Below are 72,089 nucleotides of genomic sequence, written 5' to 3' on the forward strand. Positions count from 1 at the left end.
AAACGTTTGATGATTTCACTGAATTTATATATTAAAATAAGTTAAAACTACATAAGTTGTGGACTATGGTTTTATTTGCAACATATTTTTTTTAAAATATGCATTTCCACATACAGCTGAGTGGTTACTACAATAAAAATCTAAAAAATAAAAAATAAATACAATTTCAAACTACATAGCCTAAAATGTAAATGTAACTGAAATTAGGCCAACATTAAAGCATGAAAAAATAAATATGCCTCAAACATTGCAGAAGACCATTAAAAGGTATTAAACAATTCACAATTCAAGTATAATGGTTCCTATGCCACCAAATGGCATTCTTCAAACTGGCATCCCCTTTATATAAGTTATATAACAGCCGTTGGCATTTAGCCTATTATGAAGTTAAAACCGCCAATAGGTGGCGCCAAATCACCGTCTTAATGTACTAGTCATTGAAGCATTCAGTCAACTGATTTGTTCAAAACGGCAGATTCGTTATGGAACTAAGCAACTAGGTCACTGAATCACAAATACGCATAACTCTTTCTGTGGCTTGTTTGGAACTATTGTCATTGGAGAAATAGAGCAAAAACAGAGAATATTTGGAATATTATGTCTAAAATGTCACATCACAATATTCACTCTTTGTTTACTGAACTGTTTTATAAAATCATCACATTTGCAATCGCGCCAATAATCTGGAAATATTTTTTTATATATGTTATAATTATGAAAATAACTCATACTAGGGCCATTTTTTCCACCACATTTTGAATTTTGGGTGCATATTAATTCTGCTGGCATTTTTTGCCACCAACCCCCTGATAACATTAAGAGAAACATAAACGACAAAACTAACAGTTTTCTATATTGTTTTTCGTCATTGGAAAGAACAACATTTTTGGCTTTAAATCATGATTTAAAAAGAAATGTGGCAAATGTTATACAAAACATATACCATCACTAATTATCATTTGAATATTGACAACATTAAGCTACATTTGAAAACATAATTGTGTATAAAGAGGCATGCTGGTTTGACCAATATTATTCTCTCTAGATTTAAAGATAGTCAAATTAACTATAACAAACAGGTTAAACAAGCCATAGCTTACTTTTAGACGTGGTGAATGAAGTTCGACTGTTCGAGGTTGTGATGGTCGTCTGATGCGATATCCCTTGCCAGTTATTATGCGTACAACAAATCTTCTTGCATGAATATGGTCATTTTCTAGTGTTTATATCCAAAAAGAAACGATGCAGGGAGATGTTTTTGTATTTAGCGCGCTCACCGCGATGTAGGCTATTTCTGGGCTTGTGCAGCGTCACGCAATCGCGCAGAATCTGATGACTGACGTCAATGGTTCCGTTGCTTTCATTTTGTTTATCAATGGATGTTGCGATGATTTATATAAAAATGTATATCAAGTCATTCTCGAGTCATACAGTTCAAGTCAAGTCAAGTCTCAAGTCATTGGATCTCAAGTCAAAGTCAAGTCGAGTCATTTTCTTAATTTAGTCAAGCAAGTCTCAAGTCCTTAAATTTGCGACTCGAGTCTGACTCGAGTCAAGTCATGTGACTCGAGTCCCCCATCTCTGCAAATAAGACTTTGGCAGTACAAAAATTCGCTTTGGACGCCGTGCTATATGGTGCTTGATAAAGGACAAAAGGGACAGTTGTGAGTTCACGGTCTGTATACATACTATGGTTGACTCAGAGCAGGAGCATCGATAAGAGGACTCGTTAACGTCGAGGGCATACAATATCGATGGATCGTAAAATTTAGAACCGGTTCTCGGGTGGAACCGGTTTTCAATTCCCATCCCTAGTTCTGACTGGACATAGTTTTTGTCATTCAAAACTGTTTTTAGTTAGATATTGTCTCGGTTTCGTCTGTGAAAATATTTGTTAACAAAATTATTCGTCAATGAATTTAACACTGGTCTCAACAAATGTCAGTAGAGCGGGAAGATTTTAAAACGAGCCGTTCATTCATAAATACGCAAGATCACTGTGAAAATGCAGACCGGAAGTCAAAAGACAACGAGCGCAGCTGAAAAGGGGCTGTACTGTATATGGTCTATATAATGAAGGTTGTGAAATAATTGCCTAATATTAACTCTACTTTGGTGCTGTAATGATATTGCACATCACACGATAAACGACCTCATCTGAGCTGCTTCAGCGGACTAACAACACTCGTCAATGTCAACAATAAAACATAAATAATAAAAACATAATAAAACACATAAAAATGTGAGCAAGAAAGTGCACTGCTATAAACAATGAAACATAAGCCCTGCTGTCTTCAAATAAATAAACTTCAGTCACACTGTAATTGCTGTACAGTATAATGACACTAACTGTAGTTTCTCCAGCTTGAATTGTGGGTTCATCAGTAGATCACTGAGGTTTTTCACTCCAGAGTCTCCTAGTTTATTCCCGCTCAGGTCCAGCTCTCTCAGGTGTGACGGGTTTGATTTCAGAGCTGAAGTCACATCAGAACAACCTTCATCTGTCATATAACACCAGCTTAACCTACATTAGCAGAGAGAGAGAGAGAGAATGAAGAAAATAAGAGACTCTTTATTCTGTAAAGTCACATCACCTTCGTAAGCATTATTTGACCACATCACAAAATACTACGGTGAAAATGTTTGCAGAAATATAATGTGTATTTAGACTCATTGTGAGATATTGAGTATAAAGTGTTTTAGTTTAAACTTTTGATTCTTATATGTATGTATATATGGTATCTGAGGTAGAAGCGTGCTTTCAGAGCGTGTGATTGGCTGAATGTGAGGTAGAAGTGTGCTTTCAGAGCGTGTGATTGGCTGAATGTGAGGTAGAAGCGTGCTTTCAGAGCGTGTGATTGGCTGAATGTGAGGTAGAAGCGTGCTTTCAGAGCGTGTGATTGGCTGAATGTGAGGTAGAAGTGTGCTTTCAGAGCGTGTGATTGGCTGAATGTGAGGTAGAAGAGTGCTTTCGGAGCGTGTGATTGGCTGAATGTGAGGTAGAAGTGTGCTTTCAGAGCGTGTGATTGGCTGAATGTGAGGTAGAAGAGTGCTTTCGGAGCGTGTGATTGGGTGAATGTGAGGTAGAAGCGTGCTTTCAGAGCGTGTGATTGGCTGAATGTGAGGTAGAAGTGTGCTTTCAGAGCGTGTGATTGGCTGAATGTGAGGTAGAAGAGTGCTTTCGGAGCGTGTGATTGGCTGCATGTGAGGTAGAAGCGTGCTTTCGGAGCGTGTGATTGGCTGAATGTGAGGTAGAAGAGTGCTTTCGGAGCGTGTGATTGGCTGAATGTGAGGTAGAAGCGTGCTTTCGGAGCGTGTGATTGGCTGAATGTGAGGTAGAAGCGTGCTTTCAGAGCGTGTGATTGGCTGAATGTGAGATAAAAGTGTGCTTCCAGAGCGTGTGATTGGCTGAATGTGAGGTAGAAGCGTGCTTTCGGAGCGTGTGATTGGCTGAATGTGAGGTAGAAGCGTGCTTTCGGAGCGTGTGATTGGCTGAATGTGAGGTAGAAGCGTGCTTTCAGAGCGTGTGATTGGCTGAATGTGAGGTTGAAGCTTGCTTTCGGAGCGTGTGATTGGCTGAATGTGAGGTAGAAGTGCGCTTTCGGAGTGTGTGATTGGCTGAATATGAGATAAAAGTGTGCTTTCGGAGCGTGTGATTGGCTGAATGTGAGGTAGAAGCGTGCTTTCGGAGCGTGTGATTGGCTGAATGTGAGGTAGAAGTGTGCTTTCGGAGCGTGTGATTGGCTGAATATGAGATAAAAGTGTGCTTTCGGAGCGTGTGATTGGCTGAATGTGAGGTAGAAGTGTGCTTTCGGAGGGTGTGATTGTCTGAATGTGAGGTAGAAGCGTGCTTTCAGAGCGTGTGATTGGCTGAATGTGAGGTAGAAGCGTGCTTTGGAGCGTGTGATTGGCTGATGTGAGGTAGAAGGATCCATCCATATGTCTGCTCTTCTCTTTCTCCCAGACGTTTAAATTTTTTAACGTTTTATGAGACATCAAGCGCATGCCAACTCGTATCCCGCTGGGTAGATCAGCACGTTACAACTCAAACTGTGCGCATCTACACAAACGCCAGTCAGTTCTGACTGGATCTCTTCACAAATCGTCTCTCCCCAACATTTTTGTCTAGTTTTTATTCGTGGATGAAAATGTCAATAGATTTTCGTCATAGTTTTTGTCATTCAAAACTGTTTTTAGTTAGATATTGTCTCGGTTTCGTCAGTGAAAATATTTGTTAACAAAATTATTCGTCAATGAATTTAACACTGGTCTCAACAAATGTCAGTAGAGCGGGAAGATTTTAAAACGAGCCGTTCATTCATAAATACGCAAGATCACTGTGAAAATGCAGACCGGAAGTCAAAAGACAACGAGCGCAGCTGAAAAGGGGCTGTACTGTATATGGTCTATATAATGAAGGTTGTGAAATAATTGCCTAATATTAACTCTACTTTGGTGCTGTAATGATATTGCATATCACACGATAAACGACCTCATCTGAGCTGCTTCAGCGGACTAACAACACTCGTCAATGTAAACAATAAAACATAAATAATAAAAACATAATAAAACACATAAAAATGTGAGCAAGAAAGTGCACTGCTATAAACAATGAAACATAAGCCCTGCTGTCTTCAAATAAATAAACTTCAGTCACACTGTAATTGCTGTACAGTATAATGACACTAACTGTAGTTTCTCCAGCTTGAATTGTGGGTTCATCAGTAGATCACTGAGGTTTTTCACTCCAGAGTCTCCTAGTTTATTCAAGCTCAGGTCCAGCTCTCTCAGGTGTGACGGGTTTGATTTCAGAGCTGAAGTCACATCAGAACAACCTTCATCTGTCAGATCACAGCAGCTTAACCTACATTAGCAGAGAGAGAGAGAGAGAATGAAGAAAATAAGAGACTCTTTATTCTGTAAAGTCACATCACCTTCGTAAGCATTATTTGACCACATCACAAAATACTACGGTGAAAATGTTTGCAGAAATATAATGTGTATTTAGACTCATTGTGAGATATTGAGTATAAAGTGTTTTAGTTTAAACTTTTGATTCCTATATGTATGTATATATGGTATCTGAGGTAGAAGCGTGCTTTCAGAGCGTGTGATTGGCTGAATGTGAGGTAGAAGTGTGCTTTCAGAGCGTGTGATTGGCTGAATGTGAGATAAAAGTGTGCTTCCAGAGCGTGTGATCGGCTGAATGTGAGGTAGAAGCGTGCTTTCAGAGCGTGTGATTGGCTGAATGTGAGGTAGAAGTGTGCTTTCAGAGCGTGTGATTGGCTGAATGTGAGGTAGAAGAGTGCTTTCGGAGCGTGTGATTGGCTGAATGTGAGGTAGAAGTGTGCTTTCAGAGCGTGTGATTGGCTGAATGTGAGGTAGAAGAGTGCTTTCGGAGCGTGTGATTGGCTGAATGTGAGGTAGAAGAGTGCTTTCGGAGCGTGTGATTGGGTGAATGTGAGGTAGAAGCGTGCTTTCAGAGCGTGTGATTGGCTGAATGTGAGGTAGAAGTGTGCTTTCAGAGCGTGTGATTGGCTGAATGTGAGGTAGAAGAGTGCTTTCGGAGCGTGTGATTGGCTGCATGTGAGGTAGAAGCGTGCTTTCGGAGCGTGTGATTGGCTGAATGTGAGGTAGAAGAGTGCTTTCGGAGCGTGTGATTGGCTGAATGTGAGGTAGAAGCGTGCTTTCGGAGCGTGTGATTGGCTGAATGTGAGGTAGAAGCGTGCTTTCAGAGCGTGTGATTGGCTGAATGTGAGGTAGAAGCGTGCTTTCAGAGCGTGTGATTGGCTGAATGTGAGATAAAAGTGTGCTTCCAGAGCGTGTGATTGGCTGAATGTGAGGTAGAAGCGTGCTTTCGGAGCGTGTGATTGGCTGAATGTGAGGTAGAAGCGTGCTTTCGGAGCGTGTGATTGGCTGAATGTGAGGTAGAAGCGTGCTTTCAGAGCGTGTGATTGGCTGAATGTGAGGTTGAAGCTTGCTTTCGGAGCGTGTGATTGGCTGAATGTGAGGTAGAAGTGCGCTTTCGGAGTGTGTGATTGGCTGAATATGAGATAAAAGTGTGCTTTCGGAGCGTGTGATTGGCTGAATGTGAGGTAGAAGCGTGCTTTCGGAGCGTGTGATTGGCTGAATGTGAGGTAGAAGTGTGCTTTCGGAGCGTGTGATTGGCTGAATATGAGATAAAAGTGTGCTTTCGGAGCGTGTGATTGGCTGAATGTGAGGTAGAAGTGTGCTTTCGGAGCGTGTGATTGTCTGAATGTGAGGTAGAAGCGTGCTTTCAGAGCGTGTGATTGGCTGAATGTGAGGTAGAAGCGTGCTTTGGAGCGTGTGATTGGCTGATGTGAGGTAGAAGGATCCATCCATATGTCTGCTCTTCTCTTTCTCCCAGACGTTTACATTTTTTAACGTTTTATGAGACATCAAGCGCATGCCAACTCGTATCCCGCTGGGTAGATCAGCACGTTACAACTCAAACTGTGCGCATCTACACAAACGCCAGTCAGTTCTGACTGGATCTCTTCACAAATCGTCTCTCCCCAACATTTTTGTCTAGTTTTTATTCGTGGATGAAAATGTCAATAGATTTTCGTCATAGTTTTTGTCATTCAAAACTGTTTTTAGTTAGATATTGTCTCGGTTTCGTCAGTGAAAATATTTGTTAACAAAATTATTCGTCAATGAATTTAACACTGGTCTCAACAAATGTCAGTAGAGCGGGAAGATTTTAAAACGAGCCGTTCATTCATAAATACGCAAGATCACTGTGAAAATGCAGACCGGAAGTCAAAAGACAACGAGCGCAGCTGAAAAGGGGCTGTACTGTATATGGTCTATATAATGAAGGTTGTGAAATAATTGCCTAATATTAACTCTACTTTGGTGCTGTAATGATATTGCATATCACACGATAAACGACCTCATCTGAGCTGCTTCAGCGGACTAACAACACTCGTCAATGTAAACAATAAAACATAAATAATAAAAACATAATAAAACACATAAAAATGTGAGCAAGAAAGTGCACTGCTATAAACAATGAAACATAAGCCCTGCTGTCTTCAAATAAATAAACTTCAGTCACACTGTAATTGCTGTACAGTATAATGACACTAACTGTAGTTTCTCCAGCTTGAATTGTGGGTTCATCAGTAGATCACTGAGGTTTTTCACTCCAGAGTCTCCTAGTTTATTCAAGCTCAGGTCCAGCTCTCTCAGGTGTGACGGGTTTGATTTCAGAGCAGAAGTCACATCAGAACAACCTTCATCTGTCAGATCACAGCAGCTTAACCTACATTAGCAGAGAGAGAGAGAGAGAGAGAGAGAGAGAGAGAGAGAGAGAGAGAGAGAGAGAGAGAGAGAGAGAGAGAGAGAGAGAGAGAGAGAGAGAGAGAGAGAGAGAGAGAGAGAGAGAGAGGAAAATAAGACTCTTTATTCTGTAAAGTCACATCATCTTCATAAGCAAATAAAACAGACAGAGGAAGAGAGATCTTCATCTTTATTTATGTTTTACGATAGAAGTTTTAGGCTCGATCACACCAAACGCGTATTTCAGGTTTGAAAACGCGAGGTGCAAAGCAGAACTAGTTCACACAGAACAGCAGTGCGCTGCGTTTTTTATGTTGCTAGGCAACCACCGAAACAGCTGTCCTGTCAGTCAAGTCAACGTCAAATCAGTTAACCAGCGCCCCTATTTTTGAGAATTTTCTGAAAACGACATACCCAAATACAAATGTCTGTAGATCTTAAACCATATGGTCCACATTCATAACTCTGATATTTATTTAAACTAGAAATTTCGCCGAGTTACAGATCATCTTCTGTCGCGTTTCAGAATGAACTTCACATTGAGAGAGACGGCAGAACGCGCATCATGTTAATTTTCTTTATTTTACGAAAAACACAACATTTTGTTTTTATTATGAGTGTACACAAATAAAAGACATTTAACAGTTTTGAATGATGTACTTGAAACTTGAAAGTTTCAAGCATCACTTGAAACTGTGTTACCCAAGAGTCATAATAACTCAAAGTAGCATATGAACAGAGTAAATCAAGGTAAAATTTACATGAAAGTGACTCACGATTTCTTTGAATGAACTTCATTTAAGGAAAAATTGATCAGACTTTTATGTTAAAGGCCTGAAAACACCATAAAGATAAAACTGAATGTCTGACCATGTTTTGATCCAAATTTGAAGATGATACTCCCAAAAATGTAGTTTCTGTAAGCTTTTATTCAAGAAAAGTCTAGGCGTCCTTTCCAAAAGGCCATTTGGAGACTCCACCCGGTAACCAAATGCCATAAGGAGTAAACACTACATACTACATACATGTATATCAATTCAGAACTGTTCTGCCCATAAAACCATACAAGAAAAAACGATTTCAGCACAACATTTTAACTTTAACAAAAATACTTTATTTTGAATAATTCTAATAGCAAAAAAAGTGAAACCAAAATACTCACATTACAAAAATAATTGTTTTACAACTAATTGATAAATTATATAAAAATAATAAAATAACATTTGTAATTTCAACAGTGGTTTTTACTCAAATAAATTACAATAAACTGATCAATTATAATGAATATACAATTACTAAAAAAAAGCAATTACAGTATTTACAGTCTAGGAAGACATGTGGATCAAGGCAGTCACTACCAAGGTTTGTTCTCTAACCAACTGGAAACCAAAGCCACTGAAAGACAGGAAAGATAAAGTGTGTAAGCAGAACAAATAAAATTGCAACACTGTGTATGCATGTGTGAGTACATCTCCTCATCTGCCGAATCGACGCTCGACACTGCACACCGATGCATCTCTCAGCGTCTTTCTGCTGCTCTTCATCGCTGCTCCTCATCACCTCCTCCAAAACACTCTCAACACCACAAAAACTCTTCTTTAGTCGACAATCCATGATGTAGATGATCAAATATGACGTTGGAGAAAATCCGTGCATTGAAACAAGCTCCGTGTTGCAAAGCAATGACGAATCTGTGCGCGCTGTGCGTAAAATGACGAAAGCGCACGAGGGCACGCACTTGTGTTTGACAAATCTGCTTACCTAATCTAAGCAAACTGTCAATCACTCTAATCGTGTTTTGGTTGGTTAACCCTCTGGGGTCGGCGGTCGCGAGACCAGCTCGCTTTTTTTCTTATCAGTGCAAAATAGACTCAAAATACTCTGTTGATTTTGATCTTACATATAAGTGTTATACATCATTCAAAACTGTTAAATGTCTTTTATTTGTGTACACTCATAATAAAAACAAAATGTTGTGTTTTTCGTAAAATAAAGAAAATTAACATGATGCGCATTCTGCCGTCTCTCTCAATGTGAAGTTCTTTCTGAAACGCGACAGAAGATGATCTGTAACTCAACGAATGTTTGTCACACAGACTTGAATCGTATGTCTTTACAACGCTTGGAGTCTCTATTTTTAAATGATGTAAATTATATAAAAAACAAATATTCTATGTTTAAGTTATCCATATGAAAGCAGCGACATGTACAGTTTTTCAAACGCGTCCTAATTAACTCTAATGTGACCACACCCACGCGAGCCTCACTGAGCCACGCCTCAGTCTTTCTTAATTGGGGACACTTAATATACATATAAAAAATACATGATGCCGAGTGCCTGCATACACTCTGCATCATGGGCTAATTTGAGTTACAAATCGCCACAAGCCTTCTTCAGCATCTCCCTAAATACTCAGACCAAGGCAGAAACCTCTTTTCAAATGTAAACATGAGTTCACAGTGGGAATTTGCATTAATCACCGTCCCAGACTTACTGGGGACAGACGTTGATTTACATGGGGGCACACACACAGCAGTTAACAAGTTATCTCTAAACTCTCCACACCTTATTACCTTTTTGTTTTTTTTCTGTGGGAATGAGACCTTTGTACCATTTGAGACATTTCAAATGATACCAAACATGTACAGTATTTTTCCATCAAAGTGCATCCATCCATGATAAAAGTGCTGCACACAGCTCTGGGGGGTTAATAAAAGCCTTCTGAAGTGAAGCGATGTGTTCGTGTAAGAAAAATATCCTTATTTAAAGGTGGGGTATGTGATTTACAAAACGGCCGGCAGATTTTGAAAATACACAACTCAAAAGGTCCTACCTTCTTTCCTCCAACGCTGGCCCTGACTCCACCCATTCGAAGAACATGGACGCGCAATCATGCATCTGCAAAACTCAGATGCGCGAGATTGCACTTACTCTCTCTCTCTCTGTACCGGGGCGACTGGCATGTGACTGGGTGACGAGCTTTGAGTATGCGGACGAAGGGGACACGCGCGAGGGGGATGGGGGAGGGGGGTATGGGACAACCGTTTGATTGACGCACTTACTGTCCAATGATTCTAGGTGGTCTTGGAAATGATTGGCTGGAGTTTTTCGAGTCCTGCCCGTTCCACAGATGATTAAATTGCTTAATTTTCATTTCAGTGCTTCTAACTCAGTGGCTGTAAGTGGGTTAGGAATAGGATGTCAAGTGATTTTGAAAAAATGGTCAAAAAAGAAAATCACATTCCCCACCTTTAAAATTTTCTCGACTAAAATAACTAGCTTCCGGCCTTTATTAAACCCCCAGAGTCATGTGGAGCACTTATTTTACAAGAAAAGATATTTGCCAATGACCCTCAGGATCTGTAGCTCTTATTCTGATATGTAAAGTTAGATCTTTCCTTTTCTTGGAACAAAATGAATGCTTAATGTCACTTCAATATTTCTAGATGAAAAAACACAACAACAATAAAATAGCACAATGACAGGATTGATATGGTATACCCACGTTGTAACAAATAAATAAAAGATCTTTGAATTTTTCACAAAAGTTATCTTGTGCTTTTGCCTCCGGCATCGTCCTGTCAGTCATCGCACCTCTAGTCATGTGACTCCTGTGGCTCAACTTACCTCAGTATCTCCAATTTACACTTTATATTCTTCAGTCCAGTGCAGATCAGCTTCACTCCTGAATCCTGCAGATTATTATTGTTCATGTTCAGCTCTTTCAGATTGGTATCGGATCCAAGAACTGCAGCCAGAGCTGAACAGCTTTTGTCTGTTAAGTTACAATCATTTAACCTACAATAAAGTCACAACACAGAATTAGATGGAACACATACAATACATTTTCTATATACAAATATTAAATACATTTTCCATTTATTTTTTACATAAACATCATATACAGCAAAGAGGCTGAGTTAAACTAACATTTATCTTCAAAAGGTACTATTTACTGTGCATTAGTGTTTGTTATTCAGTGACAAATTTCCTAGATAAAATGAAGCATGTTTGAAAAAATATTTGTGTAAAGCTTTAATAGCTATATGATTTTTTTTCTATTTATGTCACCTGATGGAGTTAAGGTTATTGCCACTGTTTCCTCTGTCTTGCTTAATTGGGGACACTTAATATTCAACAATATTATTGACTTGACTGCACCGACACCATTATATGAGACAGTTCACACTTTATGGCAAGTTAAAGGCCTTTCACTATAATACTAAAACTGCCTCCATTCACATGTACATGTCTTTTTGACATACCATATTTAATGATTGAAATAAAGCTACGATTACTTAAACCTAAGAACCTAAGAAATTGTATTTGTTTTTAATATTTCAAGATTAAGGTCAACCGATGGCTGATGCCAATATATTGAGAGCAGGGTGGCCAATGGGTGATATATCATTAATTTAAAGATAGTAAAGAAGCATCCATGACAATTGCTGAAATTAAATTTATAGTTATTTTACTTAATTACTAAATTAGAAAAAATATATTTTTAAAAAAAGATATGAAAAAAAGATATTCTGAATGATAAAAAAATGTAAAAAAAAAATTGTAGAAAAACCATCTGATGTGTACATCAAATATGATACAACAGGCTTTTGATAAATGTTTATTTGTAAATCTCTCGATCTACATATTGCATTACATTATAATTACATTAAACTACAGAATTACTCATATAAATAAGCATTTTAAATATCTAATTACTGGGAGAAACAGAGGGACAACTAATATATGACGTGGTAATATATATGTACTTTATTTAAGTAGCCTGTTTTATAAAAATCTCAATGTTTTATACTATAACCTTTCAGAATTTCATCTTACTTGTTGGCAATATTAATAACATCTGTATCAAATTACATTTCCCCCCCCCCAGTTTGGGTATATTAATAAAATGTATCCTTTTTTTCTTCCTAAAGTATGAGTATGTGATAATATATATATATATATATATATATATATATAAATCATAGTCATACAAGTCATACAAGTCTGGTGTATCATATGATACAAAACAATCATGCAAACATTTTTACTTGGTATTTTATATTTTGTCTTAAGTTGTGATAAACTGTCTCCACTCACACACACACACACACACACACACACACACACACACACACACACACACACAAAAGGCTTTACAGGTATAGCTTCATGTTTATGATGGGGAATCACTATAGAGTAATGTAGATAAATGCATTTTTCAGATGAGAGCTAAACATGACAAAATATATTAAAAGACTTACAGGGCTGTTTTGGAGGTTTTGATGACTGCCGATAATCTAATGAGACACTCGTCTGATTTCTTGAATTTCTGAAGCTCAAACTCCTCCAGCTCTTCCTCTGATGTCAACAACACAAAGGCTAAAGCAGACCACTGGGCAGGTGAAAGGTCACCAGATGAGAGACTTCCATTGCTAAGGTGGGTCTGAATCTCGTTCACCAGAGTTTGGTCGTTCAGTTCATTCAGACAGTAGAACAGATTGATGGATCTCTCTGCAGGAAGATTAGCTTCTAATTTCTGCTTGATGTACTGAACTATCCCCTTGTTGCTCTGGTCAGTGCCGTCTCGCTGTGTCAACAGACCTCGTAAGAGTCGTCGATTGGACTGGAGTGACAGACCGAGGAGGAAGCGAAGGAAAAGGTCCAGATGTCCATTGTCACTCTCCAGCGCCTTGTCCACTGCAGTCTTGAGAAAATCAATCATGGTTTCATTTCTGTATTCCTGTTCTGTAGACTCATGATCAAACACACTTGTCTTGTTGATGTCTAGAAACAGATGTGCATAAAGGGCTGCAATAAACTCTTGAATGCTCAAGTGAACAAAGCAGTACATGGTACCAAGAACGATCCCTGTTTCCTCCTTAAAGATCTGGGTACACATGCCTGAGTACACTGATGCCTTATAGACGTCAAGACCACAGGCTTCCAGGTCTGTGTCATAGAAGATCAGGTTGTTTCTTTCCAGCTGATGAAATGCCAGTTTCCCCAGTGAAAGGATGGCGTCTTTATCCCAGGAAACATCTGGTGTGTATTCTCCATCATATTTCCGGCGGCTCTGCTGGATCTGAAAGCGGAGAAAGTGTGTGTACATTTGTGTCAGAGTCTTGGGAGTGTCTTCAGTGTTTGATTCCTGCAGTGTTTTAGAGATCTCATCAGCCTGAGTGTTTTTCACATCATTATTTCTCTTCTCCTCCAGAATGTTCTGGAGAACAGTGGCTGAAATCCAGCAGAAGACTGGGATGTGGCACATGATAAAAAGACTCTTTGATTGTTTAACATGATCTATGATTGTGTTGGCTTGAATATCATCCTTGAATCTTTTTCTGAAGTACTCTTGCTTTTGTGCGTCGCTGAATCCTCGTATCTCTGTCAGCCGGTCGATACAGTCAGGAGGAATCTTACTGGCAGCTGCTGGTCTGCTGGTGATCCAGACGAGAGCAGAAGGAAGCAGATTTCCCTTCATGAGGTTCGTTAGGAGAACATCCAGAGAGGCTGGTGACGATACATCACGCCACGTCTCATTACAATCAAACTTCAGAGGAAGGCGACATTCGTCCAGTCCATCAAGGATGAACAGCACTTTGAACTGATTCCTTCTTGTAAGGTTCAGTCCTTTTGTCTCTGGGAAAAACTGAGTTATAAGGTCCATCAAACTTAGTTTTTCTTTCTCCTTTAAGTTCATCTCTCTGAATGGAAGAGGAAATATGAAGCTGATATCTTGATTTTCTTTTCCTTCAGCCCAGTCCAGAACAAACTTTTGCACAGAGACTGATTTCCCGATGCCAGCGACTCCTTTTGTCAGTACAGTTCGGATCTCCTCGTCTTGTTCAGGCGCTTCAAACAAATGTGTGCATTCAACCTGTATCTCTTGTGCTTCATGACGTCTGGAAGCAACTTCAATCTGTCTGACCTCATGTTCAGTATTGACCTGTTCACTGCCACCCTGAGTGATGTAGAGATCTGTGTAGATGTTATTCAGGAGTGTGGAGTCACCTTGCTTCGCCATTCCTTCAAACACACATTGATACTTCTTCTTTAGGCCACATTTCAGCTGAGGAATGAAGAACAGCTCACCTAAACACAGGAACAGAAAATAGATAGTTTTAGTCTTCATTTTCTCTCCTACATTTATAAGAGACAATCAGACAGATGATCACGAGTCTCTCGCCTTCTAGAGCATCAGCAGCTTCATCTTGCTTCATCTCTCTCAGGTAATGTAGTGTGAGATCAAGAGCTGCTGATTTGATACTGGATCTGTTCTCATTAAAGTCCTTCACAAAGTGTTGTGTGTTCTCATGTTGTAATATTTTCTTAAATTTCTCCAGTTCATTTTTCAGACACATGATAATTTTGCTCTGAAGATCCTACAAACAAAAGTAAGATAACATACACAATTTAAACCAAATTGTACATCTACATTTGGTCAACACAATTTATTCAATAAGTATAATATTTATTTTAAAAAAAATCCAGTTAAAAGACAAACATGTTAACCAGCTGTTATTTTTAACAAATAGAAAAATATATAAGTGCTTAAAAGGAACAATATTGATCTGGAGGAATTACATTAAATTAGTTTTTTTTTTTGACATATTTGTTGTTTACTGCAAATATTAAACATATTAAACATTTATAAAAATGTGTTTTCCTACCTGAAAGATCCTTAGAAGATTTTCTTCTGAAATTCTGAAGTTCTCCTGTTTGAATCTCTTCCTGTGAGTCTGAACGTCTGAGTCTGTCTCACATCGAAGCCTGTAATCAAATAAATAAAATAAATACTGACTTTCCAGGCAAAATATCACAGAAAGAGAAATAAGCATTAGCTGTGAATACTCTGATAAATATTTGATCTGATTAATGATAAATATTTGATCTAAAATGTTTCATCATTGGTATTTAACATATAGTAAAAACTATATTTTTGCCTGCCATGTCTCGCCTAAAACACAACGTGTGACAAAAAATAGTAACACAAAATACCTTTTATTAGATGATGGTGTTTTCTCACTGAAGTTTGGTGGATCATCTTTAGACCAATCACTCTTCAGAGACACAGAGCTGGACACATGTGAGCCTGATCTTACACTGATGACACAAAGAACAGAGAGAGAGAAAACACTTTAGTAAAGGAGGATCAACTGTGTCTGAAACACATCTGTGTCTTTATCTAATCCTCCACAGAAACACACACACACTCACACAATTTACAGTTTTATAGTTAACCATCATTTTATTTACTGGCTCACATTAGTTTAACAATTTCTTTAATATACATTTAGTGAGATTAAGCATGTTAAAAAAAAAAATCAATTTAGCCCTTGTGTTCTGTTCGATTTCTGTGTACTCCCCTTATGGACCGGGTCAAATTGACCCTAATTGGATTCAATACAATTCCTCAAAAATCACACTATGAAAAACAACAAAGATTTAGATACAAACTGTAAACTTTTAATATCAACATTTGTCAAACATTACAAAAACATTATATCTAAAAATATGATTTATGAAAATGTTTTTAAAACAGTTTTGTTTTGACACAATTGGAAAATAAACAGTATACTGATTTTTTTTTTGCATATATATATATATATTTTTTTATTTTATTTTTTGCTGTATAATGAAAATTTTTCGTTTTCCTAAGTTAACTTTCCCTAGTTTCCTAAGACCTATTTTCCTAGTTTCATTATTCACTCACAGGGAAATGAGAAACCAAACATAACAAAAACATACATCAAATAAATGTTTTTTATTTATTTTTTGGCTCTGTGAAGCTGCCTTTGAAAATCCTAAATAAAAGTTTTGGTTAAAAGCTAGGTCTTTTTAGATATTTTGAATACTGAAATGAGAGCTTATTTTACTATCTGTGTCTGACAAAGATTTTCATCTGTAATTTGCAAATAATTCTGAACACTGTAATTTTATCTTTTTCAAGTGTGTCTGGTTAGGGTTAGAGCACTTTTAGATGCACATGCACGTTAGAACTGGAGTTGAAGTGCCCTGACATACAGAAAATAAATGTTTTTATTTAGTGTCTGTACAGTTGCTTTTGAATGGCTGTCTATGAGGGTCAAATTGACCCGCGAACATCACAAACGTAACAGTAATTTTGTTTGTATATGTCAAAACACATCAGCATGTTGAAACTTTGCATGCATGTTCATCATGATAAATGAGAAAAAGTCACAAAATATCAAGAAAAAAAACAAAGGTTAACCAGTATTTCCAACAACTTGAAAACCGAAACGGGTCAAATTGACCCGCAACATAACACTTAAGAGAACATGTCAAGTGTTTGTTTATTGACAGAAATGGAGAGCAGAAATGTCTGTACAAATTAAATTAAATTAAATTAAGTGTATAGTTGTTTTCTAATGTCTATCAATAATTTTATGATCTAAAAACTAGTCATTTATTTGGATTAATTCAGCGTCTAGAAGGTTATTAACAAATTATTAACTGTGATATTTTCTATGGAGCAAACAGGGCTTTATAGACAATGTCAGTGTTAATTTAAGAATTTAAAATTAAAGTTGTGCAAAGCATTTACAAATATAGAGCAATGCTTAAAGTTGTGTTATTGACCGGGAAACACAAAGTCCAGTGGAGTTTAAACTGAGAGTGTGAAACAGACGCAGTCTCACCTGTGTTTCTCTGAGAGACTCATCTGAGAGAGAGAGTCCTTTCCTCTTTCCTCTGACATACTGCAGCTAAACTGACCCTGAAAACTGATCAGCACTGCTTTCTGAAAACACTCAATCCTTCAGCATCACCTGCAAATCACAACATTTACACACATCAACAACATCTTATTGAAGACAATAATGAAGAATAAAGAGTTATCATCAACAACAGCAACAGCAAAAACAATGTATCAAATAAAGTGAGTTACAAACAAATATATTGCCATGTAAAATAACCGGATGGTCTTAATCATTTCTGATTGTTTAATGAGTTTAACTGACTCTAAATATGAATTCATTGGGGAACAGAAATGTACACTGTGCTGGGAAAACTGAACCCAATTTGTTATATTCTCTATTACAGTATAATATCATTTTACAATCATATTTACCCAATCTTTATTAATTGTTGAATCGTTTGTCATTTAATCATTACTTCAAGTTCACAATGATCGTTGATTTCATTACTTTTAAATGATCCTAAAATAACTGATTGAGTAAAAGTAACCAGAATTATAATAGACATACTGTATAACGACTCATAATGATTTATTAATTTTTTCATTAAACAACATTATAATACAATATTTATAATAAAATTATTCATTTATTTATTAGAAGCTCGAAAAGCTTTCAAGGTATTAACATACTACCCATTCAAGTGTCATTTAAATAACACTGTTTATATGTGAACCTGGACCACAAAACCAGTCACATGGGTCAATTTTTTGAACTTGAGATTTATACATCATATGAAAGCTGAATAAATAAGCTTTCCATTGATGTATGGTTTGAGCAGAGATACGACTATTTGAAAATCTGGAATCTGAGGTTGCAAAAAAATCGAAACATTGAGAAAATCGCCTTTAAAGTTGTGCATTTATGTTGGCGATTGTGCTGTGCATTCACTCACAAAAATGTATGTTTTATATATTTACGGAAGAAAACTTACAAATTATCCTCATGGAACATGAAATTTACTCAATATCCTAATGATTTTTGGCATAAAAGAAAAATCTATATTTTTGACCAATACAATGTATTGTTGGCTATTGCCACAGATACACCCGTGCGTCATGTGACTGGTTTTGTGATCCAGGGTCATATATGTGCTTTATAACAGGGCCTCACATTTTAAACGTCCACAAAAGTTCTGCACAACACAGTAATTTCAACACATCTTAACTAAATATAAAAATATGCAGAATACACACTTTCTCCTTAAAAAAAGCTTATAATGCAAAATAACAAGCCCATTATGGATATTAAGAGTCATCTTCAAGCACAAACGTAACATTTGAAGTTTAAAAAGTTGTAATTTCTGTATAAACAACTTGTGAAAATTAAAATATTACCGGTAAATAAAATAATAAAATATTTGTTACATAGTTTTATTTATCATATATTTATGTTGTATTATTTTTGTAATGTGTTTTAGTAAAGTCATAATTTTGTTATAACATTGTTTTGAACTGCTTGCTATTTACAATGGTAATTAACCGTTTCATTGTGTGATTTTCATTTTGATTTATTTTTTATTTTTTGCCGGTGCAGTGAATTGTATTAAAACCAGAACAAAAATCCTAATTATAAAACTAAATCATAATCATTATAGATGTTATGCTGATTAAATAGGTAATATAATCTAAATATAATACGATACACAAACTTTGCTGGATTCGCTCCAGAAGATCACTTCTGAAGATGACGCAGTTATAATAGAATGAAACAGTAACAGCTAAAAACTCAAACTCTCACACTAAAGATAAGAAACGAGACGTTAGAATCATATAAGCATAAGATATAACAAACACACTTACTTCTCTTGAACACACACACAATAAAGGAAACTCTATAGCAAGCAGTTGACTGTTAATTATTAACTTTTTTAATGTATCATTTAAAAAATCTAGTGTTTGATCATGTCTAAATATTTATTCAAATGAAAAATCTAAAAATAAGCAGTTATGACCTGCAATAGCTACTCTTTTGAGCAACTAGACTAGTAGATACATGTTTATTTATTAAAGAGCCATACAGGCACCTAGTGTGTAAACCATGGCATTACAAATGGAAATGATTATTTTTCTGGTCACAAAATTACTCTAATTTGCCTCATTTGAAACCCTTTTCTCCATTTGAACCTTGAATACTACACTAATTGTAATATAAATTATACAAAAAATTTGAAATATTATGATTAAGTTGTCGTTAATGGACCATAATTATTCCACAATTAGTATTTAGTATCAAAAGATCTCCTACAAATATTTAATAAATATTATTTAACTAAATTATATAAATTTGTTTAAAATTATAAAATAGTTAATGTGTATGGTCACATTTGACCACCTATGAGTCTGTGTGTTTGCTGTCACAAAGCTTTGGGTGTCTACAATGTTTATTTCCACTAGATGGCGCTTGTGTACTTCAACACTCATTTATTTCAGCAACTTTGAATCAGTTTAATCTGTACATTTTTATATTTCAACTATTTTATAATGCTTGTTGTGATTTATATACTCAACTGTTGTATATTTGAGCAATAATTATTCTTTCTAAGAGTTTTTTGGGTATATTTTATTTTGTTCCCATCGTGTCTTTGTATGTCACTTCCTGTTTTTTTGCCACGGAACAATGAGTCAGAACTGCGGTCGGAGTTTTACAATTCTGCTGATTATATAAAACGATGTAATCATCGCAAAGTTGAAAGTATTTCTTTTTATGATTATAAGTCATGCAATCAAGAAGTTCAAGATGTAAACCCCTCTCTTAGCTCACAAGCAGGCAAAAGTGGTATGTATTTTCTGTTTATGTACGAGTTTAAAGTCATATGTGTTTTCTATGTAACTGACTGTATACATGTTTTTTGTTGTATATTCATCCTTTTAGTTCTACGGTGTTGATGTCTGAGTCCAGAGAGCATTAAACATCAGTTAAAAGAACCTCAGCCTTCGTGTTGTGACTAAGAGCGGTACAGTAGAACACTTACTGCGTCGGTGAAGGCCAACAGCATCTGATCGTAAAGCTGCACGAGGAAGACGGCCATCAAGAGGCGCCACGTGTTGAATGAGGGAAGTACAACATGAAAATATCGCAATTGACTGACTGAAGCAGCCAGTGGGCAAGTGAAGGCTGAACAAGCAAGCACTATTAAAGTTAGTGACTTGGAAGCAGCACAAGGTCTTGTGAACTGTCGCTGAAGTTTCAATTGTTCTGGTATTTCCGTCATCCTCATTCTAAGATAAAGTCGGACATTTTTCTATTATCATTTGACTTAAGAAACTAAAGGGACTAAATAGATGGGCAATTGTATTGAATAAGACTAAAATTTGAATTTTCTGTTATATTCAAGTGTTTTGCATACCTTATAATTTAATCATGTTGATATTCACATTTTAAAAGTTACAAGTTCATTCTTTTGCTACTTGACAGTTCTGCAATTTTTTTATCATTTACATGATTCAATCACATAAGTCTAGCTGAGATAATCGCTTTACACTAAACTTTAGATTTATTTTGAGCTCTTTGAATATTCACATTATAGTGCAACACAGGTCTAGCATGTCATACACAAGTGAAAAAACATTGCTGCCTACTAAAGAAGTCAGCTCTGCATACCCAACTGCACAAGACGTAGACAATGCAGAGCAGGTTATCCCACCACAGCAGACTGATATAACTGAGCAAGTTGAAGTGGCTGCACAAGTACAACAACCTCAGGTTGACGCAGATAATACACAGCTCCCAGATATTAGAAGAAGTCAGCGAGCACGCACGCTTACCGAGAAGGGTAAAACACTGCAAGACGCTAGACTAAATGATCTGGAAAGAAGCTTTGAGCAGAAGTATAGAAGGTGGAAATATCACATCAATGGTTTGAAAAGAGCCATTAAGAACAATGATGATGCAGAATTGATTTGTGAAGTTGTGAGCACCATTAATGCCATTCAGTCTGAGGTCGACCACATTTATGGCGATATAAGAAGCATCACAAGCCCGGAACCTGAAATCCGAAGGAAAAATGACACTTGTCTTGCCATTACTAGCACTGCAAACGAGAAATCTCAGAGCTTTCTCAACGGTGATCCTAAGGAGATTCCTGGGCCTGATTCAGATTCAGTGTTTGAAGCCACGGTGTCCAGCATCATCTCAGCAACCTCCAGTAAGTCAAAGTCTGTTTCCAAGATTTCCAGTCGATCTTACAGTGATTCTCTGCAGAAAAGACAAGAAGCAGCAGCTGAAGTAGCGGCTACACAAGAAGTGATTAAAATAATGAAGACACAACATCAACATGAAGATGAAATTAGGAAACTGGAGGCAGAGGTTGAAAGGTTAACGGCAGAAAGAGAAGCTCAAGAAAGAGAAACCGAAGCGGAGAATGCAAGGAAAAGGGCTCAATTTATTTCGGAAAGCACTGTTAGAAAAATAAAGCTGGAAGAAAAGAAAAAGGAAGTGGAACGGTTGGAGGAACTGAAAAGACATAACGCAGCACAAGCAAGGCTGCAGGTTTATGCTGAAAGCATCAAAGGTGATGAGGAAGAACGACGTTCTGCTCCTCTTCTTCTACAAAGACAAGAAGATTATATTTTTCAATCAAGCATTCCTTTTTCTCTCTCTAAGCCGTTCATGCTCGCACAAGACACTGCTCCTTTGAACCAACCCTCTTGTTCCTCTCAAGGGTTACCAATTCCCCAAGCTCATATCTCTCAGTCACCTTCATTGCCTGCTCACAACGAAGCTTCTAATGACCTTGTGAAGGCACTCGCTGAAGCGATTACAGCCAACAGGATCCCAATTCCAGAACCTGTTGTTTTCTCTGGAGATCCCCTAAAGTATAATGACTGGAAGCTGTCTTTCCAGACATTAATTGATCGCAAGAACTTGCCACCTCAAGAAAAGCTCTACTTTCTACGCAAGTATGTAGTTGGTCCGGCCAAGAGAGCTATTGAAGGACATTTTGTGGCTGGAACAGAAATAGCTTACACGGCAGCCTGGAACATCCTCGATGACCGGTTCGGCAATCCGTTCGTAGTTGGCAAATCTTATCGTGACAAAATACAGTCTTGGCACAAGATTGCTACCAAAGATAGCAAAGATCTCCAGGAATTTGTAGATTTCCTAAGCAGTGTTGAGTCAGCCATGCCTTATGTTCAAGGTTTACAAGCTCTGAATGACTGTGTTGAAAATCAGAGAATATCAGCCAAATTGCCAGACTGGTTAAGTTCACGTTGGAATAGAGCAGTCACCAAGTTTCAAGACGAACACAAAGGGTTCCCAGATTTCAAATACTTTGTTGAATTTCTCAACAAGGAAGCTCGAATTGCATGCAATCCTATCACGTCACTGCAAGCAATAAAGCCAGCAGAGCAAGAAAGGTACAAGCAAACAGATCAAGATCATAAGTTTCAGCGGAATCGCAACTCAACTGCCAAGACATTCACCACTAGTTCCAACGAGGAAAGGACTAGCTTTACGTGTGTCTTTTGTAAGAGATATGGGCACACTCTTCATAAGTGTCGTAAGATTATGGAAAGACCGATTGAGGAAAGATTGAAGTTTGTACAGTCTGAGAAGTTGTGCTTTGGCTGTCTTAAGACTGGTCATAACTCCAGAAGCTGCTCCTCTAGGAGCATGTGTGAAAAATGTGAGAAGCGTCACCCAACAAGCCTACATCAGGACCGTGTAAATAATTCCCCAGTACAGAGATCTAAAACCAGTCAAGATCAGTTCAAGGTTAATCACGGATCTGCAGATAGAACAGCCGAATCACATAAGGTACAAGAGTCTAAGCCTGTGACTTCGAACAGAGTAGTTCAAGAAAGGAACGGCACTCATACCTCATCGATCATTCCAGTTTATGTCTCAACAACAGCGGAACCAAGGAAGGAGATTTTAGTGTATGCCTTGCTTGATACCCAGAGCGACACTACTTTCATTCTAAAGGACACAGCTGAGACACTTGATATCAGGAAAGAGCCTGTCAAACTCAAGATTTCTACAATAACATCCAAAACGAAAGTTGTGTCCAGTCACAAATTGAATGGACTACAAGTAAGAGGGTTCCAGTCCGAAGTAAAAATAAAACTTCCAACAACTTACACTAGAGACTATATACCTGCAAATAGATCTCATATACCCACATGTGAAACCGCAAGGAACTGGCCTCATCTAGAACATCTGGCAGATGTAATGGCTCCTGCACTTGACTGTGAAGTAGGTTTGTTAATAGGATACAACTGTCCTCAAGCCTTACTTCCCAGAGATGTTCTCAGTGGCAATGAGAATCAGCCATTTGCACAAAGATCTGTGCTGGGTTGGAGTATCGTTGGATACAACCATGACGACAGTTATCAAGATGAAATCGGTGTGAGTCACAGGATTATTATGAAGCAAGTTCTACCAGCTGGTGATCCATCTCACAAACTCAAGTCTGAAGTCTGCTTTGTACATAGGAACAAGGTAAAGGAGATGATCACTCCAGCAGAGATAATGAAGGTTTTTGAGTCGGACTTTGTTGAAAGGGATAATGAGGAAGTCTCAACGTCACAAGAAGACTTAAGGTTTTTGGCTAAATTGAATGAAGGCATTAAGCAAACGCAAGATGGACACTATGAGATGCCATTGCCTTTTAAGGGTGAGAGGCCAGAGTTGCCAAACAACAAAGCATGTGCAGAGCATCGACTCAGATCTCTAGAGAAGCGTTTAAGGAGAGATGAGCAGTACCAAAAGGATTACCTGGCTTTCATGAAGGACATAATGGCAAGAGGCGATGCTGAAAAGGTCCCAGAGATGGAGTTAAGTAATCAACCAGCATGGTATATACCTCACCATGGAGTATATAACCCGCAGAAGCCAGGCAAGATTCGCATCGTCTTTGATTGCTCTGCAAGATTTCAGAATACTTCTCTGAATGAGCATCTACTGACTGGGCCTGACCTCACAAATACCCTTGTTGGAGTCTTGTGTCGTTTCCGGAAAGGGCAAGTAGCCTTCATGTGTGATGTGGAGCGTATGTTCCACCAGTTTCATGTTGCTCCAAAGGATCGGGACTACCTCAGGTTCCTATGGTGGGAAGATGGAAACATGAAAGTCCCACCATCAGTTTTTAGAATGAAGGTTCACTTGTTCGGAGCGGCCTCCTCGCCTGGATGTGCAAACTTCGGCCTCAAATACCTTGCCATACAAGGTGAAGGCAAGTTTAATCAAGCCACAGTGAAGTTCATACAACGTAATTTTTATGTTGACGATGGCTTAGCAAGTGTAGACACTGAAGCAGAGGCAATCCAGCTTGTAAAGGAAGCCAGGGGTCTCTGCAATACCGGAAAGCTTCGCTTGCACAAATTCATCACCAACAGCAAAACTGTGATCGCAACAATTCCCAGGGAGGAATGTATTGAAGGGGCGACTGACTTTGACTTGTCTCTAGGAGAGCCTAAAGTAGAGAGGGCGCTTGGAATCCAGTGGTGCGTAGCTGCAGACGAGTTCCATTTCAGAGTGCTAGTAAAGGAAAATCCTTTTACTAGAAGAGGAGTGTTGTCTACAGTTGTTTCTATTTTTGATCCTCTTGGATTCGTCGCTCCCTTCATTTTAATTGGGAAAAGAACCCTACAAAGGATGTGTCAAGATAAGATGGGCTGGGACGAACCACTTCCTGATGACCTCAAGCCGCATTGGGAAGCTTGGCTGCGAGACCTCCATAACCTGTCTTTGGTAAAGATACCACGTTGTTATGTGCCATCAACATTCAAGGATGTTCAGCAATATGAGCTACACCATTTCTCAGACGCCAGTGTGTCAGGCTATGGAGTATGTTCATACCTCAGAGCTGTATCCATGTCTGGAGAAGTCTACTGCACTCTCGTTATGGGTAAAGCTAGGGTTGCTCCATCAAAGGTGGTAACAATTCCCAGACTAGAGCTCTCAGCTGCAGTGGTTGCCACAAGAATTGGTGATTTGCTAAAAAGAGAACTAGAATTGGATGACATCCGTGAATACTACTGGACCGACTCCAAGGTTGTCCTTGGTTATATTAACAACGATGCACGACGTTTCCATGTATTTGTAGCCAATCGAGTTCAGCAAATTAGAACAAGCACTGAGACTAGTCAATGGCGATATGTGACTTCAGAGCAAAATCCAGCTGACCACGCCTCTCGTGGGCTCACCGTAAAGGAACTCATGGGATCGAACTGGTTTACTGGTCCAAGTTTCCTATGGCAAAGAGAACTCCCTAAGGAAGACATCAATGTGGGAGAGATTAATGATGGAGATCCGGAGCTCAAAAGGGCACAAGTTCTTACGACCAAGGCAAGAGAAGAGTGGTGTCTGTCAGATCGCCTGCAAAGGTTTTCAGATTGGAAGAGGGCAGTGAAAGCCATAGCGAGACTCAAACGTTGTGCAAGGAGTGCGAAAGGTTTGGTAGAAAGATCCAACAATTTCACAACACTTGAAGAAAGAAAGGATGCTGAACAATTTATTATTCGTATCGTTCAAGAAGAAGTGTTCAGTGACGAAATCAAGCATCAAAGACAAGGCAAGGAAGTTAATTCATGTCAGTTCAATAAGCTGTACAAGTTAAGTCCGTTTATCGACGACCATGATGTCCTACGGGTGGGAGGACGATTGACACAGGCAGAACTTCACCCTCATGTAAAGCATCCAGTCATTCTTCCTAAAGGGCATCATATATCTCGTTTACTCATAAAACACTTCCATGAAAAGGTGCAACATCAAGGTCGTGGCATGACCATCAATGAAATCCGCTCAAACGGTATTTGGATTCTGGGATGCAGTAGTGAAGTTTCATCTCTCATCTACAAATGCATTAAGTGTAGGAAGCTGAGGAAATGCAATCAGGAGCAAAGGATGGCTGACCTGCCACTAGAAAGAATGGAAGCTACTCCTCCGTTCACCTATAGTGGCATGGACTGCTTCGGTCCTTTCTATGTTAAAGAGGGAAGGAAAGAGTTGAAGAGATACGGACTACTTTTCACCTGCATGTGTTCGCGAGCTGTTCATCTTGAGGTGCTGGATGATCTTAGCACTGATGCCTTTCTTAATGCACTGCGTTGTCTTATTGCTATACGTGGCAATGTAAGTCAACTGCATAGTGATCAAGGTACCAACTTCATGGGGGCAAAGGGAGAGTTCCTGAAGTTGATGAAGGGAATGGATCAAGAACATGTGAAAGAGTTAGGCTGTACCTTTGTCATGAACCCACCTGCTTCCAGTCATATGGGTGGTGTCTGGGAGAGACAGATTCGGACTGTAAGGAGTGTACTAACGTCCATCCTAGACAAGTCTGCAGCAAGACTAGACAGTTCTTCTTTAAGAACATTCATGTATGAAGTAATGGCGATCGTGAATAGTCGACCATTGACCTCAGAACACATCAATGATCCTGTGGGACCAGAACCATTAACGCCGAATCATATACTAACAATGAAGTCCACCATCATTGCACCACCTCCTGGGGAGTTTGTAAGGGAGGATCTTTATCTTCAGAAGAGATGGAAAAGAGTTCAGTTTCTGGCGAATGAGTTTTGGACCAGATGGAGGAAGGAATATTTGTTGAGTTTGCAGCAGAGAAGTAAGTGGAATAAGAGCAGGAGAAACACCAAGATAAATGATATTGTTCTGCTTCAAGATGACTTGGCTCCACGAAATCAGTGGAAGCTAGCTAAAGTGGTCGAAGTTTTCCCTGGATCTGATGGAATGGTGAGAAGACTTAAACTTCTGGTTAGTGATGCAACACTAGATAGCAAGGGTGCACGCACAAACAAGTCAGTCTACTTAGATAGACCCATACACAAAACAGTGTTACTACTTGAAGCTGAGTAAAGGGTTAGTTTTGATTAGTGTCTAACTGTGTATGTTAAACGTGTACAAATACTTACCCTCTGAATGTTTATAAGTTCATGCTGAGTTACTGAACTTCTATTAAGAATCACACATTGTGTGATGGTGGGAGTGTGTTTGCTGTCACAAAGCTTTGGGTGTCTACAATGTTTATTTCCACTAGATGGCGCTTGTGTACTTCAACACTCATTTATTTCAGCAACTTTGAATCAGTTTAATCTGTACATTTTTATATTTCAACTATTTTATAATGCTTGTTGTGATTTATATACTCAACTGTTGTATATTTGAGCAATAATTATTCTTTCTAAGAGTTTTTTGGGTATATTTTATTTTGTTCCCATCGTGTCTTTGTATGTCACTTCCTGTTTTTTTGCCACGGAACAATGAGTCAGAACTGCGGTCGGAGTTTTACAATTCTGCTGATTATATAAAACGATGTAATCATCGCAAAGTTGAAAGTATTTCTTTTTATGATTATAAGTCATGCAATCAAGAAGTTCAAGATGTAAACCCCTCTCTTAGCTCACAAGCAGGCAAAAGTGGTATGTATTTTCTGTTTATGTACGAGTTTAAAGTCATATGTGTTTTCTATGTAACTGACTGTATACATGTTTTTTGTTGTATATTCATCCTTTTAGTTCTACGGTGTTGATGTCTGAGTCCAGAGAGCATTAAACATCAGTTAAAAGAACCTCAGCCTTCGTGTTGTGACTAAGAGCGGTACAGTCTGAGTGTGACCAATAACTAAGGAATACCTGAGGGTTAAATGCAAGAAAAACATTAATGTTGCCTCTCCATCACTGTCCAGAGTAAAATGATACTGTAAATGTCTTCGACGTAATAATCAATGCACACTTGATGCAATGTTTACCAAAAACATCTGCAAATACCTGTATCCTGCTTAAAGCCATTCAAATGTATTGACAGCGCTGGTTTGTTTGGAACTAATGAGAGCTCCGTGAGAGAGGACCGTGTGTCGAGATCAAGGCATGACGGACTCGCAACGGTCGCAACTCTGTTTCAATGGCTTTGGCTTCAACTACAGCGAGCTGTTATGCCACGTTAAGTGCGCTTACTGTGCTAAAACAGACACGCCATGATCGCTGGACGAGGAGTCCACATTTGTTACTTGTTAGTGCGCGAGAATGCGTCTGTGGAACGAACGATCAGTTTTGAAGGAGTGATTTTTTTTTTGATTTTTTTTTTAAGAGACTGACGATCGCATACCATCAAGATTTGCTTTTGAGAGACATTTTATTTGTGTTTTAGATCATCCAGTCCATGCGTGCTCGTGCAAGCCTACTGTCTATGGTGCCAGCTGAGCGCGGCGCCATTTTGTTCCAGAAAGTTCCCGAGTTTTTCCCTGGGCCTGTTTTTTGTTTATTACCCTCCTTACGACATCTCACTGTCCTGTCTCAGCTGGTTATTTTGTCATCGCATCAAAGTTGTCGTTGGAACTGGTACAACATTTCGATACACGCACACAAATCATAATTGATATGAACTGAAATATTTAATAACAGCAAATTGTTGCTGATTGACGTTAGGCTTCATCTATCTGTCTACTGTAAATGTCTGCTTCAAAAATACTTTCGATTTCACATCTCACAAAAAAACAGCCTAATAAGGAAGAGAAAATGGGAGAAAACTTTCAAAATTAGTTTTCAATAACCCTTGATCAATAAAACTTCATGTTTTAACTTCAAAAGATTGTAATTTCTGGCAGATTCCTCTTCTGTTCGGAGTAGCAGAAGAACAGCCTTCTGTAACTTCACATTTGAATCACGCTTAATATACAATATGAAGTTCCTAATAATTAAAAATGACTGTAATGGAGAATGTATTAAACTTACTTGCAGTCTTGTCCACTAAGAAGAGAATTTATCAGTATTGTAAACTCAGTAACGCTTGTTGTCAGTCCGCGCGCGTCGTTCTCAGAATCTCTCGCTGGTCTCGATGGATTGTGGATTAAACACATAAATGGCCGCGAATGTTATTAGATTTGGTAGGCATTGTGCTAAATTGACATCTGTAGACATGTTTTCTAAAACAAAGATGAAATCAAATCCAGTGAGCGACAGGTTTAGGTGTGGACAGGTGTTCCTTTCGTTTTCTTCTTCTTCTTCTTCTTATTCTTTGGGCTTATTGGCGGTTCGCATTCTTAAAAAAGAGCATTACCGCCATCTACTGTAGGTAATAGATCAGAGACAATATATCACAACTCCCAGAACAATCAGGACTCGTGCTTTCAATGTTGCTGCGTGTTCAGCTCCTCCATCTACAGCCAAAGTCCCTCATCTTCCAGAGAGGGAGACTGATACTAAAAATACTAATAGCCTATCTATATTCTAAAGATCAAATGTGTTCTACTTAGAAACTTTATTATTAACCTACCCCCCTCTACTGAGTTTAAAACCATCTTTAATGTTATTGTTGATTATCTTTCATCTCAAATTCTTCAATTATCTTACTTCTTTCTTCAGAATATTTATTACATGCTCCACTGTTTCTCTGCTTCCACACCATTCACATAATCCTGTAGGATGTTTTCCTATTATTTGCATTGTTGAATTAAGTCCTGTATGTCCCAGTCTTAATCTAGAAATAATACAGTCTTCCTTCCTTCTCCCACTTGAATTCCTTCCTCTAATGGTTGTATTAAATGTAAATGTCTATACCTTTTTCCTCATTATCCCAATACGATTGCCAATTTTTATTGATCTCCCTTTTAATTATTGATTTGATTTCTAATTTACTATACCTAATTTGCATATCTATAGTTTCCTTTGCCATAGACTGTTTTGCTAGTTTATCTGCTGCTTCATTTCCAGACACTCCAGTATGTGAACCCATAAAAACTGAACTATATTATTTTTTTGTTGCATCATGAACAATATCTGTAAGATTTCCAAAACAATATCCTGTCTAGTATCTGATTTTTGAGCTTCCAGGCACATCAAGGCTGAACTTGAATCTGAGCATATTAAAGTTTTACTTAGCCCCATTGCATTTATTTTATTAATTGCTACCATAATTGCTAGTAGCTCTCCTGTAAACACAGATACGTGATCTGATACTCTTTCTCGTCTTGCCACTTTCAATCTGGGAATGATGTACGCTACCCCAACCTGTCCCTTCTGTTGATCCATAGATGCATCTGTGAAAACCTTTATATATTGTTCATACTTAATACCAATATATTCTTTTGTCATCTTTGCTTCCAACATCCTCTGATTTTTATCTTGTCTTGATTCCAATAAGAATAGATCTACATTTGGTTGAGGTAAAATCCATAATGGTGTTGTTGGTAATATTACTGCTGGAATAACTCTATACTCATTTAATTTCATATTCTGAACTTAATCCTTAATAATCCAACCAAAACTGTTAACTTTCCCTTTCCCATATTCCCAACATGTTTCAAGTATACCTTTTGTTGGATGACTATCCTTCTGCCCTTTTAGGTTTACCCAGTATGCCAGTATAAATTGCTTCCTTCTTAAGTGAATTGGCATCTCCCCCATCTCCACCTGTAAAGCTGGAACAGGAGAGGAAGGGGTAACACTTTATTTTAAGGTGCTTGTAAAGCAGTAATTAACAGTTAATAAGACACTTAGAAGACCTTATAAGATGCATATAAGCATTAACTAATGATAATAAATCAATTAAATTAAATAATAAATTTCTCAAGTATCAATACATTGCACTTTTAGAACAGCCGAACAAACATAAATGGGAACACAAACTCCCAGTCGCTTAAAAATTGACCTTCCCAAGAGGGAGTCGTTTCCCTGATCTCTTCAGGGCCTGGACCTTTAATTAACCCTTATATGAAGTAGTTAATGCTTATATGCATCTTATAAGTGTCTTATTAACTGTTAATTACTGCTTATTACAAGCACCTTAAAATAAAGTGTTACCGAGGAAGGATAAGCTCCACAACATATTCTCAAAGCTCGTGATTGAATTCGTCCTAATTTTCCTAACTGTGACTTAGTTGCTGTTCCATATGCGATACAACCATAATCTAATACTGCTCTTATCATTGTTGAATACATTGTTTTTAATGCAACCCTATCAGCTCCCCATTCTCGTCCTGAAATACACCTCATTACATTTAAAATCTTCTTACATTTATCCTGCATCTTATTTATGTGTACATTCCATGTAACCTTTGCATCAAATCACATACCTAAAAATATTATCACTTTAACTTGTTCTATCTCTTTGTTGTATAAATTAATCTTTAGATCAATACTTGACCTTTTATTTGTAAAAAATATATATTTGGTTTTCTCCACTTAGAATTTAAAACCCCATTTGTAAGACCATTCCTCAACATCTTTTAAAACTGCTTGCATTTTATTACCAATATACTCTACATTCCTACCTCTAAGCCACAGAGCTCCATCATCCGCGGACAGCGATTTATTTACAGTCTTATCTATTGTTGCAAATACATCATTAATCATAATAATAAACAACAAAGGACGTATAACACTACCCTGAGGAGTTTCATTCTCAATTATTCCTTTCCTTGATATATATTCTCCAATCTTCACTTTAATATTCCTTTCAATTAAAAACTCTTTAATCCAATTATATCCTTTTCCTTCTATTCCAATTTGATCTAACTTTATCAACAAACCCTCCTTCCATAACATATCATAAGCTTTTTCTACATCAAAGAAAAGCGCTATTAGAGTTTATTTATTTATCAATGCTTTCCTTATATCTGATTCCAATTTAACAATTGAGTCCATTGTACTCTTTCCATGTCTAAAACCATTTTGATATGGGGAAAAATATTCTTCTTCTCCATATGATACATTAAGCGATCTGTAATCATTTTTTCAATAACTTTACCTAGATGTGATGTTAATGCTACCGGTCTGTAGTTTAAAGGGATACTTGGATCTTTACCTGTTTTTTTTTAATGGGAAATATTACTGCTTCTTTCCATCTCTTAGGTAAAATCCCTTCTTCCCATACGCTGTTATAAAACTCTAGAATAATTTTAAGAGATTCATCACTTCACTTTTTTAACATTACATAACTAATTCCATCCTGTCCAGGAGTTGAATCTCTAGTGTTTTTTAATGCCCTCTTTAATTCTGAATATGAAAAAGGCACATCTAGAAAACTAAGTCTTTTTTTCTAAAATAAATGGATGTTCTTTTAACAACCTCTCCCTCATTTCCTTACACTCCTTCATCAAATTATCTGAACTATTTATTTTTGAGAATTCTTTTCTAAACATTTCTGCTTTTTCCTCATCACGTATTGATATTTCTTGCCCAATACATAGCCGTTTCTCAATATGCGTTCTTGTCTGTACTTGTGTTCTTGTGGACTTGTGAAACGTCATCAGTCGCTGCCCAAATACTGTTCCAATTCAAAGTTCACATCTAGCCAAGTCCAGTTCAAATCCCCGGATGTGTTCTTGATCCGCCCCGTTTACCGAGGATGCATCGAGAGCTGACTTGTGTGGACTTGAGACAGCCAGGTATCCCAGAATGCATCTCGCACCAACCAGCAAGCGTCAATAGCAGAGGAGAAAACCCGCGTAATATCAAAATACTACTGTTATTGTGTCATGAAATGTAATTTTAAGAGTGTTTCAGGCGAGAATGTGGTTGTTTAAATCTCAAATCTGTAGTTTAATTATAAAGATAGCGCCTATTTGAAAAATGCATCTGGCGTTGTCGGAGTTGTGACATCCAGGCGTTCACCGGACACTCAGCGAGATCAACCCCGACTGGAACAGCTTATCCTCGGCTTGTGCTTCTGACGTTTGCCGCTGGCTCTGATCTCTCTAGTCTAGTGGATAAAGTTGACATATAATTTGTCTATCTTTGGTCTCATAAAACTATAGTTTGTTCCATGGCAAAAAAAAAAAAAAAAAATAGTTTTTGAAGTTTCATAACTTTATGGCTATTTAACTTTAACAACATTTTTTACATTATCTTCACTATGTGAACAATAAAATAAAATGACACAACCCTGTCTCTGTTTGATAAATGTCAATAAAAATCAATGTTTCATATTTTTTTAAATGAAAACAAAAAGATCATGTTCATTTGGTTAATATGCAGTGAAGAGAATCGCGTTGCCTGAACCACATGGCCATTAGGCTATAATATGTTGATTTTTTTTTTTTTTTTATGAAAAGAGGCAGAGTGGTGATTTATAACATATTTCGTTTTATTGTTGACGAAAAGATGCAGAGTTGTAGCATATTTCGTTTTATTGTTGTTGTTGCCTAAAATATACATAAAGAGATAACTGGAGTAGCCAGAGCGTGCTGAGTGACGAGATCAAGAACGCACTGTTCCATTTGCAGAAGAACCGGACTCGCGTCCTCTCGTCCTCGGGAGTTCGTTCTCCTGAGTCGAACTTGGCAAGTCCGAACTACCAAGGACGCAAGTCCGAAGTTTGCGTACTTGGTATTGAGAAACGGCTAGGGTTCACTAGCTATTGAACTGCTTCCTGGGGTGCTTCTCAATATCCCTCCTCGTCTCCTCGCTCCTCCGTCCTCCATCCTATGACCCGGAAACCGATCGAGCTCAGCCATCTTGAAGGACATCTCAATTCTCTAATTGCACCGCGAGGAGGCGAGGATCGAGGAGTGAGGAGGCTTCCAGAGGAGCTATGAGCGAGGATACACAGTTGCATGCTTTGCGGAAGTGTTTTATCGACTTAACGTGACGCACGAATCAATTCTCCTCCCCCTTCACGTCGGACACAATCATTTTAATTTATACTTTACCATTGCAGTTTATATAAACCACACATCTCACATATTTCAACAGGGTATCTTGCTTTATTATTATTTATTACTAATTTCTTAAATAGCCAAACTTCAACAACATAAGGGCAGATCCTTTGAGCGCTGCTGATGACGCAGTGAAGTGACGCTCGAGTGATCAAGTATTCCAAAGTATAAAAAAACTTTAATTCAATTCCTCCGTCCTCATTTTCTTTCCTTGCAGCCTTCCCTCGCATCCTGCAGGGGGTGGAGCTGAGACGCGAGGAAAGGAAGCGAGGAAAGGAAACGAGGAGGCACAAATAAGAAATGAGAAGTGGGGAGTCCGGCAAGATGGCGGATCGGGTGCATTGCATGGTTTGAGCTCTCTAGGCCTGTCCCAGATTTTAACACAGATCGCTATCCAAATTGCCATATTGTGCTCCTTTTGAATCTACAAATAAAACGGAACCTCCGGAAAAGTTTGTACACCATGACGTCGAAGAAAAAGAATCTGGCTTTATCACGCAGCAACGAGTATGCTGGAAGGATGGATGTGGATTCCACCGAGAAACCTAAAAGAAAAGACCCGTTCTCACAGCAGCTCCTCTCACAGATCACGCTGTTATTAAATTGTGTTTTAATCCTCCTGGTGTTAGCCGACAGAATGAAGGATACTGGAAATTCAATTCTAGTTTATTAAAAAGCCATTCATTTTATGAAGGTATCAAAGCCACGATTTCTAATGTGATGTCTGATAATTCGATAGTATCTTATATCTCCAAATGGGAATTCCTTAAATTTAAAATGAGAGAATATTCTATTCATTTTGGAAAAACAACTAATAGAAGTAACAGATTATCTGAAATGAATATTATTAAAGATATAAATATTTATTATAATAAAACTTCACCTACTGATAATGATAAACAGAAATGACAAAATCTTCTAAACAAGCTTGATGAAATCTATCTCCGTAAAGCGGAAGGCCTTTATCAGGTCCAGAGCTAAATGGATTGAGGATGGGGAAAGAAGTGCCTCATACTTCTGTCGTTTAGAAAAAAGAAGGCAAGAGAAACTTTCAATTAAAGCTTTATCACTTCAGGATCAGGTAATTACAGACCAACTTCAATAACTAAAGAAGTTGTTTCTTTTTACAGCAATTTATATTCCTCAACATTTTCTCTGGACGATGAAATTTAATTTTTCAACCATATTAAAGATGTTATTCCCCATATAGATGATGAAGATGTAGCGCGCTGTGATGCTGATATTGCCTCTGATGAGTTAGATAAAGTAGTAAGTAGCTTGGCTTTACACTGTTATCCCTGAAATTGTTTTAATTCAAACTACTTAGGTACAATAAACATAAACTCCAAAATGTTTGCACAATTACTCCACGTTTTTAGTTTGTTTTACGATTTGCATGATGCTTTTCATTCTATTGAATTGTTTAGATTGAATGTACTTAACTTAGCTTATTTTAGTCTGTTGTCAATGCAACGCTATACAAGGAAGATGTTGATTGGCTCTTTGAACTGACGTCAGACATGGATGGAGCGCGCATTTTCATCTGATCATCTGGCTTTCATCATGCACGTTTGCTGGTGAGTAGTAGTACATTTTGGTCTGAAACTGCGAATACGTTATAACACATAGATAAATGAGATGTATAAGATTTAGCCAGTAAAACTATATGTAAGTTTAAGCTGTGTTTACATGTGTTCGCCATCGTGTTGAATCGATCATTGATCCCGGTTGATCAGTCAACCGACACTTTTATAAGTTAGTTCTGATACGACATGCTTTTTGGGATCGTCACATTTAAAATCTAATGCTTAACCTTTTTTGATCAATAATTCTCATTAAACAAATGAACGAAAATGTCGTCTGTTGTGTAAAACGATATCTTTTTTTCGATGGTGTTTTTGCATCTTGGCAGTTTGCCATATTAGAAATGTTCAACATGGCTTAAATACAGCGCACGTTTATCATTAACCTTTTAGTTTATTTTACATTTCTTTGTGAGTGAGTATTAAACAAATAACGTTAGCTTAAATTGAAATTCGACTGCCTGCAAGAAAAACTAGCCCATGTAACGTTAGTTATGTAGTCTAGCCAAAAAAAAATTCAACCTCGTGCTCATCAGCGTGGTGTTAGCTAGTTCATTTCAGTTAATACGAGTCTAGTGTATCATGACATGCTAAATAAAAAAATGAATAGCTAGTATTTTATTTTGGATATAAATTTTGTAGATATCAGATCAAAAAAAAAAAAAATTCTTGTAATGTAGGCCTACAAAGCAATCTAATGTTTTTTGTTACTCTGCAGATTCAAGTTCAAAGCGAGGCTAAGCAAGATGATCTGGAAATGTAAGTATTGCATATTTGCTTGTGACAAAAGAGGATACTTGTTAAAACATTACAGACTTAAACATGGGAGCTATGCAAGAAGCCAGCCTTTTCCATGCCTATATCAAGAATGTTTATGTAGTTTTAAGTCTTTCAATAGCCTTAAAATACACTTATCCCGTTTTCATACAGCAACTGAAAAACAGCAATCAGAGGCAAAATTTGAAGCTAAGTTTCGCTGTCAACTTTGTGATTTTTTTGAACCCTGTCAGATTACTGAATATTTTGCCCACCTTCGGCGTAGACATCTCAAAGACAACCAAAAAGTTCAATGTCCATTTCAAGGCTGTAGCTTTGAAAGCAGTGTATATTCCACGTTCTGTGCACACAAAAGTAAGCATCACCAAGATCAAAATGAGAGAATGTTTAAACCGGAGTTAATAGTAAGAATAGAGAGTAATGAGAATGAAACTGATGACAGTGTAAATGACACCCAGGAATTTGCTGTGGAGGAGATGCTTCCAGATGAATTTGGCCAAGATGATTTCAATGCAGAAGCAAGCGAAACACAATCTCAAGATTTAGTAGAACAATTGGAACATAATTTAGGAGCTCTTTTTTTAAAAATGCAAACCATCCTTCACGTGCCAGAGAACTCAGTTCAGGAAGTAATTCAACAGCTTTGCCAAATAGTTCAGTTGTCCCTGCCACTTTTGCACAAGAATGTGAAGACTGTTCTTCAGAAACACTTTGGAGATGTAGATGAGTCAGTTTTGAAAGAGGTGGTTGAGACTGTGGCAGACAGTGACATATTGTCCAAATCATGTGGAAAAAATGGATGTCTTGCTACTAGTAAAAGGAGAGCATCATATGTAATGCGTAACTTTCCTCTGGTAATGCCTATAGAGTTTGTTGTTGAGAAAGGAAGAAAAACAGTAGCATACGTTCCCCTCTTGCAGATGCTACAAAAACTGTTAAACAAGAAAGACATTTTGGATAAGGCTATGTCAAAACAAGCACATAAAACGCATGAATATAGGACATGTAGTGATGGCTCAAACTTTAGAGAGAATGCACTTCTTAGTTGTGATGAATTCACAATCGCTCTGGGTCTGTACATTGATGATTTCGAAGTGGCTAACCCTTTAGGAACATCTAAAAGAAAACACAAGATGTGTGCACTTTATTGGGTTATTGCAAACTTGCATGGAAAATACAGATCCTCACTAAACTCAATTCAGCTTGCTCTCCTGTGCAACACTGAAACAGTTAAAGAGTGTGGCTATGAAAGAGTTCTGTACCCACTTCTTTGTGATTTAGCCACTCTCGAACAGCATGGGGTCTACATTGAGCATCTTGGTAGAAGTGTTAAAGGGACAGTACTCTTTGTGTCAGCAGATAACCTCGGTGCCCATTCTCTTGCAGGATTTTATGAAAGCTTCATTGTGGACAAGTTTTGCAGATTTTGCATGGCATCCAGGATTGACACACAGCACCAAGAGGTAAAATCTGGCGCATTTCAACTCAGAGAGAGAGATAAACACAACAGGCATGTGCAAGAAACATTGCAGGATCCAAATTCAGCTAGAAACACAGGCGTGAAAAGCCAATGCCCACTCACAGCAAGTTTGGAGCATTTTCATGTCATTGGTGGTTATCCCCCTGACATATTGCATGATGTCTTTGAGGGAATAGTCCCAGTTGAGTTGTCTCTTTGCCTCAAAGACCTGATAGCAAAGAAATACATCACCTTAGATGTGTTGAATGAAGCTATCAGATCATTTCCTTATACATTTGCTGACAAAACTGATCAGCCTCAGCTGATTTCAAAGACCTTCTCAACCAAGGGCACAATTGGGGGAAATGGCCATGAGAATTGGTGTCTAATTAGGCTTCTTCCTCTGCTTATTGGCCATAACATTCCTGAGGGTGACAACACATGGGAAATACTCATGCTCCTCAAGGACATTGTTGCATTAGTTGTGGCACCTCAGTTTAATGAAGAGTCTTTATACATCCTTGACTACAAAGTAGCAGAGCATAGGGACCTTCTGCAGTCAACCTTCCCTGACTTTACACTGCGACCAAAACACCACTATATTGAACACTACGCTGAACAGATTAGGGTTCATGGTCCACTTACTGAAGTCTGGACAATGCGTTTTGAAGGAAAACATAAGTTTTTCAAAAAGGTTATACGTGATGCCCATAACTTCAAGAATGTTGCCATGACACTTGCACTGAAACATCAGAGGGCTCTTAGCCATCAGCTAGACTGCAGTTCTTTTTTCAAGCTGGACGTGGAAATGGCTAAGGTTACACCAGTGTTAGTTACCTCCTTTCCAGAGAACGTTCAAAGAGCACTTGGTCAAAAACTCCCTCATGCTCAAGCACTTCTTGTTGCACCATCTGTCTGTATTAATGGGACTGATTGTAAGACAGACATGATACTTTCAGCTGGATCATGTTCGGGGCTACCTGATTTTAAGCAAATTACTCACATTGTTGCAGTGAATACAGAGGTACTTTTTGTGTGCAAAGTGATGACATCATGGTATTTTGAGCACCTTCGTTCTTTTGAGCTTTGCTGCCCAGATGTGCCATCTTTTTGCATACTTCAGCTTGAAGACCTGAATGATATTCTTCCACTTTCAGCCTATAGTGTACATGGTAAACTGATGGTGACACTGAAGCGTTTTATTCTTTGCTAAATGAACTCTCTTTTGTACTTTCCTTCCAGATGGCTTCTAAAGAAATCGTGACTTTGCGAGTTATTCTTACGGAAGCTGATATCAGAAAAGTAAAGCTGACATCAAAGCCAGGCTCAGTTGAAGAATTAATTAGTTGTTTAAAAAACACTCTGAGACTGGACTACAATTTTACTTTACAGTTTCAAGATCCCGAGTTTGATAACGAACTTTGCAATCTGACCGTTTTGTCAGAGCTCCCTCAGAAGCCAACTGTGAAAATCATACCGGTGATTGAATTGGTGCCAGTCTCTTCAGGTGAAATGGAGACATCAAGTGATATGTTGAGTGATGCTCCAAGTACTGCAGAGACAGTATTGACCTCGGATTTACCCCAGGAAAAGAGAATGCCATGGCCTGATATCTTTTTGACTCCAAAATTCTCTGTCGATGTTGAATTTAGGCTGCGTCAATCAAATTTAATCTACTTGAAAGATGGAACGCACCTAAAAGTGACAAAGGAATTAAAACATGACATTCTTCAGAAACTTGCAGAGACCATATATTCATTCAAAGCATACCCAACTACTGAGGATCTACGAGCTGTTGCAAAGGCACTGGTCAATACTCACCCCTGCCTTCAAGAACCAGGATCACCTTCTGGATACTGTGGATGGACAAACAGTTTGAAAGACAAAATGGGAAATTACCGATCCAAAATGAGGAGCCTTGGACACACAGACGTCATGGTTAATGCTGGGAAAAGAGGAAGATACTCTACGAGCAGTGATCCACCTAACAAGAACATTAAAAAGCCAAGGAAAGGGGAGGTCAACTACTTACCTGACCTCCCAGATGGGCAGGATGCTTCCAGTCTTGAAATGCTCAGACAGCAATTGGTGGATGAAATGAAGAAAAAAAACCCTGATGCTGTCTTTATTAATCAGAAGATGGACATGACTCTGTCCTTGAGGAGAAAGGATGTTGTGATCAACAAGCCTCCTGTAAGCCAAATACTCCAACGTTGGCCAGCACTTTTTAGAGAAAGTCAGGTAAAGGGAAATGCCTATGTTTGCAACATTTGTACTGAAATGAGTATTGATAAACATGATGGTTAGATATTAATTTGAAATTTGTTCATTTTTGACAGTTCTCGTAACAAATGCTTTTTTCCTTTACTATTTCAGGTGTATCAAGAATTCAACCGGGTGGTTGGGAAGAACCTCAAGCAAGAATTTTATGGGTCTCTTGATCGTCACTGTCCTCAACTGATTCAGATCTTCAGGTCAAAGAGAGGTCTCGCCGGGCAGATTTTGAGCGATCTTCTGCAACAAGCCAAGGTTTGTACATTTAAGTTGATGCCATTGTTTGCTTAAAGGGTTAGTTCACCCAAAAATAAAAATTAAGTCATTAATTACTCACCCCCATGCTGTACCAACCCCGTAAGACCTTTGTTCGTCTTCGGAACACAAATGAAGATATCTTTGATTAAATTTGAGAGGTGGATCACTGCTACATAGGCTGCCTAAGGGAATGAAACTTGACGGCCCAGAAAGTCAATGAAGAAAATGTTTAAATATTCCATGTGACAACAGTGGCTCAACTATAAGTTTATCAAGCGACGAGAATACTTTTTGTGCGGAAATAAAACAAAAATAACGACTTTATTCGACTATTCCTTTTCTTCCTTGTAGGCCTGAAACGAGACTTCAAGAGATTTCCACGACGCATGCGCGAGAATTGCGATCTCCTTCAACTACTTCAGTTAAGTTCTCGTGCGTGCGTCGTGGAAATCTCTTGAAGTCTCGTTTCAGGCCTACAAGGAAGAAAAAATATTCGAATAAAGTCGTTATTTTTGTTTTATTTCCGCACAAAAAGTATTCTCGTCGCTTGATAAACTTATAGTCGAGCCACTGTAGTCACATGGAATATTTAAACATTTTCTTCATTGACTTTCTGGGCCGTCAAGTTTCATTCCCTTAGGCAGCCTATGTAGCAGTGATCCACCTCTCAAATTTAATCAAAAATATCTTAATTTGTGTTCTGAAGATGAACAAAGGTCTTACAGGTGTGGAACAAAATGAGGGTGAGTAAATAATGACAGAATTTTAATTTTGGGGTAAACTAACTCTTTAAGACTGTTAAGCAACAGTCAAAAGTATGATTCATAGAAATTGCCTTCCTTTCATGTTGACAAATGATACAATGTTTTCTATGCAACCACCACACCTCAGACCTCTGATCTCGTTGACATGCGATGTGTTGCCATGAGAGGGCTTCCAGTACTTCTTGGTGATGACCCAACTGAGTTCTTCAAAGCATGCTTTGTAAGTATTATTAATGCCTTTTTACTGTCATAGGTTTAATATAATATTTTCTGCTGGAAATATGTAAACCTTACTGTGCATTTATGTTAGTAAGAACAATAAAAAAACACCAAAAACAATTATATTGTTAACAGTTATATTTTACAAAAATGTTGAATGAAATGAGTGTCAATGAGGAGGAAGTTTTAATTTTAAATAATTCAGGAGAAATTTAAATTAATGTCATGACACCTTTGAAACACTAAAATACAATTAAGGTTAATCTCATAAAGTTTTAGTTTAATCAGTAATTCATGTCATATGCAAAGACTTGTATACAAAAAGAAAAACATACTTAATGTTTAAATATAACTGAACTCCTGCATACACCTGTGTACATAATAAATAAAAAAAAAATGCTTGCATTCAACTAAACAAAAATGTCCAGTAAAATTAATATCTAGACAAAAACTGTACACTGCTAAAATGTATTTTAGTAATCTCCAATCTCTTGCCCAGGCTTCTGATGATGGAGACTCGTACCAACATGTGCCAGTTGGAATCCTCAGCTTAGAAAATGAAGATGTGGCTCTGCAACCCCTGTCCATCCATCTCCACCCATCCTCGGTGGGAATCATTTTGGAGGGGAATGTTGTAATGGACAATTTAGACAACATACCCCAGGCCATGTGTCTTCTTTTTGGTTTAACTTATGCACTGCACCTAGGCTACCCAAAGTGCATGGGCAACACCTTTCTTTTCATTCAGCAAGTTTTGCTAGGTTTAGGAAAGAAGGAGTTGAAGGGCAAGATTCTGGCTGTTACAAATCAGCTTACCATGTAAACAGGTAAATGCATTTTTCTTCTGGTTCTCTTTCGTTTTCAAAAAACGTTCCCTTTCATTGAACTATGCCTTAGGGTTGGACAAATGTTCATGTTCCTTAATAATACAGTATAACACTGTGCTTGTTATTTGGAAAAGTTTTAAAAAATTGTTTTAAAGATTAAAAATTTGGTAATTCGTACTTAAGGTATTAATTTGTTTTTGTCAGTCTTTGAATACTTATTTTGATAAGAATTCAAATAAATTGTAAGTTAAAAAAAATTATTGTTATCGTTTGTCCTTATTTGAAATGCAGGTGTATCTTTATTAAATCATTAACAGTAAATAGCTATATTTAAATTAAAGTTTTGGGTTCTGTCTACTCACAACATTCATCCAGATTGTAGGTTTCACATGTTGTCTGCATAACTGTAAGCCTTTACAGGTTGATTGAACTTAAAACATTTATGGAAACTGTAAGCCCTTATAGGTTGATTGAACTTAAAAAATTTATGGAAACTCATTGCCCTAAAAAAGTTAATTTTGTATCGTTGAAAAAACAACATATTTTAAGTTTAATGTACCTAAAGTTTCAATTGCACTGCATTAAAAACTGTTAGTTCTATGAACTAAAAGTTTTCAATTAAATGCATTTGAAATCTTAAGTACATTAAACTTAAAATATGTTGTTTTTTCAACGATACAAAATTAACTTTTTTAGGGCAATGAGTTTCCATAAATTTTTTAAGTTCAATCAACCTGTAAGGGCTTACAGTGTAGACAAATCTCCAGGATGTTATGGCCTTACGGCTAATTTTTATAAACACTTTTGGAATTTACTAAAATATCCTTTTTTGCTTATGTTAAAGGAAGCAACTGAAAGTTTGACTTTCCCTCTCTCTATGAAACAAGGTGTCATAACCTTAATCCCCAAACCTGATAAGGACCCAACAATTTTAGATAATTTTAGACCAATCACATTATTGAACACTGATTATAAAATTGTAACCCTCATATATGCGAACAGATTAAAATTATTTTTACATAAAATCATAAGTGATTCCCAATCCGGTTTTATGAAGGGGAGATCCATACACAACAATATTCGTTTAGTGCTTGATCTTTTAGATTACAGACATCTAATAAAAGATGATGGCTTTATTCTCTTCATTGACTTCTACAAGGCATTTGATTCAATCGAACACCCATTTATTTTTGATTGTTTAAAATTGTTTGGTTTTGGAGATAAATTTCGAAATATTATAAAATCCCTTTATGAAAATTCTAATAGTTCGGTTTCTTTATCAGGAGGTACATCACCAAGATTTCCAATCAATCTTGGCATAAAACAGGGTTGCCCTATTTCCCCATTTCTTTTTATTATAGCAACAGAAATGCTTTCTATCTTTATCAGGAACTCATGCATAGCCCCATTAGATATACTTGGCCAGCCAGTAATCATCAGCCAGTTTGCAGATGATACTACCATTTTCATGAAGCAGCTAACTGAGGTCCCAAAAATTTTACAAATAATTAACACCTTCTCTAAAGCCTCTGGTTTGAAAATGAATTTGAACAAGTGTGAATTAATGCCATTTCATCAATGCCACTTAACTGAGGCCTATAACATCCCTATAAAATCAAAAGTCAAGTACTTAGGAATGCTTATTTCAAAAGATTCTGTTGAAAATGAAAATATGAATGTGTGGAAAGTATTAGATAAATGTCAAATGAAACTTAATTCCTGGCTTTTGCGAGATATAAGCTTATTAGGTAGAGTATTTTTGACAAAGATGGAAAGCATTTCAAGATTAATCTATCCTGCATATACAATAGCTATTTCAAACAGAGCCATTAAAAAAACCAATCAGGTCAACTTTGGTTACATCTGGAGAAAGAAAACCCATTACATCAGAAGGGTAGAGATGACAAAAGACTATAAAGATGGAGGGTTACAAGCCATTGATTTTGATACTATAAATGGGACCCTGAAAATTAATTGGTTGAAATCCTTTTTAAACCACAATAATTTTTGGTTTCATATTCCCAGAGAATTGTTTAAGAAATTAGGAGGAAAAGAATTTTTACTAAATTGTGATTTCACCGTTCAACGTCTGCCGATAAAATTATCCAACTTTCATCAACAGGTTTTGTTATACTGGAAGATTTTTTATAATCATAACTTTACACCACACAATACACCATTATGGAACAATAGATATATTATGGTCAGGAATAAATCACTGTTTGACAAGATCTGGATTGAGAAAGCTATTTGGTCTGTGTCCCATTTAATTGACAGCAATAGTGGAATTATATCATATGAGCATTTTTGTGTTAAATATAGAGGTGGGCATAGATTTTTTTTTTTTTAATCTAGATTAATATTGAAATTAATCTAGATTAATCTAGATTAAAATGGCTCATTTGAATTCTCCCGAAGGCATATGTGTGCTACCCAAATAATGACTAAAAGTAAGTCTTTGAGAATAGTTTGCCTCGCGTAGGGATGTGCATTTCTGCCAAAAATGCCATTCGACAATCGAGGAGCAAAAGTCGAATATCGTAAAAAAACAAACAAAAAAACCGCAATGACAGAAAGGGAGGCCAATTTCATCTTTAGCGATTTGTCATCAAACAAACTGTTTATTAATTGAACAAGTAACATGTTTTCGTCCTTTTTTTTTAACATAGTAGGCTAATTGGAAAAAGAAAAAAAAACAATACGCACGACGTACAGTCCGTTTTTGCATCGCCAATGTTTGTTAGATCAAAAAATAATGTCATCATATGTAATAAGAATTTTATGTGAACCTGCCTTGTTACTGCAATAGCCTCATTTTTAAACAAATTAGTTTCAATCAATGTAAACGATTCGTGCGATTATGCCACTGCGCAATACACGCGCAATACACACACAATGTATTACCTGAATGAAATGAAATCGAATGTATCGTCCTGTGGAATCATTCATTCACAGACAGCTTACGAAGATGTTCAACTAATAAAGATCTTCATCGCTGGCAAAAATATGATGCATTTGCAGATTTGCATTCACTAGACTAGACTGTAGATCGGCCACTTCATCCAACGCTCTTGATGCTCTTAAATCTTCCTGTTTCGACTCCGAGTGTGAATTGAAAGCGCTTCAGACGATTCAGTGCGCGAGGAACTGAACAGATCAACTGATTCGCGAACCGATTTAGACAGATCATCTGACAACTTGTTTGATGAAGTCTTTGAACAGAATCGACTCAAAAGAGTGATTCATTTGTAAATGACCATCATGCCCATACAAAGGACACAGCACGCTTGGAATAAACTCATTAACAACTTATTGCATTAAAATAAAGTAACGAGAGGAACGTCGCCCAACGTAACAAAGTAAAAGTACACCTTGTGTCCCTGACAGGAAAATACCCTACTGCGCGATCTGTGACAGTAGGCGCGGCGTCATACTACACATTAGAATTGCGCGAAAATATAACGATATTCGAAAAAGCTATTTATGATCCCAACCCAACTTTGATTAACGGCGATATTTTTTTTTTTTATCGCCCGATAAGAGTCTCACGTTAACGCAGCACGTTAACGCCGATAACGGCCCAGCACTAGTTAAATATAACCTCATTTCCAATCGGGCCAGTTTTGAATCTATTACTAAAGCCATCCCTAAAGCTGTCGTATGTCAAATTAAAGAAATTCTCTCTTATTCTGTCTCTATAATCCCACATCTTCCAGTATTGTCAGTTGAAGGCCGTGATTTTAAAGGAAGCCAACTTTCAAACAAAACTGTTAGAAATAAATTCAACCACATTTCTTATCCTATATTAGTTTATAGAAACTCAATTTCACATTTTTTTTCTCAAAAGATAGCATTCACAGACTTAGAACCGAGTATTTAAAATTCCCGTTACCTCCCAAAGTTAAAGAAGTACATTTTAAAATTTTAAATGGTATATATCCATCGAGTGAATATTTGCGACTTAGATTTGGATTTGACTCAAATAAATGTTTATTTTGTGATAATATTGAAACCACGGAGCATCTGTTTTTTCACTGTATGGTTGTGGAGGCCTTATGGTCTGATATTTACGACTGGCTCTACCCAAAGATACCTCACCTCGAAGACCTCACTATAAAGGACATTATTTATGGACGTTTAATGAATAATAACTAAGATAACTTCCTGGTTAATAATATCCTTATGCTTGGGAAAATACCTTAAGGTGAAACCAATGTTCTGTGCATTTCATGGTGAATTTGTTTAATTTACAAAAGCCCTCAAAGTGATAAAAAAGAAAAATGCAATTAGTCTTTTATCCATCATAGAAGAGTATGATTTAAAAAAAAAACCTTAGCCCCTGCCTACATTATTTTATTTATTTATTTTTTAAAGTTTATTTTATTTCATGCACCTGTTCTGTATGTATTTGTTTGTCTAATGTAAAGAATTGTTACTATTGCCTTACTGTTTGTACATGAATAATTGTTCAAAAAAAAAAAAAAAACATACACGGGCTGTCATGTTCTTCTATGGACAGACAGCATTATTAAACGGTAAATATAAAAAAATATAAAAAAATATAAAAAAGAGTAGGGGAGAAGTTACCGGACGGCTTACTGCTTCCGGCCCGATTTTTGAGTGCTCAACCCTTTTTTTTTTCTAATATCAAGATTTACAAACAAACATGGCTGCATAACTTCCTTTTTTACAGAATAGGATAAGAAAAATATAGCCAGAGGGAGCAGCACTTAATACAACATGAATGTAATGTAGACAAGTACAAAATAGGATATTGGTAAGGAAAATAAAACACAAAAAACAAAACAAAAAGTATTTAGATAAAACATACATGACATAAGGGGTAAATTCAGACTTTTTCATCCATTTATCTCAGTTGGGAAGTGTTTTAGGGTATCATATATTTTTTGAGCTTTAGGACCTTTCAGAGTTTTTAAGGATTTTATATACACTTTAAATTCATTTAAAAAAAAAAAAAAAAATTTGGGAGATGATTTCACAATTCTACACTTGTGAATGAAGAATTTAGCTAGACATACAATTGTATTAGTACACATCTCATCACCCTTGCTTTGCAGCATCAATCCAAATGTAATGTCGTCTCTGGAGATAGAGGTTGGGAATGAAGATATCTGCTGCTTAACCCATTTATGTATATCACACCAAAATATCTGTTTCACATTACATGAGAAAAACATATGGTCCGTAGTTTCTACATAATTTTCACAGAATGTACATGTGTTATCATCTATACCAAAGCGAAGTCTCAGTAATTCTTTAGAGGGGTAAATGTTGTTCATTACTTTGAAGTGAGTTTCTTTCACTTTGGGGGGTATAGGGAGTGTTAGATACATTGTTCTTAGTTTAGTAATTGAATCTTTATCACATTTTTGAATGATGTTATTTTTATTTTGTACGGTGGCCCAGTAGTGCACAACACAACGACATTTAAAAAGCAAACATAAGTTCACAACACAACGGAATTAAGCCACAACACAACGAAATGAATCCACAACACAACGGAAAATGAGCCACAACACAACGGGAAATCTACAACACAACGGAAAATCCACAACACAACGGAAATAAGCCACAACACAACGGAAAATCTACAACACAACGAAATAAAGCCGCAACACAACGGAAATGCTCCCGACCACTAGAGGGCTCTCGGGAGCGATAAAGTTAGTTTTCCTTGTCGTTCAATATAGAGTCAGTCAGCAGTCTAACGTAAATATATCAATACCACGATTAGTTTTAAGTGTAACCATTGTATATCGATATAAAATATTACTTCAAAATAACCTACATGAATTATATCTGCGTATTTATACACGAGAATGCTTGGACGCGCTATGACAGCGCATGATCCCTAAAGGAACGTCTGCCAATTCCACCAAGTGGTTAAAACGTATAATTTATTATAATATTATTTGATAAATTCAAATAAAAACCATTTGGCGAATTGCAGAATTACAGGAAAGTAATGGCACAATTCCACCTGTAATAAGTCAGTCTGGCCACAATAGGAACCACACGCTTTGTGACATTTAACATGTTTTAACAACTTGGAGGAATTGACAGACGTTCCCTTAGGGATCATGCGCTGTGGTAGCGCGTCAAAGCTTTCTATAAATATAAAAAAATATAAATATGCAGCTATAATGCACGTAGGTGATTTTGAATGATGGTTAGCTATACATACTGTTAAAACTAATCGTGGTGTTGATATATTTTTTATAGACTGCTGACTCTATTGAACAATGGCAAGGAAAACTAACTTTATCGCGCCCGAGAGCCCTCTAGTGGTCGGGAGCATTTCCGTTGTGTTGCGGCTTTATTTCGTTGTGTTGTAGATTTTCCGTTGTGTTGTAGATTTTCCGTTGTGTTGTGGATTAATTTCGTTGTGTTGTGGCTTAATTCCGTTGTGTTGTGAACTTATGTTTGCTTTTTAAATGTCGTTGTGTTGTGCACTACTGGGCCACCGTACCAGTGCCACATTTTATTTTTACGTTTAGACTTAGAAACTTTAGTCCTTAGGAGTAAAATAAATACAAATACATTTTCAAATATTTTTTGTACATCTTTTCCTACTGGAACAGGTCTACCAAATGCTCCCCCAACATAGTGGTTAACATGCCATTGTACTGAAACTTACAGAAAACACTTCAAGTGCACAAAACAAGCAGCTGTTGTCCAGACCTCCACTTCAGTCCTGAGGACCCACTTTAAAGTATAATCAAACTTAAAACCAAGCTCCACATATTATCTTGTGAGCCACAGACAGTCCTGTAACAACTCAGTGACAAACAATGTGCTCTCTGTATTGCAAAAAAATTTAATAAAAATACAAGGACATCTTATCCTTTACTTGAACTTGAGTCGTGCAAGGGTGATTCTCTGAGATGGGTGCCTTTTGGGTCATACCTTTTTTTTTTTTTATACCTCAAATAGTTGTATTTCTGATCATTTCATGTGATAGTGGATTAGTCAAACCTTTAAGAAAATGCATTTTCCCACCTCAGGCATGAAATTCTAATCGATATTGAGTGTTTTTTCTTACTGAAAGTTGTTTTGAAGTTCAACCCCGTCACAGACCACTTGGACCCTGTTTAAATATGGTTTTAAAAGATTTTCAAGTAAATTCTTGTAGAAGCTTTTCAATGAGATGTCCCTTGTTTGATATCATTTATTGCATGTAGAATTTTATTTTTAAATACTCAGCATTTGAATACCAAATCAGCTCATGAAAACTGTATCTAACATTGGTCTTCATATCTTATCACAAAATATGCATTAACATTAGGATTTAATCAGGCTTTCGTATTTTTTCCGACTGTCCGGTAAATTCTACACACAGCAAAACAAACATTGACCTAATTTGTCTTCTTATCACGAAAATATTAATAAAAACTATCAAATAACAGGGTTGAACTCAGCATAACGGGGTTGAAAATGATAACAGGGTTGAAGTGATCATCATTATTTCAATATAGAATGGATTTATTTATTATATATTACGACTTATTCTTTCTTTTTCCCTGCCTCTGTGTCCCTTTTCCACCTTTCACGCTCACTCCTGAGATATTTTTCCCTTCTCTCTGCGTCTGCATCCCTTCTTGCTCTGTACTGTCTTTGCCTCTCTGCTGCTGTTTTTGCCATTGCGATGTCTGAAAATAAAATGGCATAATCGATTATTTCTGACAGTTCACATCACAATACAACAAGTCTACAATTGAGTAATCTACTAAGAAGTGTCAAACATTCAACCCTGTCACAACGATTCAACCCTGTTATACTAAAAATGTGACGGGGTTGAATGTGACGGGGTTGAAGTTTTTGGCTAATAGTAGCCATAACTCCTTACTTAGCAAAGACAGTAGCACCACATGGCACTTAGGACATCATAAAATTGTAATGTTTTGCAAAACTATTATTTAATTCTTCTCAAACCGTTGTTTACTATCATTTAGTCATACAACAGAGTTGAAATGTTGAGCCTGACAATCTTAATCTGACAGCGAAAAACATGAAATATAGGTAAGAAAAGATACTGACACTTGCCTTTCTTTGCAGCATGTTCTTTAAGAGACTTGTGTGATGTCACTTCCTGGATGAGATGCCACAGGCCAGGGATTGATCCATTATTTTTATAGGGGGGTAAATAGTATGGCGTGACGGGGTTGAAAACAAACTGGAGGACGTGTATAAATATTGTAATTTCATATATAATTAATTATTTTTTTTATATATATGTATATTTTAGTTAAAGTAGACCAACATATGATTATATTAGCAGCAACATTTTGGTATTAATTGTACTTTTTATTTGCTTGATATGCAATGAAAATGTAATGATGGTTAGTGAGGACATGCAAACTTGCTTGTTGTCTACTACTTAGGCAACCTTATCTTTAAATTAAAAAAATTGTTTAAAGAAATTGTGTTGCATTATAATGCAAAGGCACCTGGTTCTATTAATTGACAGCATTAAAATGCATTTTGTGATTTCCTTCAATTGAAAATCTTTGAAGCAAGTTTGGGGGACTTGAAGGGCACCCAATTCAGAGAATCACCCGCAAACCTTTTCAGTCCAACTAACTAGGGTGACAACTTCGGCTGACCGGTAGGCTTCTGTTCAGCTATTTTTTTAATACCAGAGGTAGGTTTTTCTTCACAAAAATGAGCATCTCTGCTTTTTCACCGTCCATTCGATTTCTCTTTTCATCTATCACATCAGAGGCAACGCTAAAAAGCCGTTCACTGTCAACGCTTGTGCAGGGCGCACACAGGTACTTGCGTGCAGCAGGAACGAGGGCAGGGAAACGGGCCTGGTTGCATTTCCAGTACTCCAATGGACTGTGGTTCCTGGGAATTGTGGGTTCGGCCAGGTATGAGATGACCTATGAAGTAACAGAATACCTAAATATCACTTACGGATTTTTTTTTACTTTATGCTTTAGGCATTAACAGAGCACTAACGTTTTTTTCCAGAAATCAAATGATTTATTATTTATTTTTTTATTAATATATTAATTTTATTAATATATTATTTAATTTATTATTACTACTACCGTAACACATAGCAAATGATGATAAATAGGCGATTATCTATGTTATGACATTGCAGAATAATAATATAATAGAGAAAGTCGCATTATTAATTAGGATGCTTTCGGCCCAAAAGTGAAATATTCTAAAAAATAATAATAACCTACATTTGTGCATGTTTGATGCTTACCTGTGACGCTGACGCGGTCTTGTCTTGCTCCTCAAACATGACATTCTCCTCCAGAATTTCGTCATACATATCCAGCAGTGATCCTGTTCGGGTCCTCTTCTCTGGGGGATCGTCTGTGCTGCCATCTGCACTGCCGCTCATGTCATCCAAAACTTTGAGCAACAGGTCGCGAGCACTCCTCTTTTTTTCCTCGTCAAAGTACCGGTCTTTGTAGCGGGCATCAAGCATGGTTGCAACAGAATAAAGTCCCTCACAATGCACAACGTTGAAGCGATGATTGACGGCTTCCAGCAGGGTAGTTTTGGTAGTCTGCACTCCTCTGTCTGTGTCACTCGGCCGGCCAAGCAGTCGTGTCAGTGCTACAACCGCGGGGATCACATCAGCAGCAGAGGCCTCTGCAGAACTTATATCTCTGGTCAGCTGCTCAAAGGGGGCGAGAAGTGTGATCATATTTTCTATAATGCCCCACTGATTTGCCGTCAAAGTTGCAGGAAGCTCGAAATCAGCGGCATAAGCACCTAGTGCCCTCTTCTGCTCGACCAAGCTTCGCATCATATAAAAAGTCGAATTCCATCTGGTAGCGATATCTTGTTGAAGTCGTTTTACCGACATTCCGAGCTCTTTCTGTACATCCTCCAGTCGACTGTATGCCAGCTGGGAGTGTTTGAAATGTCCAATTATTCTCCTTCCCACGGCCACAACATCCGCCACGCTGCGCTGAGACAGGACACCGTCATTTACCGCCAGTTGCAGTGTGTGTGCCATGCACGGTAGACTTGCCACACCAAACTCCATCATAGCTTTAGCCATGTTACGCGCATTGTCACGTAGCACGACATGCACTCGTTCTCTTTCTATTTTCCATTTCCCAAACATACGTTCAAATGCGGACGCAATTGCAGCTGCTGTGTGAGAACCGGAGCATTCCTGTGAGTGTAGGACAGCTTTTTTAAGGGTGAAATCATCATCTATCCACTGGGCAGTGAGGCTCAACATGCTTACAGGACTCACGCTTGATGTCCAAATGTCCGTGGTGAAGCTAATGTGACAAGCGCCGGCGAGGAGCTTTTCAATGTGACTGGCGACAACACTATGGAGTTCAGGTAAGGCCACGTCAGAAAAATAGCACAGGTGTCGTGCCAAGGTACTTACCCCTGAAAGGAAGTGTACCCCCGGTCGCGGGAGCGCGCTCGCATTCAGCATAACACGTGAATTGTTTAAGTTATCGTTTTACTGTTGTTGTTTTATCGACGAGGTTTAGCAAAGACAGCTATCACGTGGCCCATCAAAAACAAATTAGTTTATTCTTCTGTGGGCTAACCGATCGAACTTCATGCACTGAATTGATCAATTCTCACGACAATGTCTAAAGTTACGGAAAAACCAAGACGACCATATCGTTTCACAAGCAAACAGCCTGTGGATATAAAATTGTTCTGAATCCCCCCTCCTCCTTCCATGGTGAATTATTATCAAAATGATTCAATAATGCATTGCACTTAAACATAGGCTGGTCAATGGCATACACAAAAAACGATTTTACAGATGCTGGCCTATCATCAAGTGTTTTATTTTGTGAATACTGTACATCATGTCTAATAACAGCAGTAAATATGGACACATTTCTTGTTTCCTGACAAAAGTTATAGTGGGATACAGATTTTTTCAGATTGTATATTCGACCTGCCAAAATATGTATCCCCCTCCAAAATCTACAGATGCTGGCCTATCATCAAGTGTTTTATTTTGTGAATACTTTACTTCATGTGTAATAACAGCAGTGAATATGGACACATTTCTTGTTTCCTGACAAAAGTTATAGTGGGATACAGATTTTTTCAGAGCATATTTAAACCTGCTATAAAAGGTATCCCCCTCTCCATATTCCACAGATGGTGGCCTATCAACGTCTCCACTTCCTGTGGCGCCAAGAAAGCAAGGAAAGCCCCCCACCACCCATCATCTCCACATTCTACAGAGATACTATAGAGAGTGTTTCAGGCAGCTGCATCACTTTCTGGCGTGGGAATTGTAGGGCTTCCGACCGCAGCGGATAGTGCTCAACCTCCAAGATCTCTACACCTCCAGAGTTAATAAAAGGGCTAAGAAAATCACTTTGGACCACACACACACAGCCCAATTTCTCTCTGAACTGTTGCCCTCCAGTCTGGACAGATAAAACTCTAATAACTTTACACTCTTTCATAACTGTCATGTTGTACATAACATCTCAAAATTGTTGCCTGCATATGTAGCCTATATAGCATCTTAAACTGGACACCTGTAAATAACATGGGCCTATCTGTACATTCATATGGGCCTACATTTCTATTACTGTACTATCTTGCATTATTTAAATGTTGTATTATTTTTAATATTGTTATTGTGTTATATATTTTTTTTTATTAAAAAATTCCTATGGATGCCTCTATTATCATGTATGTCTGCACTACGTCTGTACTTTCCTTCCTCATTCCTTCACATCTTTTTCTGATTCTAATTCTTCTTTGCGGCACTGTGTTCCAAGTGAAACGAAATTTCGTTCCCTTGTGTGTATGGACTATACTATGCGGAAATTACAATAAAGCTGTCAAGAAGTGTCTTCTTTCCAAAAGTTAAGTGTATTTTCACTAGGGTGAGCACCCGTCCTGCTTTGCGCTGGACCGCACGTCGCATATTGAGATAATGTCCCGCATCAGTCTGTTGGTTTTTAATAATTTTAAGATAAGACACAAACTTGGAAGGTGTAATGTAATACAACAAGATTTAATTAATAAATTCCTCAGGAAGAATAATGTACACAAAATTAAGGATTACAAGCAGTACACAGGAAGGCCTCCTCCGTTGGTGGGCTTTGAACACACATATGGTGGAACCACCGCAAACAAATGTCACACTGAATCTGGAAAACAAATTATTTGGATTCAGTAAGAGGCTGCAAATTTTCATTCCTGTGTAATTGATGTTATATTTGTAATATACGGTAATTAATGTGGAGATAAAAGAATTATGTAATGTTTGTAAGTCCTGGGTAAAATAGAAGAAATAGAATATAAATATCCAACATAAAACAAAAAAATAAAATTCTTAATAACTTTATATCAAAACATATTTCATTTCACATTTCTTAAGTTTGATTTACCCAACAGAAATCTGCCTTGGGTCCTTCTGATCCACAGAAGTGACATATGTCAGTCAGGTCATCTTAGAAACAAAACAAAACACAGAGCATGCATCTATAATTCTTAGTTTTTCACACAAATACGGTCTGAAAAAATCTGTATCCCACTATAACTTTTGTCAGGAAACAAGAAATGTGTCCATATTCACTGCTGTTATTAGACATGAAGTCTAATAGACATGAAGTCTCCCCCCCCCCCCCCCCCCCCCCCCAACATTGTCAACATTGAAGTCCACTCTAAGCAGAAAATCTAAACCTCCTATTTTCTTAAATAAAGTATTTGGAATACAATACCAAAAGGAGTTGTTGTGTTTGATCCAAGATTTTAACCAATTTATTTTTAAGGTTTTATTTTATTTTTATTTAATCAGTTTAAAGTTACAGGGACAGTGCACATTAATACACGCTTACGTAAATGTGCCAGTTTAGCCATCTTGGCTAATTTTCAACTGTAGTCACTGGGCAGATGTAATGACCGATAGAATACATTCAGACAATCAACAATACTAATACATACATTAAAACACATTTCATAATATTCATAAAATACATTAAACAAGGACAACAAATCAAACATGATTCAAATGATTTAAAAAACTACAGAATATGGGTACACACTTGATTATCTTTTAACCATGATTTTAATTTAAACTTAAATAGCCCATATGAAACACAGTCTCTGATAGACGTAGGCAAACTGTTGAGCTGCTCTCACAGAAAAAGCTGACTGACCAAAGGCAGTTCTTCTCATTTGTATTGCACAGTCACCTCTTGTTACAGACCTTGTATGTCTAGTAACAGTAATCTTTTGTTTTATAAAAGCAGTTAGTGGTGGGGGAGCTAAGCAATGTAAGATTTTAAAAACAAGACAGGAGTCTGTGAATTTAATAAGATTGTCCCAAGTCATTAAATTATGTTTTTTTATGCAGTAACAGTGGTGACAGGTATTTGGCTTCCTATCAAGCACCTTAGAAGCTTGATGGTACAATGACTGCACAGGTTTAAGGGTTGTGCTGGAGGCTTGTGCCCAGCTAGTCAAACAGTACAACAAATGTGGCATGATCATGGCATTAAAATATATTGTAGCTGCCTTTGTAGTCAGACAATTTCTTATATGACGGAAATTTGACATGTTAAATTTTACTATATTTATAACTTTTTTAATTTGTTTTTTAAATGTTAGATTAGAATCAATTATTATACCTAAATATTTGAAATCAGATACCATTGACAGTTGTTCCCCTGCAATATAAATATTGGCTACAGAATTATCTGTTGACCTCTTTGTGAAGAACATACATGCGGTTTTCTTTATGTTTAAATAAAGACAGGAATCACTAAGCCATTGCATAACATCGTCCATCACTGCCGTGAGCTTGTATGCTGCTTGCTGCTTCTTCGGCGCATGTACATAAATGACAGTATCGTCTGCATACATTTGAATCTCAGACTCATTGCATAGAGTCGGAAGGTCATTTATGTACAGGCTAAACAACAGGGGCCCCAAAATTGATCCCTGAGGTACACCAATATTACAACTAATGGCCGATGATACCTCATCATTTATCCTAACCCTTTGCTCTCTGTGTTCCAGATAGGACTGCATCCATTTCATTACATTGGGGGAGACATTCAACATTGACAGTTTTTTTAATAGGACACCATGATCCACAGTGTCAAACGCTTTCTTTAGGTCTAAGAATATAGCCCCAACAACTCCTCCTTTGTCTAACTTTGATTTCACATTCTCCAGAAAAAAACAGTTTGCAGTTTCCGTTGAATGATTCTATCTAAAACCAAACTGCATAGGATGCAGTGTAAATGGGCTGTTGCTGAGGTGGCTAGTGAGTTGTTCTACTACATATCTCTCAATTACCTTTGACACAATAGGTAATATACTAATTGGTCTGTAGTTACAGACCTTTGAAGTATCATCTATTTTGTGGATCGGTGTTATTATAGCTGTCTTCCACGCTTTTGGATAAATTCCTTCATTAATGGATCTATTAATAATCTGTGTTAATGGACTAGACAAACATTCATTAAACACTTTCAAGAACATTGTGTCCAGTCCATACACATCTTTCGCTTTGGAATTTTTTAGGGAATTTATTATCATTCTCACTTTAGCTTCGGATATTTCATGAATCTCAAATACAGGTTTATCATAATTTACAGGCATCATAGTTAATGGATTGATAGATTGATTATGTATCAGTGTCGATACTGATTCTACAAAGTATGAATTAAAAGCTGATACTATTTGAGCTTCGTCATGGGTAATACTATTATTTATATAGATTTCGAGGCTCTGTTTATTACCACTATGATGTTTTCCTGTCAGCCTCTTTATATTCTCCCATATTAGTTTGATATTTCCCTTTGCTTGATCAATGACATTAAGATAAAAATTAGCTTTTGCTTTCCTAATCCCCTTTGTTACCTTATTTCGTAGTCCTACAAACTTTAGTCTATCAGTTACTAATTTTGATTTTAAGGCTGCTTTCAATGCCGAATCTCGTTCTTTCATCAGGTTGTGCATGTCACTACTTAACCATGGAAAATCTTTTTTTTTTCTGCTGTCGGGTTTAGTTCTCCTTAAGAAATTATTCATTGTACGTTGAATTGTGGAGAAAAAGATCCGACAGTCAGAGTCGACATCGGAATAAGACAGTAGATTATTCCATTCTATTCCTTTAATTGCATTTTCAAAGTCATTTTGTTGTCCCTTAGGTATTCTGAGGTGACTAGGCTTATTTACACCACAATTAAAACGTGATTTTGACAGCTTCCTAACTCCTAGTGTCAAATTATGATCCGATAACCCGGTAACCAAATTGAATGTTTTAACAATTCTCTCTGGTTTATTACTGAATATCAGGTCTATCAATGTTTTTGAACTCTGTGTTATTCGTGTTGGTCCCTTAATTAATTGTGTCATGTCAAAGATATCTATAATTCGTTTTAGGGCATTTCTTTTGCTTTTATCATCCCAGTTTATGTTAAAATCCCCCATTAAAATAACCTCTTTCCCAGAATTACATTCTTTTAAAATACTCTTTCCATTAAGTTCCATTAAGGTTCCATTAAGCCAGTCAAAATCAATAACTTTCAGTCCTCCATCCTTTGTGTCTTTAACCATATTGCTTTTTTTTCATATAATGTGGTCTATTTCTCCAAACGAAGTTTAGGTTGATTTGGTTGATAGATTTAATTAATTTGTTTGGAATGGCATTGGAATAGGCTGGGTAAATACATCTCGATAAACACTCCATCTTAGTTAGGTAAATTCGACCTATTGATAGGTCCCTCTGTATCCATATATTTAGTCGTGACTTACATTCTTTAATTTTACTTTCTACATTCAGAAGAGTGCTCAACCCATAGATGTCCTTTATTATGGACATCTATGGCTCAACCGATGGATACTCTTCTATCCCAGGAGGCCACGCGAGAGCATACGTCATTATCAAACATCACGGAGATCAGCGACGCCGGGGGTTTTCAAATGTGAGTAAACACGGTTCCTTATGTGTTAAACTACTATAGAGTAAACGTTTTAACTGTTGAAGGTGTAAAGTAGTTAGACGGTATAGTTGTGATTTTGCTGTAAAAACATGTTTTGCATAGCTAGCTAACAGGGGAGCTCTAAGCACACGCAACGTCTCTAAAGTGGATTTACATAACCATATACATCTTAAACACGCTTATTTAAAATGTCTATTTACATCTGAAAGGAAGATATTGTAAGTATTGACATATTGCAGATGAGCACATCACAACATGAAAAAGACATCTGAGTGATGTATGTGTGGCATTATTATAGGATAACGTTAATTCACTGTTGTCAACACTGTTTACATTAGACAAATGTGCTGTAAATAAACAAATCTATAAAGTAACTAAACATGTTTTTATTCAGACTGGTGTGAGCACTGAGGATGAGGAGCCCAGAGCTGAATCCTGGAAGCGGTGCCATGGATGAGTCCCTCCATCTCTCCATCTGCCCTCATGAGTACCTCCATCTCTCCATCTGCCCTTATGAGTCCCTCCATCTCTCCATCTGCCCTTATGAGTCCCTCCATCTCTCCATCTGCCCTTATGAGTCCCTCCATCTCTCCATCTGCCCTCATGAGTACCTCCATCTCTCCATCTGCCCTTATGAGTCCCTCCATCTCTCCATCTGCCCTTATGAGTCCCTCCATCTCTCCATCTGCCCTTATGAGTCCCTCCATCACTCCACCGGCCCTTATGAGTCCCTCCATCACTCCATCTGCCCTTATGAGTCCCTCCATCTCTCCATCTGCCCTTATGAGTCCCTCCATCTCTCCATCTGCCCTTATGAGTCCCTCCATCTCTCCATCTGCCCTTATGAGTCCCTCCATCTCTCCATCTGCCCTTATGAGTCCCTCCATCTCTCCATCTGCCCTTATGAGTCCCTCCATCTCTCCATCTGCCCTTATGAGTCCCTCCATCTCTCCATCTGCCCTTATGAGTCCCTCCATCTCTCCATCTGCCCTTATGAGTCCCTCCATCTCTCCATCTGCCCTTATGAGTCCCTCCATCTCTCCATCTGCCCTTATGAGTCCCTCCATCTCTCCATCTGCCCTTATGAGTCCCTCCATCTCTCCACCGGCCCTTATGAGTCCCTCCATCTCTCCATCTGCCCTTATGAGTCCCTCCATCTCTCCATCTGCCCTTATGAGTCCCTCCATCACTCCATCTGCCCTTATGAGTCCCTCCATCTCTCCATCTGCCCTTATGAGTCCCTCCATCTCTCCACCGGCCCTTATGAGTCCCTCCATCTCTCCATCTGCCCTAATGAGTCCCTCCATCTCTCCATCTGCCCTAATGAGTCCCTCCATCTCTCCATCTGCCCTTATGAGTCCCTCCATCTCTCCATCTGCCCTTATGAGTCCCTCCATCTCTCCATCTGCCCTTATGAGTCCCTCCATCACTCCACCTGCCCTTATGAGTCCCTCCATCTCTCCACCTGCCCTTATGAGTCCCTCCATCTCTCCATCTGCCCTTATGAGTCCCTCCATCTCTCCATCTGCCCTTATGAGTCCCTCCATCTCTCCATCTGCCCTTATGAGTCCCTCCATCTCTCCACCTGCCCTTATGAGTCCCTCCATCTCTCCATCTGCCCTAATGAGTCCCTCCATCACTCCACCGGCCCTTATGAGTCCCTCCATCTGCCCTTATGAGTCCCTCCATCACTCCATCTGCCCTTATGAGTCCCTCCATCACTCCACCGGCCCTTATGAGTCCCTCCATCTCTCCATCTGCCCTTATGAGTCCCTCCATCACTCCACCGGCCCTTATGAGTCCCTCCATCTCTCCATCTGCCCTTATGAGTCCCTCCATCTCTCCATCTGCCCTTATGAGTCCCTCCATCACTCCATCTGCCCGTATGAGTCCCTCCATCACTCCACCGGCCCTTATGAGTCCCTCCATCTCTCCATCTGCCCTTATGAGTCCCTCCATCACTCCACCGGCCCTTATGAGTCCCTCCATCTCTCCATCTGCCCTTATGAGTCCCCCCATCTCTCCATCTGCCCTTATGAGTCCCTCCATCACTCCACCGGCCCTTATGAGTCCCTCCATCTCTCCATCTGCCCTTATGAGTCCCTCCATCTCTCCATCTGCCCTTATGAGTCCCTCCATCACTCCATCTGCCCGTATGAGTCCCTCCATCACTCCATTTGCCCTTATGAGTCCCTCCATCTCTCCATCTGCCCTTATGAGTCCCTCCATCACTCCATCTGCCCGTATGAGTCCCTCCATCACTCCACCTGCCCTTATGAGTCCCTCCATCTCTCCATCTGGCCTCATGAGTTCCTCCATCTCTCCATCTGCCCTTATGAGTCCCTCCATCTCTCCATCTGCCCTTATGAGACCCTCCATCTCTCCACCTGCCCTTATGAGACCCTCCATCTCTCCACCTGCCCTTATGAGACCCTCCATCTCTCCATCTGCCCTTATGAGTCCCTCCATCACTCCACCGGCCCTTATGAGTCCCTCCATCTCTCCATCTGCCCTTATGAGTCCCTCCATCACTCCACCGGCCCTTATGAGTCCCTAAATCTCTCCATCTGCCCTTATGAGTCCCCCCATCTCTCCATCTGCCCTTATGAGTCCCTCCATCACTCCACCGGCCCTTATGAGTCCCTCCATCTCTCCATCTGCCCTTATGAGTCCCTCCATCTCTCCATCTGCCCTTATGAGTCCCTCCATCACTCCATCTGCCCGTATGAGTCCCTCCATCACTCCATTTGCCCTTATGAGTCCCTCCATCTCTCCATCTGCCCTTATGAGTCCCTCCATCTCTCCATCTGCCCTTATGAGTCCCTCCATCACTCCATCTGCCCTTATGAGTCCCTAAATCTCTCCATCTGCCCTTATGAGTCCCCCCATCTCTCCATCTGCCCTTATGAGTCCCTCCATCTCTCCATCTGCCCTTATGAGTCCCTCCATCTCTCCATCTGCCCTTATGAGTCCCTCCATCACTCCATCTGCCCGTATGAGTCCCTCCATCACTCCACCTGCCCTTATGAGTCCCTCCATCTCTCCATCTGCCCTTATGAGTCCCTCCATCTCTCCATCTGCCCTTATGAGTCCCTCCATCACTCCATCTGCCCGTATGAGTCCCTCCATCACTCCACCTGCCCTTATGAGTCCCTCCATCTCTCCATCTGGCCTCATGAGTCCCTCCATCTCTCCATCTGCCCTTATGAGTCCCTCCATCTCTCCATCTGCACTTATGAGACCCTCCATCTCTCCATCTGCCCTTATGAGTCCCTCCATCACTCCACCGGCCCTTATGAGTCCCTCCACCTCTCCATCTGCCCTAATGAGTCCCTCCATCTCTCCACCGGCCCTTATGAGTCCCTCCATCTCTCCATCTGCCCTAATGAGTCCCTCCATCTCTCCATCTGCCCTTATGAGTCCCTCCATCTCTCCATCTGCCCTTATGAGTCCCTCCATCTCTCCATCTGCCCTTATGAGTCCCTCCATCACTCCACCGGCCCTTATGAGTCCCTAAATCTCTCCATCTGCCCTTATGAGTCCCTCCATCACTCCACCGGCCCTTATGAGTCCCTCCATCTCTCCATCTGCCCTTATGAGTCCCTCCATCTGCCCTTATGAGTCCCTCCATCTCTCCACCGGCCCTTATGAGTCCCTCCATCTCTCCATCTGCCCTTATGAGTCCCTCCATCTCTCCATCTGCCCTTATGAGTCCCTCCATCACTCCACCGGCCCTTATGAGTCCCTCCACCTCTCCATCTGCCCTAATGAGTCCCTCCATCTCTCCACCGGCCCTTATGAGTCCCTCCATCTCTCCATCTGCCCTTATGAGTCCCTCCATCTCTCCATCTGCCCTTATGAGTCCCTCCATCTCTCCACCGGCCCTTATGAGTCCCTCCATCTCTCCATCTGCCCTTATGAGTCCCTCCATCACTCCACTGGCCCTTATGAGTCCCTCCATCTCTCCACCGGCCCTTATGAGTCCCTCCACCTCTCCATCTGCCCTAATGAGTCCCTCCACCTCTCCATCTGCCCTTATGAGTCCCTCCATCTCTCCACCGGCCCTTATGAGTCCCTCCATCTCTCCATCTGCCCTTATGAGTCCCTCCATCACTCCATCTCTCCATCTGCCCTTATGAGTCCCTCCATCACTCCACTGGCCCTTATGAGTCCCTCCATCTCTCCACGGCCCTTATGAGTCCCTCCATCTCTCCATCTGCCCTTATGAGTCCCTCCATCTCTCCATCTGCCCTTATGAGTCCCTCCATGACTCCACCGGCCCTTATGAGTCCCTCCATCTCTCCATCTGCCCTTATGAGTCCCTCCATCTCTCCACCGGCCCTTATGAGTCCCTCCATCTCTCCACCGGCCCTTATGAGTCTCTCCATCTCTCCATCTGCCCTTATGAGTCCCTCCATCACTCCACTGGCCCTTATGAGTCCCTCCATCTCTCCACCGGCCCTTATGAGTCCCTCCATCTCTCCATCTGCCCTAATGAGTCCCTCCATCTCTCCATCTGCCCTTATGAGTCCCTCCATCTCTCCACCGGCCCTTATGAGTCCCTCCATCTCTCCATCTGCCCTTATGAGTCCCTCCATCACTCCATCTGCCCTTATGAGTCCCTCCATCACTCCACCGGCCCGTATGAGTCCCTCCATCTCTCCATCTGCCCTTATGAGTCCCTCCATCACTCCATCTGCCCTTATGAGTCCCTCCATCTCTCCATCTGCCCTTATGAGTCCCTCCATCTCTCCACCGGCCCTTATGAGTCCCTCCATCTCTCCACCGGCCCTTATGAGTCCCTCCATCTCTCCATCTGCCCTTATGAGTCCCTCCATCACTCCACTGGCCCTTATGAGTCCCTCCATCACTCCACTGGCCCTTATGAGTCCCTCCATCTCTCCACCGGCCCTTATGAGTCCCTCCATCTCTCCATCTGCCCTAATGAGTCCCTCCATCTCTCCATCTGCCCTTATGAGTCCCTCCATCTCTCCACCGGCCCTTATGAGTCCCTCCATCTCTCCATCTGCCCTTATGAGTCCCTCCATCACTCCATCTGCCCTTATGAGTCCCTCCATCACTCCACCGGCCCGTATGAGTCCCTCCATCTCTCCATCTGCCCTTATGAGTCCCTCCATCACTCCATCTGCCCTTATGAGTCCCTCCATCTCTCCATCTGCCCTTATGAGTCCCTCCATCTCTCCACCGGCCCTTATGAGTCCCTCCATCTCTCCATCTGCCCTTATGAGTCCCTCCATCTCTCCATCTGCCCTTATGAGTCCCCCCATCTCTCCATCTGCCCTTATGAGTCCCTCCATCTCTCCACCGGCCCTTATGAGTCCCTCCATCTCTCCATCTGCCCTTATGAGTCCCTCCATCTCTCCATCTGCCCTAATGAGTCCCTCCATCTGCCCTTATGAGTCCCTCCATCTCTCCATCTGCCCTAATGAGTCCCTCCATCTCTCCATCTGCCCTTATGAGTCCCTCCATCTCTCCATCTGCCCTAATGAGTCCCTCCATCTGCCCTTATGAGTCCCTCCATCTCTCCATCTGCCCTTATGAGTCCCTCCATCTCTCCATCTGCCCTTATGAGTCCCTCCATCTCTCCATCTGCCCTAATGAGTCCCTCCATCTCTCCATCTGCCCTTATGAGTCCCTCCATCTCTCCATCTGCCCTTATGAGTCCCTCCATCTCTCCATCTGCCCTTATGAGTCCCTCCATCTCTCCATCTGCCCTTATCGCCTCAGACTGTGAAGCGCAGCACAAGCTCCGGCACGAAGGCACGGTCACCTCTGGTGAATTCATCAGAGTAAAGCCACAGAATGGGAACCGCTGTGTTGAGATGGCAGTATGTGGGGTTCAGCGCCTGTAAATACATGCTTGTAGTTTGAATAAAGATGTGTTTCATGTGTTGTTGAATTGTATATGCATTTGTTTATTGTGTGATGGTTACTTTTATTTGTTCTTTTACTCATTTATTCATGTTTCTTATTGTTGTCAGTTTATAAAATATAATGATTTAATGTATGCATTACTTCATTGCTTGACTGACAATTGAGATGTTCACGTGTATTCATGCATAACTCATATGACAAAAATTACATTTTGCTTGTTTTATTAAATTATATAATTTTTAGTATATAAAAAAAGTAATATAATTAAGTAGGCTATTGGTCAGCATTTAATATTATGGCTAGCCAGCTATGTTCCAGTTTAGCTTCCGCCAACCCTGGGTTTTAGGTACTATGAAAGTAGCTCGGCTTTAATCGGTGTTCGTTGCCATGGTATCTTACGCTGCACGGCTAACCTGCTCCGGGGCAGGTTATGTTCTGGATTCAAGATCTCAGACTGAAGTTTGACCAATCAGCTGTGAGAAAAGAAACATATAGGTGACGCAACTAATTCCCAGCGTCTGTTCTCTGCTGCAATGGCTTCACCTTTTCTCCCAAATCCTGTGGACATCTCCGCGCAAATTGTTAGACGAGCACTTCGTAGAGAAAGAGTTTTTAGGGACAGACAAAATCCATTTGACTTTCCCGATACTTACTTGTATGAAAGATACAGATTTTCCGCGGAAGGAATGTCTTATCTTTGTGAACTTCTTGAGCCGCACATAACAAATGTGACTCGTCGAAGCCATGCCCTTACTGTACCGCAGATGGTATGTATTGCGTTGCGTTTTTTGGCAAGTGGTACATACTTGTATGCGGTCGGTGATGCAGAGAATCTAGGGGAAAACACGGTCTGTCGGACCATTCGCAAGGTGGTCCTCGCTCTGCAGGGGGACATAAATAGCTTCATTGTGTTCCCTGGACATTTATCGACCATGTCCATAAAAGAGGGATTTTATAAAATGGCCGGTAAGATATCTTGATTGGGTGACATCATATGAACAAATTTAACCTTTCACGTTCGTTTTTTTTTCTTCTGCAAAAAAGCACATTTCATACTTAGAAATATATAATGCAATAGTCTACAGTAGCTGTTGAGAATGATTTTAAATATATATTTTTAATTCCTATGATAGGATTCCCTAGAGTCATAGGAGCAATAGACTGCACACATGTTGCAATCTCCAAAGCTCTAGGAGAACATGAGGCAGATTATGTGAACAGAAAGTCCTTTCACAGCCTTAATGTTCAGGTATTTGAAAAATGTGAAGTTATTTTTATTTGCATTGAGATCAATCTTTAAATAAGTAACTAACAGATAGGACAATTATTTACTGTACATTTCATCTGCAGATGACTTGTGATCATGAATGCATGATCACAAGTTTGGATGCCAAATGGCCTGGCTCAGTGCATGACTCACGCATTTTCCGTGAGTCTGTTTTGTGTCAGCGCTTTTAAGGAAGGCAAGTTAAAATTGGTACAGTACACTTTAAAGTTTTAATTTGAAAAGCTTACACAATTTTTCCCTTTTCTGTTCTATGACAGGGCTTTTTGATGGCCTGTTGGTAGGAGATAGAGGTTATGCATGCCAGAGGTTTTTGCTAACCCCCTATCCTGACCCTCAGACAGGGCCACAAAACCGCTTCGATGTGGCCCTCAGTAAAACCAGGGTCAAGATCGAGATGACCTTTGGCATCCTAAAGGCACGTTTCAACTGCCTTAGGCGTTTAAGGGTGTCACCAGAGCGGGCATCACAGATAGTGGCTGCATGTGCCATTCTGCACAATATAGCCACTATCAGAAAGGAGCGAGTACCACCACAAAACCAGCTTCTCCCTGATGAAATTGACCCCATCACAATTGTATTGTGTTCATACAGAGTAACTTGGTTAAAAAATAAAAAGTTCACATACTGAGATCTGTTTTCTCCAGCTGTTTGATCTCTAATTTAATTTTTTTAATTTGGAGCCTCCTCAGCTCACAGTCCAGCTCCTTCAGCGAACAGTCTAGTTCGAGACTCCTTTTGTAAAGGGCCCTGACTGAGTCTGTTTCCACCTGAAACAATTCCACCACAAACAATCATTACACGTTTTCTGGAGGTTGATCAAATCACAAAAAGTGGCATGACTTTCTACAAACATAGGACTGACTGTAATTAAGGGTTTAAAGCATTACCTTGTTCACATTCCTTCTGAAGCCCATTGAGGTAGAGGCTTCAGTTTCTGGGGCAGGTTGTGAAAAATCCTACAATAAAAGAGATGTGTAAGAGCCAGTCATTTAATTATGACATTCAAATGTGTGCTAGAATAAAAAGCCCAGTGCATTCACCTCAGCAACTGTCTCTGAAGACACAGACAGAGTGTCTTCATCATTTGGTTCACCCTATAAATTGAAGGCCACTTTAAATCAAAATTGTTATAAAGCAGGTTATGTTCATTGTGTTCTGTCTGGTGTACTGACCTCTGTGCAGGAGACTCTGTGCATGTGTGCTGGCTTCAACAGGGACACTGTATTTCCCTCTACTGTGCAGAACATAGATTCAGCCATATTTTACTTTTTTTTTTTTTTACATTAGTAATGCATTGCACACACATACCCAGTGTCACTTGCTTAGAGGAGCCAGCACCAGGGTCAGACTGTACAGCACTTGCAATCCCATCCATAATCGGCCGCCCCTTGTTGTTACTCAGTGCCAACTCCTCCGCCACAGTGTATTCTGGAGGAGGTGGCCGGGCCAGATTAACCATTAGGGCAACTGGGCACTTGCCCAGGGGCCCACGACATATAAGAGGCCCTGGGCAGAAGGGGCGGAGTGGCAATCGGGGGAGTCGGGAGTTTCCCCGGTGGGCCGGTAGTGTTTCGAGGCTGCGAGGGCCGGTCTGATAAAATGTATCCATTGCAAGTTCGCCATGCGCACTTGTGGCCCAAGCGAGGGGAAGAAAAAAAATATTTTTTTTACATTTTTGATAACGGAGCGTATATTTGCACTAAGTGCCTGTGATTTTAGCAAAAAGACGGCCGTCACGGAATTGCTACAGTGGCGTAGGTCGTAGGGCGTGAAGAGCTTGAAAGCTATTTTTGATGCGCTCGAACCGAGTTCGAATCCGCCTTTTGCCGAACTCTCCCTTCTCCCTTTTCCCAACACAACACATGAGATGTAAAATGTATAACCTAACATAAAGGTCTCTAGCGTTATATTTTGCCAACGAACTAAAATCGAAACCATGATATGGCTTTGTCCCTTTATAAAACAGCACAAGACTTTAAGAATAGGCATCCTGTTTGTGCTGCGTGATTTAAAGAGAAGTGTGCACTTTGCTCACGCGATCAGCATGGTTATCTGGTGTTTTCTCCTAAATAAAAGCTCAAGGGTTTATTTCTTGCAAGTGAAGAAATTAAGACAAAAGTGTTTTTTTATTTTCCTATATTAAAGTGTAATGTAGGCTAAAATATACTTTTGAAATATTCATTTTCATTTATAGTACATTTATAGGCTATATGGATTTTACGTCATAGGAATAATTATATAAATCATTATTACATTATTATAATAATTGTTTGGCATCCTAAAACATCATTGATAATGTAATGTAGACTGAGACTCTCATAACTAAAAAGATGTTATAGCCCTCTTTATTGTCCTGGTACACATTAATGCTTTTTCTTTGTTCAAGGAGCAGTTCATGGGTTGTAAGCTCTTAATTTTGATCTCTCAAAGAGCACGAGATTGATGCATTTAACCTTAAAATGTACAAAATTGTCTTGCAGGGGGGAGCATGCCCCCGAACCCCCCTAGAGGCACAGAGGTCCACCCAAACTAATTCCTATGGGAAAGAACGACCATTTATGAACTTTACTCCAGCATAGTACAACAAAGTTCCTTTTAAGTCAGTAAAACTGTAAATGCCATATTAAAATGTCCTTGGACAAATTATACATTTGGCCTGCCTAAGAGGCCGGCCTCTTACAAGTGTCACGAAACACAAGTGTCACGAAACACAAGTACAAACACGAAACACACCTCCTACAAGTGTCACGAAACACACACAGGGGACAGAAATCCAATAGCAGTAGTTTTATTTAAAGGGCAATAGGGGATTATCACGCTTCCGGGTTTCATTGGCGGGATTTGTCAACTTTGTGCATGTCCACTTCCGACGCAATTCAACAATGGCTGAAACGAAGGCTAGATGTCACTGCTCTGTTCCACTTTGTAAATCTAACCAACAACGCTAACCCTACTTAAGTTCTCATGGATTCCCGACTGAATTGAGTATAAGGAAGAAGTGGATTAAAGCGGTTCGCCGGGATTAAGGTCCAAACTTTAAAATAAAACAAGGTAGCACGTTTGTTTGTAGCCGGCGCTTTAGTGAATCAGACTAATTTACCAGGGATGCCGTATAAATAAATTTAGTGTAGTCTGTCATCAGTTCGCCAGAGTGATCGGTGATTCAACGGAAGTGGCAGTGCACAAAGATCAATGAATGCGGAAGTACTACGTATAAGCGTTGTTTTGAAGGCTGTAGAATGCACTGATTGCTATTACGGTTCTAAATCACCTTAGAGTATTAATACACAATTAATGTCCAGTAACTAGGAGAGGAGTAAAAAATCAGAGGCAAAGATCAAATTCACTCACTGTATTGATTGATACATTTTCTCACAATGTCAACAAAATGTAAATCACAATAATCAGCGTAGGCCTACGTAAAATAAACAAACAATAAAAACAATGGTTATATTCAAAAGATACAACTATATCAAGAGAGGGCAACGAAGTGGTGATAAGTAAGTGTACTCAGTTAAGTAGTTCCAAGTATTCCAGAGGAAGTCCACTTGAAGAAGGGTGCAGAAACGTCGGTCCTCAGACGCGATGCCGTCTGGTCCTGATAGGGTTAATATGATGATGTTCAAAAGGGCCTGTATCTTCGTGTGCTGTGATGTTCAGTGTGTGTTCGTATGATGGGTTTATGTGATATGGTCAGCTGGACAAATGTAGATATAAACGTGTGTGGTTCTATAATAAAACAAACAAACTCAATTAGTTTCTGTTACATCTCTTACGATAAAAATGCTGCGTCATTATCACTTCACATGATTGAACGTGAAAGATATCACAAACTTGTGGTACAAGTATAATATAGCAGCTGTTCTTTTATGACTGAATAAATATCTTATTGATGCATTAAACAGAATATCAAACAATGATTATTAGACAAAATAAATGTAAGATAAGCACTTACAGTCTGCAATGACGCACGCGCGAGTATTCACCACAGAAATCCAACAACCTCCGAAGCGATCACACAACATCAGCCGCCCATCACATATGAAATACCAAACTGCTCACTAGCTATATTGTCGATCTATAACTTTATGGCCTTATTTATGCACCTTGCTGCATTTACTCAATACAACTCGTCGCGGACCACATTTCTTCCTTCTTTCCTCCATCACGTATATCTGCTCTCACATCATTTTCGCCGAACTCGCGAGACTTCCGATTAAACTCCGCCTACTCGGCAGACGCAACACTTGAACAGAACAATATACAACTATAATAATAAAATAAATGTGACTTAACCATGGCCTTTTGCACAGCCGCCCCCAAATTTGGTATGCAAATTTGCCATTAGTAGGGTTATGGGGAACTCTCTGAGTCTGGGGGTAATATTGGCAATTCAATCAACTTAGCTACTGGTCTTGTGTATGTTTGATCTTTCACTTTGACCACTGCTGTTCTGACTCTTCCATCTGAACTTGGAATGGCAGAAGAGACAGTACCAACTCTCCAAAGCGCTCTTGGAATCTGCTCGTCAACGATGAGTACTACAGTACCAACTGCAATATTCTCTTTCTCTCTGTGCCATTTCTGCCTTGACTGCAATGTGGGTAAAAAGTCATGAATAAAATGCTTCCAAAAATGATCACTCAGAACCTGACTATGCCTCCATCTTTTCCTACTGAGTAATTCTGAGTCTGAATAGACAACTTGAGGCAAGGAGGAGTCAGGCCGCCCCATCAGCAAGGAATTTGGCGTTACTGGGTCTGGATCTGCGATGTCACTAGAGACATAACCCAAGGGTCTAGAATTAAGGATGTTCTCAACCTCGATCAGAATGGTTCTTAATACCTCCTCGATAACTGTCTGTGCACCTAAGGTGGTTCTCAAGGCTGTCTTTACAGACCTCTCTTCTCTTTCCCACGAGCCGCCGAAATGAGGTGCACTTGGTGGGTTGAACCGGAATCTGATTTGTTCTTTGGCCAACTGGTCTCTGATACTGGGCTGAATCTGAGAGAAGGTGTCCTCCAGCTCTTTACATCCACCTCGGAAATTTGTTCCCTGATCCGAGAGAAGCTCATAGGGTTTCCCTCTTCGGGCAATGAAACGCCTGACAGACAGCAGGAATGAATCTCCATCCATATGATCCAACAGATCAAGATGTACGGCTCGAGTAGTGAGGCACTTGTATACGACACCCCACCTTTTCTCAGTGCGACGACCCACCTTCACCATCAGTGGTCCAAAACAATCTACTCCGGTGGAGTAAAAAGGAGGTTTACACAATCGCAGAATTGAGGGGGGTAAGTCTGACATTCTAGGAATCATTGGTTTGCCTCTCCACTTGTTACACTCAAGACAGTGGTGCTGATGTCTTCGAATAGCTTCTCTTCCCCGCAAAATCCAAAACGTGCGCCGCAGTTCGGCATACACTCTGCCAGCTCCCGGGTGGTGCAATTGTTCATCGTAATGCTTGATTAAAAGCTTCACTGCGGGATGATTCTGTGAAAGAACGATAGGATGTAGAACTGCATCACTCAATCCATGACACCTACGAAGTCTTCCTCCTACTCTAATCAAGTCTAGCTCTTTGTCATACTCAGGAGCAAGCTTAAGAAGTCGGCTATGTACAGAAATGTCTTTCCCTCCCTTGAGTAAAGCAAATTCGTCAGGAAAGTCTTGCATCTGACATTGTCTAAGGATAGACAATTCTGCCTTCTGAAACGCATCTGCACTCGGTGAATCTGTGTTGCCAGCCGACCCATGAAGGACTCGCGCTGTAGCTCCTAGTAACTCAGTATAGCTACTAAATTGACTAGGATCAGGTTCAACTTGCAATTGATGTTCAGTCAACGAGCCGCAAAACACAGATTTCTTAAGTTCCTGAACTTCTTCGTGGGCCTTTCCTTCTGGGGCCTTAGGCCAACAGCTGCTAGACTGCATCAAGAAAGCTGGTCCTTGTTTCCAACGTGTTTCTTCAGCTAGCTGAGCCAATGACAACCCTCGCGTAATATCATCCGCAGGATTAGCTGCAGAATTGACATAGCGCCAAGCTCCAGGGTCAGACAACTCTTGAATTTCGGTGACTCTAACTCCTACGAATACTCGGTATCTGCACGAATCGGACTGCAGCCAAGCAAGAACTCTAGTCGAGTCAGACCAATAGACGAATTCAGAGATATCTGGAGTTAGCTCTTTCTTCAACACGTCTCCTAGCTGCGCTCCTGTCAATGCAGCACAAAGCTCTAAACAAGCAATGGATATCTGTTTTCTTGGAGCGACTCGCGACCTTGCGGCCATGAATGCAACTTGTATATTGCCCTGATCGTCTTCAGAACTCAAGTATGCTACAGAGCCGTACGCCTTTTCAGACGCATCACAAAACACATGCACACTGCGGCTCTTGACAGGATACTGAAGACTGGAACTGTAGCATCTTGGCAGGTGGATCTGAGACAATTGTGGAAGCTCGCTCTCCCACTGATGCCAAATGTCTAGTAAACCGGATGGTAGATTAGGATCATCCCATTCTCGTTTCTTCTCCCACAACAACTGCACAACAATCTTGGCTCTTGTGGTATACGGAATGAGATAACCAAGGGGGTCGTAAAGCTTGACTAAAGTACGATAGATACTCCGCATCGTAATTTCACCATCATCTCTTTGGTAAGGTTTGTATACCAATGTGTCCGATCTACATTGCCATATCAATCCAAGGGCATTCTCCTGCGGATTGGCCATTTCTTGACTGAGCTGAATCTCACCACTCTTTGATTTCAACTCAGCAGAAAGGTGATGAATAACCTTGGGGATGTTACTAGCCCATTGCCTCAATTCGAATCCACCATCCATAAGATGACTCTGCAATCGGTTTACCAGCTGTAGAGCTTGAGCTTCAGTAGAGACACTCTTGAGACAATGGTCAACATAGAAGCTACGCTCCACCGTTTGACGTACTTCATCAGTAGCTTCGAGATCCACCTTTGCATGGGACTGAAGTGCGTAGGTAGCACAACAAGGGCTACATGCAGTGCCAAATGGCAGAACTTGCCACTGATACACGATGGCCGGTTCAGATGGTTTTCCATGACGCCACAAAAAACGGAGGAAAGGTTTATCTTTGTCAAGAAGACGGATCTGATGGAACATACCCTT

At 39.2% G+C, this 72,089-nt stretch overlaps 2 protein-coding genes and 1 pseudogene across 3 annotated transcripts; 2 read left to right on the forward strand and 1 right to left on the reverse strand.

Annotated features, from left to right (window-relative positions):
* Window positions 1-2,296: 2,296 nt before the first annotated feature.
* On the reverse strand, window positions 2,297-14,475 carry LOC130100460 (NLR family CARD domain-containing protein 3-like). The gene is made up of 3 exons (XM_056265939.1): window positions 12,571-14,475; window positions 10,934-11,104; window positions 2,297-2,524 (listed from the first exon to the last, which is right to left on the reverse strand). The coding sequence occupies exons 1-3, from the start codon at window positions 14,439-14,441 to the stop codon at window positions 2,314-2,316; spliced, it is 2,253 nt and encodes a 750-aa protein (XP_056121914.1). The 5' UTR covers window positions 14,442-14,475; the 3' UTR covers window positions 2,297-2,313.
* Window positions 14,476-35,086: 20,611 nt separating this feature from the next.
* Window positions 35,087-41,810, forward strand: LOC130100539 (uncharacterized). 2 transcript variants are annotated; one of them, XM_056266023.1, is made up of 6 exons: window positions 35,088-35,223; window positions 35,948-35,988; window positions 39,602-39,706; window positions 39,842-39,994; window positions 40,889-40,981; window positions 41,480-41,810. In XM_056266023.1, the coding sequence occupies exons 3-6, from the start codon at window positions 39,605-39,607 to the stop codon at window positions 41,801-41,803; spliced, it is 672 nt and encodes a 223-aa protein (XP_056121998.1). In that variant the 5' UTR covers window positions 35,088-35,223; window positions 35,948-35,988; window positions 39,602-39,604; the 3' UTR covers window positions 41,804-41,810. The 2 variants fall into 2 exon arrangements, with proteins under 2 accessions (XP_056122005.1, XP_056121998.1); XM_056266030.1 differs by lacking the exon at window positions 40,889-40,981 and having other exon boundaries at window positions 35,087-35,223.
* Window positions 41,811-64,024: 22,214 nt separating this feature from the next.
* LOC130096217 (putative nuclease HARBI1) lies at window positions 64,025-65,568 on the forward strand (annotated as a pseudogene).
* Window positions 65,569-72,089: the final 6,521 nt, after the last annotated feature.

Source organism: Rhinichthys klamathensis, unplaced genomic scaffold (genome assembly GCF_029890125.1).
Source record: "Rhinichthys klamathensis goyatoka isolate OS25496 unplaced genomic scaffold, OSU_Roscu_1.1 h1tg000011l_1, whole genome shotgun sequence".
In the NCBI taxonomy this organism is placed as follows: domain Eukaryota; kingdom Metazoa; phylum Chordata; class Actinopteri; order Cypriniformes; family Leuciscidae; genus Rhinichthys; species Rhinichthys klamathensis.

Excerpts from the sequence above, each read along its gene's own strand:
- LOC130100539 (XM_056266023.1), top strand. The coding sequence starts at position 39,605 with ATGGACATGACTCTGTCCTTGAGGAGAAAGGATGTTGTGATCAACAAG. Across the intron at positions 39,707-39,841 it reads CACTTTTTAGAGAAAGTCAG|GTGTATCAAGAATTCAACCG; the intron begins GTAAAGGGAAAT and ends TTACTATTTCAG. Across the intron at positions 40,982-41,479 it reads AGTTCTTCAAAGCATGCTTT|GCTTCTGATGATGGAGACTC; the intron begins GTAAGTATTATT and ends TCTCTTGCCCAG.
- LOC130100460 (XM_056265939.1), bottom strand. The coding sequence starts at position 14,441 with ATGAAGACTAAAACTATCTATTTTCTGTTCCTGTGTTTAGGTGAGCTG. Across the intron at positions 11,105-12,570 it reads AAAACCTCCAAAACAGCCCT|GTTAAATGATTGTAACTTAA; the intron begins GTAAGTCTTTTA and ends ACTTTATTGTAG. Across the intron at positions 2,525-10,933 it reads TGTAAATTGGAGATACTGAG|GTTAAGCTGGTGTTATATGA; the intron begins GTAAGTTGAGCC and ends CTGCTAATGTAG.